We start from the raw sequence: 72,089 nt of genomic DNA, 5'->3' as shown, positions 1-72,089 counted from the left end.
TATTAAATAAAACGTATTTTATTTAAACTCCCTAATACCCCGAAAAAATACAAGACATGGCAACGTTGCAAATTTTCAGATTTCTAGATCAGAACTAGATTATATTTGTCTCGTTGCATAGGAGAGAGAAAGAAGGATATATGAACGCTCAAGTGTCAATCTTGTCAGTTTTGGTGGAAATTTTCTTTGTTTATTTTATTAAGAAAAGTATTTTTCAGTAAAATTTTGGGTATTTTTCTATCCACAATCAAGAACAGCTCTTAGATAAACTATAATATAATGAAAATATAGTGATATTACTACTTTATACAGCGGAAATTAAGAAAAATAGGGACCTCATTTTCTTTTAATAATGACAGTCAATGTATTTTATTGTTAAATCATTATTGTAATGAACTTCATTAGTGTTACGATTGTCGAATTAAATAATTTAAATATTTAATTGCCATATTGTAAGAGAGTTTTGATCGGTTTTGATCGCTATAGTTTAATGCGAGAAATCGAGCCGTTCGCGCAGATCGCCCTACTCTGCTAGTGCAGGCTGAGCGGAGGGGAGGGCGAGTCGAGTACCATGGCTGCAGCAGTTCCAGAGAGACTGTTTGTGGTCGCACGCGAAACAGTGAAGTTCGAGTCCGGAGTGCCTGCCAAGTGACCTGCTGCCAGCCGCCGATCGTCGCCGCACTGTACAAGGTAAGCACCCACCGCCAAAGTGATCGGGGGTAGGTCGTATTATTTTTATTGTTATTAGCGTTTACTCTACTACCTGGGCACATTATAGGGATAAGGGAGTATATTTATTTATTTATTTCGTATGAGAAGCACAAATACAGGATATGTGAATACATTCTATAAACATACACAGAGATAAGCATATATAAACAAACAAATAGTTGTAAAAGAAAAAAGAAAACATGCTTGAGAAATATAAGGACTTAAAAATATTACAAGTATATATAAAACATATATGTAGTCAGGGACAAAATTTACATTAAACATTTATATTGAGGTCATTTATCCAGTCAATTGCCGAAGAAGTAGCGCAAAATAAGTTCTGGATTCCCCCAGGAAAGGATCTGGGTGGACATTCGGTCAGAATATGTTCCATCGTTTGTCGTGGAGCGCCACAGTCGCAAGCTGGTGAGTCTTCAATTCCCCATTTATGAAGCATATCACGGCATCTGCCATGACCCACCCTAAAACGATTTAGGCGACTCCAGGTATGACGAGGAAGGTCCATGCCCGGGAGGGCACCCGATATATCGGCAACTAAGTTCAAGTTGCGTGTTCCCAGACTGATAGCCACAAGCTCATTCCATAAGAGAGTTAGTCGCCGGGATTGTTAGGATATTAAAAACGCGGGAGAACAACCATTGCTGACCGGGCAAAAGAGGGAATACGCTGTGCTAAAGCAGGTCGCCAGAAATTGTGGCCTTTTAAAGGTTCTGTCTGACATCTTCTCAGGTATGATGTATCCTTCGGTTGCGGAGACGAGAGTCCTTAGTTTTCTTTATTAATATTAAAAAATTACCAGGGTTGCCGACCAGGCAAAAGAGGGACTACGCGGTGCTAGGGCAGGTGGCCAGAAATTGTGGCCTTTAAAGTTTCTGTCTGACATCTGCTCCGGTACAACGTACCTCTCGGGAAAAGCTAATTACGGTCTAATAATTAATTAATCTTCTTAAGGGACAGCCAGGGTAGTTCAGTAAACGCACGGGTCGCGAATATTTATGGAGCTAGAACAGGATCTCGCCCAAATCCCGAGGCTGCTTTTGTAGCTCCCGTATTTCTCTAGGTGTGCCATCCGGACGGCACCCTGCAACAGTGACGCTGGACGGGATCTCGCCGACAGGGTATCGCCGAAATCCCGAGGCTGTCCTGACCGGGAAGTGTGTGTGCGGGCTGTGCTTATCCGAACGGCGTACAACTCGCTGAGATGTCGCTAACGTCAACGTCACTCCGGGACTCACGTTTGTGTATCCCACGGGACGCTGTTAACTTCACGATCGATCCAGGACTCGCGTTTGTGTATCCCACGGGACGCTGTTAACTTCGCGATCAATCCAGGGCTCGCATTAGTGTATCCCACGGGACGCTGTTAACTTCGCGATCGATCCAGGGCTCGCGTTTGTGTATCCCAAGGGACGCTGTTAACTTCGCGATCGATCCAGGGCTCGCGTTTGTGTATCCCAAGGGACGTGGTTAACTTCATGATCGATCCAGGACTGGCGTGAGTGTGTCTCGAGACGCTTTTAACTCTGACGCCGATCCGGGGTCCGTATTTCGCTGTCAAAAAGGACACCGCTCCGATGAATATTTAGCTGTGACCACCGAGAAGCCTGTAACGACGTCGCCGCCGTTTAGAGAGTCGCGTCGTGGTGGAGTGTGTTGCTCCGGTACCTACGTGTCTGTGTTCATTAGGACGCCGCTAAATCCGTCGCCGATCTGGAACTCGCGTCGTCGTGTATAATAGAACCTCACTTCGGGAACGCGTCTTGAGTTCGCGTGATAGAATCAGTCAGAGAGTTACGTATTGGGAATAATCAATCAGAACTCTAGAGGTACACGGTTGTTATTGTAAATTTTGCTTTACGAGGTACTAAACATTTATTTTATTTTATTATTGTTACAATGCGAGAACGTAAACTTTCCTTGATTACTTTTGTACATAATTAATTTGCTAAATAAAAACCTAGTGTTACGTAGTTAATTGTGTGTTTTATTTTCTTTTCATCTCATCAGTCCCTGGTATCTCCACTCTATAAAAGCTACCCGTACTACGTGTTCTATGATCCCACTCGGCTTGTCTGGTGGCAGGTTTGCGTAAAAAATGGATAGAAAATATCTCGCTCTCGTCTCGTTCTTGCCTCGCTTTTGTCTTGCTCTCGTCTCGCGCTCGGCTCGTCAGGTCTGGACGCACCATAGACTGCCGGAGTGCCTGACGTCACGAATATCAAATTGATTTCCAAACAGGGTTTAGTTCTTTTATATTTCTATTGAGCTCTTCCAAATGACGTCATAAGTTAATATAAAATGTAAAAAAAAACAAGTGATTGCCGACAGCCGCCGACTTGTGTCTGGTATTTTCAATACGCCTATGATGGTTGCGCATGTTGCAAAATCTGTGAATTTTTTAGATAAACTTTGCAATTATGAATTTATTAATTATGAAAACAAATTTAATGTACTAATATAAAATGTTTTGTACTTTAAATCTTATAAATCTTCGTCTGTTCGAGTTAACTTCTTAATATTATTTATAAAGGCATAAATATTACCTCGCCATGTCCAGTAAAGTTTTAATCCATATTTTGTCACACACACTTTAAATAGGTTCATTTTTTCTCTCGTTAAATATTCTGTTACAACTATTCCGCTACCCTCAAAGTTTTTCTTTCTTAAAAACACTATGTCGCGTTTCCAACGGTTTGTAAACACTACCAGGACTGGACGAGGTTTTTCACGATCTTCTTTTTTGCCTAGCCGATAACAATAGTTGATATTATTTGACGATAAATCTCTGGTGCGTGAGATCTTGTATCTTGGTTTCTAAATATTCGACAATTTTTTGTTCAAATCGAATATTTCTGTTTTCTTCGTTGTTTTCTGGTATTCCAGAAATTACCAAACAATTTGCATAACATTGTTTTTTACTATCTTCCATATTTTGATCTAATTTAACTGTTAGGTTAAGCATTTCAGTAATTTCATCCTTAATCGATTTTATGGCCATTTCCATCTCAGTTTGGAACAAGTTATGCCTACTTAATATATTTCTATCTTCTAATATAATATATAATGCTATTTTGTACATGCTTTTCAAGGTTTGTTATCTTAGCTGCCAAATCCAAATTCGTAGAACTTGCACTGGAGTTCGAAATACCTTTTGGGTTATTATTCCTTGTATTTCTCTTCATCTTCCAACTCAATTAACATACTTTTAATTACTATTTGAACTCTATAAATTACTATATCTATATTTCGTTCAGGAGCTAGCTTGGCGCGTGCTACTCGGTCGACGCCATTTTCAATCCGTCCTATTATTTCTTTTTAGTGCATTTAAATAAAAGCTTGTTTTTAAAAAAGTTTTTTTCTTAAATTTTTTTTCTCCAAAATTGTTCCAATTTCACAACACGAGACCAATTTTGTGTAATCTTTTTTATTCAAAAGTCTAATATTTTGTGTCAATGCCAATTTTTATTGCCAGTTTAATATAAATGATCACCTGGAACGTTGCATATAGCAACGAACTTTTTCTGCCTATCTTTCTCAAAACAGGCAGTAAAAGTCCACTTTTACTGACTAAGCATTAAAAATACACCTTCTAAGCCTGTCAAGTGTCACTAAAAAGCCGCTTTTAAAATAACTACTAAAGGTAGAGTTTTCTAATTTAAATTAGAAACGTACATATTTAAGTGCCATAAATTGAGCATATTTTGTCGTATCAATGTGCGGTTGGTAAAATATAGTAACCTATCATTTTGGTATAATAAACTTCTTGTAAAAATGTTAAAATTTTAAAGGTAAAAATTTTTTATCATAATTTTTAAACGAGACGTCGCGTCGGCGTCGGTCGTATCAAGGCTCAGCTTTCAAATATGGTACCATATCATTTTGGTAGTAAGTCTCATGTGAAATCGTCAAAAACTTTAATCATGAATATCTCGAGAAGCATACATTGAAAGTTTCTTATTTTCTTACACAAGATATAGAGTACCCACGGGGGTACTTCCAGTAAAAATTTCAGCGACTTGCACTTATTACTTTTTAAGAAAAAACATTTTTGTTTTATTTAGTAAAAATACAGTGTTAACTTTAAATCATATATATCTCGAGAACCATACATAGAAATTTTTCTATTTTTTTACACAAGATAGAGTACCCATAGTAAAAATTTCAGCCACTTGCATGTACTACTTTATAAGAAAAAAAAAACATTTTTGTTTTCTTAAGTAAAAATTCGGTGCTAATTGGGGGCATATTTTTTATTTTTATTATGGGAATAATCTTTCTATTGTGGTAACTACATTATTCTATGATATTACCATAGAAACGCCTTTTGATTTTTAGGACAGAAAAAATTCAATAATAATTTCATGTTTTTTTAAAATTTTCTTTAAAACGGTATGGAAATTTGGAAAAGTATGAACGGAATTAACCATTTAAGATCAACTAAAACTTTTTATGAAAAATACATTTTCCTCAAAATGTGTATAATAAGAAAGTTTTCCTCTTGTAAAGACAATCCGCGGATATACTGCGTAACGTCAGGGATCAATGAAAATTTTAAACGTTAATATTGTCAAGGTCAAGGTGTATGTAGCGCTAAAATGCTATTACTGGTTGCCTGCACAACCGCAACGTGTCAAGAAAAATGGCGCATCCAACAGAAAGTAAAAGATATTTTTAGGCGCCATCTCTTAATCAAGTCGACAAGTAAGCGAATCAGACAATGGAATTGTCAGGTATGAAGTAGAACACTCTCCGAGAATTGTAGAAGTCTCGAGAAGCAGTCAATAGAGTATATAAGCCCGCGTAATTGGCAACTGGGACAGTTTTTGGAGTTTTTGAAATTTGAATACACCGCGCTTTAAATTATTACGAATCGGACAATTTGGTGAAGGAATTTTATAAATAGTTAGTTATTGTGTGTATAAAGTGAGATAATAAATTCGTTAAGTATTTTATCGTGAGTTTAAATTAGTGGATCCACGGAATCCGTAACAATTAGTGTCGGAAGTGCGATTTAAGTGGATTTTGAAGATTTTACACCGAATTTGGGAATTTTTATGGTTGGTACGAGACAACAAGCCAATAAAATGGAGGAAGTAAGCAAATTATTGGGCGATTTTATGGAGAATATTAGAAGAGAAAAGGCAGAAGAACAAGAAAGACTCCGTAAAGAACGAGAAGAGCGAGCCCGACTAGAAAAAGAGAAAGCAGAAGAACAAGAAAGACTCCGTAAAGAACGAGAAGAAGAACGAGCCCGATTAGAAAAGGAAAAGGAAGAGGAAAAATTACGACAACGAAATAAACAAGTAGAAAAGGACCGGCTTGAAAATATTTTCCAAGATTTGAAAATTCAACGACAACAAGACAAAGAAGAAGAACAGGACCGGCTTGAGAAAATTTTAGGCAATTTAGAAATTCGTCAGAAGAATGGAGAGAAATTTTAGAAGATATAGAAACGCGCCGCCAGAAAGAAAGACAAGAAGATCAGGACCGACTTAAGAAAATTTTAGAAAATCAAGAAATTCGATTTCAGAAAAGCTTCGGGGATATGGAAAAACAGCAACAAGCAATGTTGGAAGTACGTTACCAGGAACAGTAGAACCACTTTCAAGAAGCCGTAGATTTGGAAGAGCGCCTTCAGCAGAAGATAGAAGGGTTGAAGATGGACCTACAGAAGACCAAGGTACAAGTAAGGACACCTGGCATTCCTGGAACTGCGAACCTACGATGTACAAACCACCTGGACGATGTACCATCGCCAGTTTTGTGACGACTTTTCTGTCGTTACCAAAATAGAATGAAAAAAGAATCCGTTGCTCAGGGTTAGAGGAAAGCTGGGTTCGTAGGTAAGGCTTCTGACTCACAGTGACTTTCTAATGTTGTTAAAAAATAAAAAAAAATGATAACATATTTAGGCTGCAGAGATTTTAATATTGATGTTAAGAATTCAAATGGGTATGGTCAAAGACAGTGAAAAGGGCGCCACTTACTTTGTTTATGAGAGTGGTAAAGTAAGAAACCAAAAAGAAAAATACGATATCACAACATAGCTAAAATAAAGTAATCAACAGCATTAAGGGTCTATTATGTTTATCAGGAATAAAAGTCAGAAATAACTATCCTACATTAAACATTTATTGAAAAGGAATACAAGTATCATGAATTAGTCACAGTGATCCCAATAAAACCGCAAGTTATTTTAAATAGATTCGAATTTAGTAACTGTATTCTTTGAACTAAGTAAGCTACTTAATAAAAACAGGTGAAATTTATGTATGTCTCAATACGATGATGTTTCGAAACATGTCGTGTACAAAAACCTTTAAAATGAATAAGTATTAATAATTTTCATATAAAATATCATATAGTAACTAAGAGTGTACTGTACGAATCAAATTATAACTTATAACGTTAAATAAAAATAATTTTGACTACAATATGTGGGATAAATAGTGATAATTTACCAGGTTATTAAATCTGTTGTCTCAAAAATTATAAAATAAAAGCGTACCTTGTGTATCAAACTTAAGAGAGACTTATCTGTATATAGTTTCTTGTGATGTAAACAGGTAGTTAGGTATTCTCCAGACTAACAGAAGTGGATGCAGATGACTATGGCAGGAGAAGTCTTCGATATCAACCAAAAGAACGATTGTAATGTCAGGAACACTGTCTTAAGGTCTGCATAGGTCCACACAAAATGAAAGTGGGTGAAACATACAATAATTACTGCATTATTACTGCATACCATGTGATAATTACTGAGTACCATGTGGTAGTTACTGAGCACCATGTGGTAGTTTTACTAAGTACCATGTGGTACTTACCAAGTACCATGTGATAGTTTTACTAAGTACCATGTCGTAGTTACTCTATAAATAAAAAATAGTTCTCAGGACAGATACTCAATAAAAGAAACAACTTACGGTCTGAAAATCAGCTTTGCATAAATATATTCAAACCATATGCCGATCCAAACCAGTAATTAAATACTCAAATAAACGAAATAGAAAACGGAAATAACTGAAATAGAATTTAGTTAGATAGGGCTATATAAAATGGCGGATAAACTTACTGTGATCATTCCAAGAAGAAACCAAACAAATACGATCTATACTCTGAATTGCATACTTTACAAGGTTTTCAAATCTCCAAATCGGACACCCATGCAATGGAAATCGAAAAGTGGATTCAGAGTGCTTTTCACTGGAAAATTTGTCGGACACCGACACACGCGTCTTCTTCAGATCCAAATTCCCAGAAAGAAAGACCTTCTTCTCAGTTTCAGAACCGAACTGTCATAAATGAAGTTTGACATCTAGCGAATAGATGCGCTAATAAATTTAAATATCGGGACAAGGGAAATGCAATTAAGGAAGTTTGGCATATAGCGAATAGATGGCGCTAATAAACAAGACAAGTAAACTGTAAGAAATGAAGTTTGATATCTTTGGCATCTAGCAAATAGATGGCGCCAATACTAAGAAATTTAAATAAAAATAGATTTTTAAATTCAATTTTATTAAAGGAAATAAAAAATGCTACACTGCCCCCCTCCAAAAAAAGGAAGGCCCTCAAAGAGGACTTTCGCCCAAACACCACTAAGGAAAACTAAATTAAATTGGTACATGTTTTTAGATTTTTGAAATTAAATTTGGTGGATGATAGCTTCGTGTATCACACGTCCATAAAGGAGTCAAAATTGGTAAGTCGCAATCGGTATGTCAAATCAGGGGAGGTTACACAATCGGGAAAGTCAAAATCACCACATAATCCAAAAAAAACAAAATCATATACAAAATATATGATAAACTAAAACTAAACTTAAAACTAAAAAGGTATGGGATAGGAAAAAAAAAATCCCATGGAAGCGCAGATGTTTCTGAAGAAATTCCTCCGCTGACCGCCTGCACTCAACCCACCTAGTATGAGGCAACGAAATGATTCACAAATCGCGTGTAATCATTCATGCGACCCCTCACACCCAAGGAAGCAGAGAACAAACAAACAACAAAAGAACCTCAACAAAAGCCATGCTACGGATCACTATAAGAGGTTAGTTTGGCGTGATCAAGACAAACTACCTTCGCCACAACCTGTGTGCTCACCGGTTAACCATTCAAGGTAACTCACCTGTATGAGAAAAAGAAGGAAAATTACAATAGAAAACACAATAGAAAGACACAAAGAAAGAGAAAAAAAGATTGTCACTAATGACCCAAAATATCCGTAACATAGGATTCCAGCCTATGAAACGCTATTGCAAATATGGAAAGAAGATCACAATAATATCCAAAACACAGTAAAACTTACGAAGTCATGAGGTTAGCTACGTCTCACTTCTAGGTTGCAATCAAAATCATAACAACTTTTCGCTTTTTCACGAAGTTGTGTTCTCAGAATACACAAAATACAAGAATCTCTTACATTTCAGATTCTTCTGAACTGAATAACAAAGAATAGAGCAAATGACATAAAACTATATGAGTGATTAACAGAATTACCATCCCAATATTTACTCAAAATTAGGTAATCTGTAGAATACTCGAAGAAAAAAAATACTGTCATATGCTCGCATTTCCAAATAGAAATAGTATAACATATCAAAAATATAGGTATGCAAAAAACTAAATGACAATATAGTTATACTGATTCGCGACAAATCCGTAAAAAAACGAGAAGCAAATGTTGTATAACTGTTTAATCTGAACTAAAAAGAAACTAAAATATAATCTATGTATCCGTTAGACTAAACCCTAAAAAGGAATCGGACATAATAGATTATTTGAATTTGTGTGACGTAGTAGAGACATTTTCTGTATCATTGTCGTCAATCGTGTGACCTTGGTATGGTTTAAATCTTTTATATGCCAGCGGCCTGCGTTAGTACCATTCTCGTCTACTAAAACATAAACTAAATTCGAGATTTTCTTTCGCACTGAAGATAAAATAAAACGAGGAGATAACTTGGCTGAAAAGTTAATACCAGCATTTGATAAGACCTTATTACGTCTCCAACCAAATCACCAACCTGAAAAGTTAAATCACGCCTACGCAAATTATAAGACTTCGAGTTTCTTTCATAAGCAGCATGAAGTTTCTTACGGACTTCGCTAAAGACACTATAAAGATTTTTGAGTTCAGAAGCGTAAGAGTTGCGATCGCCAGGCATAATTTCAAAATCTTCAGAAAAAATTTAACTTGGCCATAATACTTACCAGAGATGGGAATATGTCTACCAAAAACTAAAAATGAAGGAGAAAAACCTGTGACCTCATGTTTAGAAGTATTTAAAGCAAACTGAATATTAGAGAGCTGAACATCCCAATCTGTATGCTGTTTAATATAAGTTCTAATAGCTGTTCCTACAGTTTTATTCATTCGCTCAACAAAGTTACATTGAGGAGAATACACAGCATTATACCAGATCTTCTGAACTTGGTATTTCTTAGCTAAATCTCTAAATTCTTTCGCAACAAATTGAGGACCATTGTCACAAATTATATGTTGAGGTACTCCATAGGTAAGAAAAAACTTCATTCTCAAGATACTTCACAATATAGGGAGATTTTGATGAACACCAACGGACACAGAAGAACATACTTCGAAAACCAATCGCCAACAACTAAAAGCCACTTATGACCCTTTTTTGATCTAGGAAAAGGACCCATAAGATCTAAAGCGATTGTCTGAAAAGGCATATTAACTTGCTTTTCTTTTCCCATCTTACCTAACGGCATAGTATTAGAAGATTTTTGAGCTCCGCAAACACGACAACTCCTAACAAATTTAAGAACATCGGCTCTCATCTTGGGCCAGTAAAATTGTTCTTGAAGTCTTGATAAAGTCTTATAGAAACCCAAATGCGAACAAGTTGGCGGATTATGACATGATTCGATAATATTACGACGTTGAGGACGTGGAACAACCTTCTTCCATTCTTGAAGATTTGATGAAAATGGTAGCTGTACCGGAATAAACTTAAAAAGAAAACCATCTTCAACTTTCCACTGTGGAAATGAACCAGGTGAAGCTAAAATCTTTTGCTTCATAGTCTCATACCATGCGTCAGTATGGTCTAAATCTATATTCAAAACGGAAATTTGCGGACATACAAAAGAATCATTATCTGAAATATCTGAAGGAGAAACTTTATGATTGGTAGTGGTGGATCTATAAAAATTCTTAACACATAATAACCACTTCTTCCAATCAGATTCTGAAAATAAATTTCTGGGTTTGAATTTTTGAACTGCACGACCAGAAACACGAGTTCGTCCAATTAGTTTTTTGAACATTTGGGACACGCCGGTGACTTACACCTAAATTACCACATTTAAAACAAAAAACCTTACGTTTCTGTCGACAATCATGAAATGTATGATTTGGACCAGAACAATTCCAACAAACTAAACGCGAGGTTGCTTCCTTACCTGAATTTTCTACAGATCTGGGCATACTCGAAGAAGTATTTACCATATCAGGGTCAGAAGACGACGACGCTACAGAATAACTAGCAGACCGAACAGTAGTATTTTTATTTTTGTTTTGAGCATTGACATTCTTAGACTTTTTACAAAACTGTACTCGATGAGAATCAGACGAGCTAGAATCAGGAGTGGTATTCAATTGAGAAACATTTAAACTTCTAGATCGTTTTTCATTCTGATGTTTAGCATTTTCTAATTTTCTACACAAATTAGAGAGTTCAGACACAGATAAAACATCAACTAAAGCTAACTGAGTAATGTATTCAGGAAGTAAATTTTGTCTAATAATTTTAATCTTATTAACCTCACTAGGGCATTTACTTAATCTACTAAAAAGATTCTCTAAAGTTGCTATAAAAATTAAAATACTTTCATTTTTTCGTTGTTTATAAGATTTAATTTGCGACCAAATATTGTCATCATTATCTGGTGGCAAAAAGTCTTTCTTTAATCTTTCTACAAGAGATTTCCAATCTGTAACATGTTGTTTAATACTTCTGTACCAAATAAAAGCATTCCCGGTAAAAAGTTCTACTGCGGAAGAAAATAAATCTTGTTCACTAACTTTACGTGATTCAGAAAGCTCAGTAACAGTTTCTAAAAATGAAAATAAATCTTGAGGATTACCATTAAATTTAATAGGCCAGTCTGAGACTGGACAAGGTTTAGCAACATAAGTCACAATAGGAGGCGGTACATTAATAACCGGTCCTGAAGGGACAGAACTAACATTTAAAATATCATGTGTCAGAAATTTTTGAAAATAAGTCAGCTTCAAGTTGATAACAACTAGTATAAACATCAGTTTGAATAGTCTCTGCATCAGCACGATTTTCATCTAAAATTACTCTTCTAATTCTACCAGCCAAATGTACAAGACGAGATTTTATAACTTTAAACATTGAATCATTTACTCCACCCTCGAATTCAGAAATTGACAAAGAAATTGAATCTAAAGTTGCTTTAATTTCGAAAATTTCTTGATCAAAAGAAAGAGGATAATTTTCCATATTAACTAAACAAAAGGGTTATTAATTTCTCTACTTAAAAGACCTGACAAAATTTTACGTTTACTCTCAACATTTTTAGATGTCTTAATACCCCTTATAAGAAGTTCATAATCTAATTCTACTTGTCGTAAATGATTAACTTTAAAATATTCTTTCTCCATTGTAATTCAGTTATATAAGATATTAAAGACTAAATGATTCAGAAAAATTTACTAATTTTAACAAAAAGCTGTTATGACTCGACGCAATCTATCAGAAAGAAATTATGTTCAATGTCAAAACCAAAAAAGACTCAAATATTCAAAACAAATTCCAAAATTTTACGAAGTACTAACAACGCTACCCTGTATACTAAAATTATGTCCCTCTGTATATTCAAAATATAACCCCACCTGTATATTTATATCAAGATCAAAATTTCAATAAACTATGTAGTCAAGAAGTATCAAGTTATTTATCTCTGAGTTTTAAACCGATAAACAAACACCCTCTATAACATAAAAAACAAAAATTGCTGTTGTACTGAAATTATAAAAATTAAATTACAGAAATAATGATAACAAAATTTCAAAACTATAGTCTTTGCCTTAAAGAAAATTTATCTGAGCCTAATAGAAATTATTTTACTAAATTAAGTTTACCAATAAAAGTCAAACAAAATAAACTAAGTTGATCCAATTAAATAGAACATGAGCCAATCAAATTAAGCTGAGTCAATCAAATTAAGCTGAGCCCCACGTTGGGCGCCATATACTTTATTCTTCTATGTGTGACGACTTTTCTGTCGTTACCCAAATAGAATGAAAAAAGAATCCGTTGCTCAGGGTTAGAGGAAAGCTGGGTTCGTAGGTAAGGCTTCTGACTCACAGTGACTTTCTAATGTTGTTAAAAAATAAAAAAAATGATAACATATTTAGGCTGCAGAGATTTTAATATTGATGTTAAGAATTCAAATAGGTATGGTCAAAGACAGTGAAAAGGGCGCCACTTACTTTGTTTATGAGAGTGGTAAAGTAAGAAACCAAAAAGAAAAATACGATATCACAACATAGCTAAAATAAAGTAATCAACAGCATTAAGGGTCTATTATGTTTATCAGGAATAAAAGTCAGAAATAACTATCCTACATTAAACATTTATTGAAAACGAACACAAGTATCATCAATTAGTCAGAGTGATCCCAATAAAACCGCAAGTTATTTTAAATAGATTCGAATTTAGTAACTGTATTCTTTGAACTAAGTAAGCTACTTAATAAAAACAGGTGAAATTTATGTATGTCTCAATACGATGATGTTTCGAAACATGTCGTGTACAAAAACCTTTAAAATGAATACGTATTAATAATTTTCATATAAAATATCATATAGTAAGTAAGAGTGTACTGTACGAATCAAATTATAACTTATAACGTTAAATAAAAAATAATTTTGACTACAATATGTGGGATAAATAGTGATAATTTACCAGGTTATTAAATCTGTTGTCTCAAAAATTATAAAATAAAAGCGTACCTTGTGTATCAAACTTAAGAGAGACTTATCTGTATATAGTTTCTTGTGATGTAAACAGGTAGTTAGGTATTCTCCAGACTAACAGAAGTGGATGCAGATGACTATGGCAGGAGAAGTCTTCGATATCAACCAAAAGAACGATTGTAATGTCAGGAACACTGTCTTAAGGTCTGCATAGGTCCACACAAAATGAAAGTGGGTGAAACATACAATAATTACTGCATTAATACTGCATACCATGTGATAATTACTGAGTACCATGTGGTAGTAACTGAGCACCATATGGTAGTTTTACTAAGTACCATGTGGTACTTACCAAGTACCATGTGATAGTTTTACTAAGTACCATGTCGTAGTTACTCTATAAATAAAAAATAGTTCTCAGGACAGATACTCAATAAAAGAAACAACTTACGGTCTGAAAATCAGCTTTGCATAAATATATTCAAACCATATGCCGATCCAAACCAGTAATTAAATACTCAAATAAACGAAATAACAAACGGAAATAACTGAAATAGAATTTAGTTAGATAGGGCTATATAAAATGGCGGATAAACTTACGGTGGTCATTCCAAGAAGAAACCAAACAAATACGATCTATACTCTGGATTGCATACTTTACAAGGTTTTCAAATCTCCAAATCGGACACCCATGCAATGGAAATCGAAAAGTGGATTCAGAGTGCTTTTCACTGGAAATTTTGTCGGACGCCAAAACACGCGTCTTCCTCAGATCCAAATTCCCATAAAAAAGGACCTTCTTCTCAGTTTCAGAAACGAAAACCCAACTGTCATAAATAAAGTTTGACATCTAGCGAATAGATGCGCTAATAAAATTTAAATATCGGGACAAGGGAAATGCAATTAAGGAAGTTTGGCATATAGCGAATAGATGGCGCTAATAAACAAGACAAGTAAACTGTAAGAAATGAAGTTTGATATCTTTGGCATCTAGCAAATAGATGGCGCCAATACTAAGAAATTTAAATAAAAATAGATTTTTAAATTCAATTTTATTAAAGGAAATAAAAAATGCTACAGTTTGAAGCAGCAGCTGCTGCCACCGGCTGGACTAACCAGGAGAAAGCAGCGGCACTTGTCATCGCGCTGCGTGGCCCTGCCCTGGAACTGCTTCAAACTATTCCTGCAGCCCAACAGCAGGAGTACGAAACCTTGGTTGCTGCATTGGACCGAAGATATGGCGACCAACATCGACGTCAACTTTACCAGGCCCAGATGAAGATACGCCTGCAGAGGTTCGGAGAGAGTCTGTAGGAATTTGATATACATACCCAGAAGCACCGGAAGGATTTAGGGAGGAACTCGCTGCTCAGTGCTTTATCAGCGGACTGAGGGACAACGAGTTACAGACGGCGCTGCAAATATCCCGATTTTCTACAAGCAGCGAAGTACTGGTCAGGGCGCTGGAAATTGAAGCTGCTTTTAGCGCCATCCCTAGACCGAAGATAAGATCGGTACCGGTCGAGGAACAGCCCGAAAGCACACACAGAGGTTTGGAGGAGATGTGTAAAAAAGTCGACAAACTATGTGAGCTACTAATAAACAAGGGAGTCAACAACACCCAGATAGAGAACCAGAAAAGATCCCAGGACAAAGGTGCTCTAAATGTGGCAGGAATGGCCACATCAAACGGGATTGCCGCGTTCAAATGCGATCCCGGTCACCATCCAGAGAACGTAGGCACCAGGAAAACTAAAATCAGTCAATACTAAGGGGCGAATATTGACTGGGGAGAACAGAGCCCCCAGGATTTTTTCCATTAAGAGTTTAGGAAGAACCGCTGACAGTTTGGTGATCGACGGGAAGGTCAATTGTAGAAGAATCCGAATGACAGTGGACACTGGCGCTATGGTATCGTTGGTGCGGGCTAACTCAGTGCAAGGGTTGAAGTTGATGCCTCTGAAAAGAAGAGTGTGTTTACGTACAGTTACGGGGGAAATGACCGTTGTACGGGGAAAGGCTATCGTCGAACTGAAGTTATGAAATTTGAAGTTCCAGCATAGCGTTTTAGTGGCAGATATTGAAGATGATTTCATCATGGGTATGGATGTTATTCGTCAACATGGGCTGTCGTTCGATCACCAGAGAAACATCCTAAATATCGGAAACGAAGAGTTCATGTTATCTCCAGACGAGGGACCAGGAAGAATGGATGTAAGATCAGCGGAAACTGTGGTGATACCTGGTAATACCGAGAAGATCGTATTCGGTAAAGTGGGGAAAATCGCCGGTGCTGTGTTGGACTGGTACAAAGTAGCGACAACAAACAAGATAGGTACTTAGTAGGAAAGTCATTGGTGAACACCAACAAAAATATACATATCAGAATTTCGAATTTTTTCCCGAATTGTGTCAAGATCCAAAAAGGTGACAAGATAGTCATCTGCGAACCTGTAAGAAGTGTCACACGATGTGATGAAGTGTCATCAGCTGTTATACAAATGGCATCCATCCAAAGAAACACTAAAACATCTAGAGCAGCCATGGGATCACCTAACACCTGAGGAGAAACAGAAGGCCAAGCAGTTCCTGCTAAAGCATGGCAGTATTTTTGAGAACAACAGTTGAAGAACGGATTTTTTGAAGCACCGGATTAATACTGGTCATGCCCAGCCGATTGGACAACGTCCTAGAAGGGTGCCCCTTTCCAAACAACAAGAAATTGAGACAATGGTAGATAAGATGCTAGAAGATGGAGTTATCGCAGAATCATCGAGTCCATTTGGTCAATCTCCTGTTGTTTTGGTGACGAAGAAAAATGGTAGTACACGATTCTGCGTGGATTATCGGAAGCTCAATGACGTCACTAAGAAGGCCAGCTACCCACTTCCACGTATAGACGACGCGTTAACCATACTGGCAGGTTCGTGCTGGTTCTCCACTCTCGACTTAAAGAGTGGATACTGGCAAGTTGGTCTGGACGAGGAAAACAAAGTGTTACAGGCGAGAATTAAGGGGCTCAGTTCATTAGGGTGAGTTAATGTATCAGGACAGTGGGCACTCACCTTTATTCCCGTTCTGGACTCGTACCTGTTGATTTTTTGCTTGAACAAAACACTTGAGGATAGCGCGCGCTTGGAGGTGTACACTGTGTACTCGGCCGATCTTGTCACTCTACGTACTCGACTACGGCTACGTACCCACTGAGGTTTTTCAGGTAAAGGATGGGAGGAAGGGATAGAATCCAACATACCGCCCACCAAAATGAAATATTTTCCATTTTCGTTTGAGAATAGTAAAGTAAAATAAAAAAAAAGTGAAAAAAATGCGTTATGTTTAAAAGAAAGTAAGAGTGAAATTTATGAAGTTAAATTAGAGGAAATTTAGAAAAAATGCATTATTGGGGTTAATGCATGAGTGTAATTTAATTAAATATTAAAGAGTTTACATTTGTTATAGAGTAGAGAAAAGTAATTAAATAAGAGATGTTAATTATGTTTATAATGAGATTATGTTTTTTTTTGCGATTATGTTTTTTGCGATTATGTTTTTTTAGAGAGTAAATTTTAATTATGAGATTTGCAGTAAGGCAGTGGGCATATCTTTGTCACTGGTCTTTTAAGAATGCCTTTTGCTGTTTTTAAAGTAACCACGCGTGTAACACGATCATGGCCCGGGTGAATCTCTAAGACTCTTCCAATGCTCCATTTGAGCGGAATAAGATTATCATCCTTTATTAAAACAACCGAGTTTATTTCTATTGGAATAGTAGAGTCATTCCATTTAGCTCTTTGTAAAAGTGTTTGAAGGTATTCTTTAGACCATCGGCTCCAAAAGCTTTGGTGCAAGCGTGATATCAACTGCCAGCGAGAGAGATGATTTAATTTTATCCCGGAAAGATCATCTTTCGGAGGGGCGTTTAACGGCTCTAGGGTTAAAAAATGTCCTGGAGTAAGAACTGACAAATCATTAGGATCAGAGCTTTGTGGACACAATGGACGAGAATTAAGCACTGCTTCTATTTGAACCAGTAGCGTATAAAATTCCTCATACGTGAGCAATTGGTCACCAATGACCCTTTTAATGTGAGTTTTTACAGACTTTATTCTTGCTTCCCACAGGCCACCAAAATGAGGCGCGCTTGGAGGATTGAAGTGCCAGGAAATTTGTTCTTGCTCAGCGGCGGATTTTAGCATATTAATCAGTTCTCTAGAAGCTCCGACAAAGTTCGTTCCACAATCGGAATAAATATGATTGCAGCGACCTCTACGAGAAATGAATCGACGCATTGCACCCAGAAAAGTCTCGGAGGAAAGGTCGGAAACCAGTTCTAAGTGCAAAGCTTTGTGGCCATGCACACAAATAAGCAAATATAGGCTTTACAGGACTTAGCACCTCGTGCACGATATCTTAATAAAGAGAATGGACCACCATAGTCGCATCCAACTTCAGAGAAAGGTTTTACTTGAGAAAGTCTTACAGCAGGAATATCTCCCATAATAGGAGGCTGAGGCATTACTGGATTAGCGCGAAAGCATTGAGGACATTTAAAGAGAACACTACGAATTGTTTTTCTAGCAGAAACAATCCAGTATTGTTGAGCGAGAATATAGTGAAGAGTTTGGGGACCGGGATGCAAATAGAGTTTATGAGTATATTCTATGAGTAGAGTAGTAAATTTATGATTATTGGGTAAGAGTGCGGGATGTTTTTGAGAGAAATTTAGAGAAGCATTGCGCAAGCGACCACCAACTCTAAGAATTCCATTGGTGTCGATAAAGGGGGTCAATTTTCTTAAGTATTTAGGTAGAGATTTGCAATTATTTATTAAGAGAATTTCCCTAGCATAATATTGTGATTGAACACATTTAATAATACATTCTAGAGTTTCATTTATTTCAAATTTCGAGAGAGGAGAGGTTTTACGAGATTTAGAATGTCGAGTATTATAGAGAAAGCGTCTGCAAAACGTGACAATATTTATAATTTTAGAGAAAGAAGAGAACTTTTCAAAGAGAGTATCAAACAATGAGGGCTGTGAAGTACATGTCAATATAACTTTTCGTTGTTCTTCTTCAATTTCAGGGAAAGTAAATTGATTGCGAGCCAATAAGATTCCGGTTGGCTTAGCCATGGAGGTCCCGCCCACCATAAGGCATTGTCGAGTAACTCGCTAGGTTGAAGACCACGAGAACCTGGATCAGCGGGGTTGTCTTTGGAGACTACATGACGCCAACAAGAAGGAGGTAATTTCTCTTGAATTTGGGAAACTCGATTGCTTACAAAGGTGTTCCACTTATATGGTTCACTTTTAAGCCAATGCAAAACAACCATCGAGTCGGACCATGCAATCGTACTAACATTAATAAGTTTATTAGAAAGAGAAGTTCTAACGAAATCAATTAACCTGGTCAGAAGTAAGGCTGCACAGAGTTCCAGTCTTGGAATTGAGATTTTTTTGAGTGGAGCTACTTTGCCTTTAGCGCAGACAAAATTTGTTTTTACAGAGTTATCTGGAAGAATTATCCTAAAATAAATTACTGCACAATAGCCTTTTTCACTAGCATCACAAAAACCATGTACTTCCAGGGATAAATATTTGAGAGTGAGAAAATATCGAGGAACTTTGAGAGAGAAAATACAAGGTAATTCTTGAACGAGTTGATGCCAAGATGTAGCAATGTTATTGGGAGCAGGACATCCCAATTTATATCTAACTTCCACAAATCTTGTATAATCAGTTTTAGGTGAAGAGTGAGAGGAACTAACATGCCACAGGGATCGAATATGCTTGCGAGTTGTGAAAGAATATTGCGTTTGTTACAGATTTTGTTTGTCAAGGACAACGCTGGTGAATCAAAGAAAAATTCATCTGTAGAGGGATTCCAGTTTAGTCCTAGAACTTTAGAGGAAGAAAGAGAATTTATATTTAAAGAGAGAGAAGAATCCATTTTGCATTCATTTGGAGATAACTGAGAAAGAAAATCTGAGCTATTCTAAGTCCATTTTCTAAGTTCAAAACCGCTGTGTTTGAGTATAAAAATGAGATCGCGTTGAATTTTTATAGCAAGAGAAAGAGAATCGCAACCAGATATAATATCATCGACATACGTCTCCATATCTAAAATCTTTGATGCTTCGGGATATTTTACTAAATTTTCTAAAGCAATTTGTTTTATAACTCGAATGGCTAAAAATGGGCTACAGCTTAAACCAAAAGTAACACGAGTAAGTTTGTATTCTTGAATGGGCTCATTAGGGTAAAATCGCCATAAAAATTTTAGGTATTAAGTATGATTTTCATTAACAAGAATTTGACTAAACATTTGTTTAATATCGCTAGCAAATACAATAAAAAGCGATCTAAATCGAAGCAAAATAGATAAAATATCTGACTGTAATTTTGGCCCAGTTAAGAGAGTGTCATTCAAAGATTTATTTGTGTAATCTCGAGCGGAAGCATCAAAAACAACTCTAAGTTTGGTCGTGAGACTATCTGGTCGGATTACGCAATGATGAAGCAGATAATAAGAATAAGCGTTGGGAGAAGGATTTTGCACGGCAATCATATATTGAGAATCTAAATATTCACGCATGTAATTAGAATATTGAGAATAAAGTTGGGGGTTTCGAAGCAATCGTTTTTCGAGCGAGAAAAATCTACGAAGGGCGACATCTCTAGAACCTTCAAAGACGGTTCCAAAGTTTTAAATGGTAAGAGATACTTTATAACGTCCAGAAGAGTGCGTGAAAATGTTTTACAAAAAGTGTTCTTCGGCAAGCTTTTCATCTGAAGAAAGCGTCGAGGATTGTGGAACGTCCTCTAACTCCCAGAATCTTTGAAGTGATTGATCCAAGGAAGCATAAGAGGTAAGAAAGTATGAGTTTACAGAGAGTGAAACACTAGATGTTTTAACTCTTCCTGTAATTATCCATCCAAATATAGTTTCTAAAGCGACGGGTTGATCTGGATCTGAGAGGAGTTTGTTTCCTGTTATCAAGAAACCATAAATATCTGCACCCAAAAGTATATCTACGGGTTTAGAGAGGTGAAAGTTGGGATCAGCTAAGGGCAATTGAGAAAACTTTGAGAACTGTTCAACGGGAAGAGAATTAATCGGTAAATTATCACTAATTTCGTTTAATATAATAAACTCCAAGGAGTAGATCGGATCAGACTTTCCAATAGGTTTAATGTTGCATCTAACACCGTGAGAACCTTTGGAAATATTTTTCCCGATGCCACACAATTGGATGGGGAGGAAAAATTTAGATAAACCTAATTTATTAAAACAAGATTTTGAAATAAAGTGACTTTCACTTCCACTGTCAATTACAGCGCGTATTACATGAAAATTACCCCACGCATCTTGAACATTGATTAATGCTGTAGAAAGAAGAGCTTTATTCTTATGTTTTGCAAATAAATTTGTAGATACAACTTCTGAGATAGAGCTGCTTGCTTGCAGAACTGGAAGAGTTTGCGATGAAGTGGATGGAGGAACGTTTACAGGAGTTGTTATTTGACCTTCGAAATGTAAAAGCGAATGATGTTTTTTGCCACAAGTTCGGCATGAGGAACGAGAATTACAACTCTTAGAAGAATGTCTAGTGCCGAGACAGTTTGAGCACCAACTTCGGGATTTAATTAAATCATATCTCTGTTTTGGAGTAAAAGCAATAAAATCTGGACAGTTATAAATAAAATGATCCTTGTTACAAACTTGACAAGTTAAATTTTGTTTCAACTGAGTGTTGACAACAAAGGAAGAGGTAGGTTTATTTTTATAACTTTTTTGTGAATACTTCGTTTTAGTTTTGTCATAATTACTATTTTTATTAAAATGAGAAAACGATTTAGTTAGAGAGATTGTATCTTTAGCTGAACATTGTTTTTCTAAAAATTCAATGAGTGTATCGTATGATTTGAGGTATAGCATATCTTGTGATAAAACAGAGCCACATTCCAGTTCAAAATTAGTTTGCAAAATTTCTGGAAGTCTATCATAAATCATATTAAATAGCACAAAACTCCAGCTCTCTGTGGGAAAACCCAAGTTATTTAAAATTGTAATATTACGAGTATAAATATCAATCATATTTCTTAGAGCTTCATGATTATTTTCGTTAGAGATGGGCTTAATATTTTCTAGAGCCTGCCAGTGAGCTTTTGCAATCAAACGTTTCTTATCGTACTTATTTTTTAAGGCTTGATATGCTATATTATAATTTTGATTGGCAAGTGGAGTACTAGATACCAAAGCTAAAGGAGGACCTCGTAAGAAACTCACTAGATAGTTGTATTTCGATATATCACTAAGAGACGAGTTACAGTGTATAAGAGAATCAAACATATCGATAAATGTTTGCCAATGTTTAAATTCACCATCAAAATGGGTACCTCAATTTTAGGAAGTTTTACCGAACATTGAGCAGTAGTGTTTTGTAATTGTGTAGTATCCAGCTCCGATTTCGTATGCGGAAATAAATTTGTGAATAATGCTTCAATGTAAAAATAATAATCATTAAATTCAGTTTGAATTTTGACATGAGGATCAAAATCGCCATTATCCTGTGCGGAGACTAATAAAATTATATTATTATGAATCTTATCAAAAGTTTTATAAATATCTTCTAAGTGTTTTGCTCTACATCTAAAGTTAGGGTAAAAATTTGGATCTTCAAGAGCTTGATCAGCGGATTTTTTAAGTTCTTTAATTTTAGTAAGTTCTACAGAGCGTTGAGCTATAAGAGTTTTTAATTTGCGAGCGTCTGCAGACATAGCGAAAATGAGTATAATAATTAATTAGAGCGTAAGAGAGAAATGGAATGCTATAAAATGAGAAAATAAAATATTATAGAATATTAACTGAGAGAGAGAGAGAGAGAGAGAGAGAGAGAGAGAGAATGATATATTCTACAATAGAATATTATATGAGAAAATAATTATTATATTTTTACCTTATAAGGTGAGAAAATAAAATATTATAGAATATAATAATTAACTGAGAGAGAGAGAGAGAGAGAGAGAGAGAGAGAATGATATATTCTACAATAGAATATTATATGAGAAAATAATTATTATATTTTTACCTTATAAGGTGAGAAAATAAAATATTATAGAATATAATAATTAACTGAGAGAGAGAGAGAGTAATTAATTAAGAGAATAAGAGAGAAATAGAATAATTAACTGAGAGAGTGTATGTGCGTGTGTGTGTGCGAGAGAGAGAGTAAGAATGATATATTCTACAATAATATATGATATGAGAAGATAATTATTATTTTTACTAAGGTATTCGTATTAATTGAGTGTATTTATTAATTAAAAAATAAATTATTAAGAGAGAGAACAGACTAGAGTTGAGACTAAATGCGTATCGATAAATTTGAGCGTGAAAAAGAAATATCCGGACCAGTATCGCCAAACAGCGCTAGATATCGCTTTTAACTCCGGTACGGCAATTTAAAAATCGATCGGTCGGTGGCAAATTCCTGGCCAGTGGAACCAGTGACAAAAAATGTACTACCTTTTTTTACTGCGTTAAAGAAAAGATAAATATAGATTTTGTTCGAGAATTTATTTTATTGAATATATTTAAAATAATATATTACAAAAATATTAATGATATTTAGATAATTTTGAGAAATTAATTATGATAATCAATTTATGAGTATAGGTAAAATATGTACGTGGTTCAGAAAGGGATCCGGCTCGAAGGACCAATGTTACGGGCGAGAATTAAGGGGCTCAGTTCATTAGGGTGAGTTAATGTATCAGGACAGTGGGCACTCACCTTTATTCCCGTTCTGGACTCGTACCTGTTGATTTTTTGCTTGAACAAAACACTTGAGGATAGCGCGCGCTTGGAGGTGTACACTGTGTACTCGGCCGATCTTGTCACTCTACGTACTCGACTACGGCTACGTACCCACTGAGGTTTTTCGGGTAAAGGATGGGAGGAAGGGATAGAATCCAACACAAAGAAAAGACGGCTTTTTCTACAGGAAACGGTCTCTCCAGGAAAAATGCTCCAGCCACTTTCGAACGTCTCATGAAGGTGGTGTTAAGAGGATTAACTTGGAAAATGTGCTTCGTTTACCTCGACGATGTATTGGTTATGGGAAGAACTTTTGAGGAGCATTTGCGAAATTTAGAAAAAGTCTTTGGTCGCATACGGAATGCTGACCTGTACTTGAACCCGAAGATGTGTAGCTTATTCCAGCGACAAGTGGAATTCTTGGGCCATTTAGTCTCGGCAGACGGTATTTACAAAGACCAGAAGAAATCTGCTGCAATAAAGGATTGGCCTAAACCTAGCGACAAGCATGAACTTAGAAGTTTTCTGGGTTTATGCACCTATTACAGAAGATTTTTCAAGGGGTTTGCCAATATAGCTGCACCCTTACATAGACTTACAGGTGATGAAGTCGGCTACAAATGGAACACCGATTGTGTTGTAGCCTTTGGAAGACTTAAGACGGCTCCGAGTGTTCAAGTCCTATTTTAGCCTACCCACAACAACAAGGGAGGTATATCCTGGACACAGACGCCAGCAACATCGGCATAGGTGCAGTGCTATCACAAGTGCAAGATCGCGAAGAACGAGTGATAGAATATTACAGTCGAGTTCTATCTAAACCAGAAAGGAATTACTGCGTTACCCGGAAGGAGCTGCTAGCAATTGTAAAAGCAGTTGATCATTTCCATAAATATCTGTATATCCAAGAATTTTTAATTAGGACAGATCATGCGGCTCTCAAGTGACTTATGGAGATGAAACAACCTGAAGGCCAAATAGCACGATGGCTCGAGAAGCTCGAACAGTATCACTTTACCATCCAACATCGTGCTGGGAAGATGCATGGTAACGCAGACGGTTTATCCAGAAGACCCTGTCAAACCGATTGTAAGCACTGCTGTAAAACGGAACAACGTGAAGGCTCTGTCATGATAAGGAGTTTTAAGCTTAGAGCTGATGAACAGTGGACGACAACACAACTGAGGAAAGACCAAATGGAAGATCCAGACATTGGAGCAATACTACGACTCAAGGAAGGTAACAGCGAGAGACCACCGTGGCAGGATATTGCGGACAGAGAGCTGGTTTTCAAAGCTCTCTGGGCTCAGTGGAATTCACTGGTGATTGAGAATGGATTGTTAAAGCGCACATGGGAAAGTGCATGGCAGGACAGTAACAACTGAGTTACTGGTACCAAGGAAGAAAGTTACCCAGGTATTGGAAGAAATTCACGGTGGTAAAACTGGAGCCCATCTTGGAGTAAACAAGACCTTGAACAAGCTGAAAGACCGTTTTTACTGGGTGGATTATTGCGAAGATGTTAAGAAATGGTATCAACGTTGTAAGATTTGCGCAGCTAGACAAAGACCAAGTACTCGATCTGGGGAAGAAATGGAACAGGATAGCGTTGGACTGTCGTTCGACTGTTGTTAGCCAGTGACCGGATGAAAGCTCGTTACGACCTCAGAGCTAATTCTACGGGATTTCAACAGGACGATATGGTATGGTTATATAACCCGCAGCGTAAGAAAGGGAGGTCCCCAAAGTTAACTCCAACACGGGAAGGTCCTTATACTCATCAAGAGGATAAATGATGTTGTGTACCGGATTCAACGCAGCCCTAGAAGCAAGATGAAAGTAGTTCATCTGGATCGATTGAAGAGATACCAGACAGGAAACCTTGATCGGGACGATCAAATTTGAGAAGGGTGCAATGTCAAGGTCAAGGTGTATGTAGCGCTAAAATGCAATTACTGGTTGCCTGCATAACCGCAACGTGTCAAGAAAAATGGCGCATCCGCCAGAAAGTAAAAGATATTTTTAGGCGCCATCTCTTAATCAAGTCGACAAGTAAGCGAATCAGACAATGGAATTGTCCAGTATGAAATAGAACGCTCTCCGAGAATTGTAGAAGTTTCGAGAAGCAGTCAATAGAGTATATAAGCCCGCGTAATTGGCAACTGGGACAGTTTTTGGAGTTTTTGAAATTTGAATATACCGCGCTTTAAATTATTACGAATCGGACAATTTGGCGAAGGAATTTTATAAATAGTTAGTTATTGTGTGTATAAGGTGAGACAATAAATTCGTTAAGTATTTATCGTGACTTTAAATTAGTGGACCCACGGAATCCGTAACAATATTTTTAAAAAATCAATTGGCACATCTTATAAAATTTTTGGGGTGCTATTTAGAACTCTAATCAGAATCAGAACTGTTTTTCAACATTGCATTTCCTTGGTAAAGTCGATTTTTATGTCTATCATCGTGACTATCTATAGTATCGGCCATTAATGAAATTTTTAATTATTGATATTTTAAAAAAAATCAAATAGTACATCTTACAGAACTTTTGGGGTGCTATTCAGAACTCTAATTAGAACTGTTTTTCAACATTGCATTTCCTTCTTAAATTCGATTTTTGTGTATATCTATAGTGTCGGGCATCAATGAAATTTTTAATTATTGATATTTTTAAAAAATCAAAAGGTTTATTTTGTAAATATTCAAAATGTTTATTAGTGGAGTGCCCAGAGACTTTTACCTCGGAATTCAATTACTGTGAATGTATTAAAGTGAAACCTTCTGTATTGTGTTTTATAGGTAAAATACTAAAATATTTACCCATTTTTTTCGTTGCTATTAGTTTTTTATTTTAGTAAGTAAGTTAGTAATTAGTTAGTTAGTAAGCTAGTAATTTTAGTAAATTCTTAGTTTTATTTCCTTCTTAATTTATTTTTTTTTTATTTTTTTTTCTATGTAAATTTATTGAAATAAATGTATCTATGTATAAGCTATACCTATTCTGTTTATATGCCAATCATTGCAATTTTGATTGAAATCGAATTATACAGGGTGGCGCGTCATGTGTGTCGTTATTATACAGGGTGGTGCGTACACGATGCGACTTTTGCAAGAAGAACAACAGTTTGTATTGAAGTGAAACTTTATGAACTTATGTAAGTTAATTTAAAGCATTTTCTAAAATTATATTGAGTTATACAGGGTGTCCCCAAAAAAAGTTACACATCAAAGTTTTGTTTTTTGTAATGGAACACCCTATATATTAATTGATTTTCGGATTCTACTAAAAAAATAAAGGCAAGTTTCATTAGAATTGTATATGGCTAAAATGTATAGTTTTTGAAATATTTAGCATTTTCTAAAAATGAAGGATAAATTTTAAATTTTAATTTTTTATATTTAAAATTGGAGGCTTTTTAATGAGATATGTCAATGTACAAGTACAAAATAAATGTTATTACTGTTCTCTTCTAATCACGGAATGTATATATATATATATATATATATATATATATATATATATATATATATATATATATATATATATATATATATATATATATATATATATATATATATATATATATATATATATATATATATATATATATATATATATATATATATATATATATATATATATATATATATATATATATATATATATATTTCTATATATTTCTATATATATTTCTAATTTCGAAAAAAAGTAGAGAAAAATAGAAAAAATTTAAAAAATAAAAAGTAAAAAGAAAATTGTTTTGCTTGTCGTAAAGGAGGGAACCAAGCTCCACTCCCACAACCGGTTTCTGGGCCTACCCTTCATCAGGTGGGCTGTCCAGGGGTTGGTTCTCACCGATACGGCAAGCAAAACTTCTTCTATATCTACAGACGATGTCGTAAAGTGTCGGTGAGATATTAGTGCATCTCCCGTCAAAAGATGGTAAAGAGCGTTTTTCGGCCCGCTCAAATATATGAAATGAACAAAATTCTTACAGCTTTAGTGTATATTAATAAATAATATTTTCTTGCCTTTAGCTGTGTATTTGGTGTATCTTTTTACTTTTTACTTTTTATTTTTTTTTTAATTTTTTCTCTACTTTCGATTTTTCGAAATTAGAAAAAATACACAGCTAAAGGCAAGAAAATATTATTTATTATATATATATATATATATATATATATATATATATATATATATATATATATATATATATATATCATTTATATTATTTATACGGTCATTTATATTATTCTCTGTCTTACACGTTAAAATCCTATACACAGTAATCAAATGGTCAGGTCGGTATATATATATATATATATATATATATATATATATATATATATATATATATATATATATATATATATATATATATATATATATATATATATATATATATATATATATATATATATATATATATATATGTAAGAGTCTTGTTTTCCGTTAAAAATTGTTTATATTAAATTGTGTTATTTTAAGAAATAATATTTTATTTGAATCTCTAATTGACTTTTCTTGACCGCATGTATATGTATAATGTCGTTTCCTAGACGATGCGGTTTGCATTGTTGATGATTATTTTGACTGACGTCGCCATTTATCAAAAAAATTAAATTCAGATTATAATTGTGTGGAAAATATTTCTGGGACTGAATAGAAGGAGTGAAGTATTATACAGGTGAGTGATTTTGTTCACTCACGGGCATTACTGGGATTTGTATGAGAGTAGTTTAATATTATTCAGTTAACAGTTATTGAGCTTTAGTAGTAGATAGAGAAGGGTATTTTAGTATTACTTTTCTGTGTGTGTGTTTTATAGTAGACAAGTGTTTATCAAAGGGCATTTTAATATAGTTTAGTTGAAAGATAGATGTTTATCAAAGAGTGTTTTAGTGTTATTTATTATAGATACGTAATGGACAGCTATTTATCAAAGAGTATTTTAGTAATATTTATTGGGTGTGATTTATAATACCTGGCAAATTATCAAATTATATATATTATTATTTTGGAGTGTTTTATATTTTTACGTATGACCCAAATTGTTTAACAACAACATTAAGCTATGTCGCTTTGTGGCCATCCCTTTTGCGTGTGGGAAAGACGCCTTGTCGCTTAGCTGCGGAACAACAATAATAAGCTATGTCGCTTTGTGGCCATCCCTTTTGTGTGTGGGACAGACGCCTTGTCGCTTAGCTGCGGAACAACAACATTATGCTATGTCGCCTTGTGGCCATCCCTTTTTATGGGACAGACGCCTTGTGGCCTTAGCTACGAAAGAACAACATTATGCTATGTCGCCTTGTGGCCATCCCTTTTTATGGGACAGACGCCTTGTGGCCTTAGCTACGAAAGAACAACATTAAGCTATGTCGCTTTGTGGCCATCCCTTTTGCGTGTGGGACAGACGCCTTGTCGCTTAGCTGCGGAACAACAACATTATGCTATGTCGCTTTGTGGCCATCCCTTTTGTGTGTGGGACAGACGCCTTGTCGCTTAGCTACGGAACAACAAAAAATATTTAACTATTTTATATACTCGATTATGGTGATGTGATCATGTGCGTTTTCCAGTGATGCTCAAGTATATTTTATTTTTATAGATTGCAAATTGCGTGATCATAGAGTGAGAGCATTACACAAGTGTCCCGGCATCTAAGGTGAGTTTAGCTTCTTTTGTTTATGTTGTTTGAATATTAAATTGATATTAACACCATTCATATATTATGCTATATAAACAAAAAAAAAATATTATATTTTTCTTACTCGCTCTTACAATATATATATATATATATATATATATATATATATATATATATATATATATATATATATATATATATATATATATATATATATATATATATATATATATATATATATTTTTTTTATTATTAATATTGATATTTATATTATTTTTTTATTATGATTCGACATGTGGCTAAGTAGAATAACATTAATGCTAGACTTCGCAATAATCGTAAACATACTTTGTAAACTGATTAATTTCGATAGTAAAGACTATATTATTGTAAAGTTATGAGTCGCCTAGTTTCAAAACCCGACAAATCCATTTTTCGAGAAAAATGAGTTATATATGTTAATGGATTCGTCTTCTAGTTCTTTACAACCTAACATCATATATACTTTGCAAACTGCGACAAATCTTATCATTTCCTGGCAATAAAATATTGACTTTATATTTACTCTTTAACAACTCTAAAACAGTTTTTTCCAATTTCTCAACATTTGACTTTTGTGGATTTGTCGTGTTTTTAAACTAGGCGACTCATATTACGTAATTAGTTTCCTTAATATAAAGCTTTTTTTTGTTCTCGAGAGAGAAAAGTGTGTTGTGGTAATACTTCCTACGGCTACGACTCCATAGGGCGCCACGCAAGCGGCCATTCGTTTCGTAGATCACACCACCTTGTATCCGTTTGGTTAGTGATTTTCGGCCAAACTCATTTAACTCAACGGACGAGGGGGCCCAAGAACCACAGCCTTCTGCATACTCATCGCGAGCTTCTCGGATGAATCTCGACAAGATGGAATTTTCCAAAGTTCAGTCAACAATTGGTCCCTCATCCCTCGTCCTTCCTAGAACGCCGAAAATAAGAACCATCTTAACTGAATACTCAGGATATAGCCTGCGCAGCTCGCTGATCAACTCAATGTATTTCTTTCGCTGATCTTGTTCCTTCGCCAATATATTGCTGGAGCAGAAAACTCAATGATAAACATGGTGCGTGTTCGTTTCAGGCTTTTGTTATGTTGAACCCTGTTCTCAGTTGGAAAATCGTAATTCCAATAGATTCAGCAGTTATCGTTCTTCACTACGACCTCGATTCTACCTGGAACATTATTATAGCAACATGGGTGCTTCATCTATTTCAAATGAATATCCTAAATGGTAGTAAAGAACTCCAAGTACGGCATTATATTAATATATGTAAATTTTACCATAAATGCATAAGAGTTTCGGGCTTTTGTTGGCAGGCACTATATTTAATGTCCGCAATGTCAGTAAACTGCAATAATATGCAATATACTGCAAATAGCATTAATACTAGATTTTGCCAAGTCGATCAGATCACTTTGTAAAAGTGTATATTAAAATTATTATTATTAATAAAAGCTACCTAAATTGGAATTTACTTAATATGTAATTAAAATAGCCTAATATGTAATTAAAATAACCCAGTGTGCGTTAAACCAAATTAAAACAGTTTTTAACATAAAGAAGATAATTCATGTTAAACTTTAAAAAGAAAATATCACAAATCGTCCAAATATTTTAAAATGACATCCGATTAAAAATTAATACTGGGGTAGCAATGCCTTTCATGCCGTATCCGATCTAATAATACCTGACAATACCTGACAATATCTGTCAAATCTATAATTTCTTATAATTGTTAGTGCGCTACCCACGTTCAAACCAAACCTGACAATATCTGTCAAATCTATAATTTCTTATAATTGTTAGTGCGCTACCCACGTTTCTGTGTATTTTATATATTATATATTGATAAGTTTTTTATATTGATAAGTTTTCCGTTACTGTTTTGTGTTATTCAGTTATTTTAACCATATTGTCTATATTTTGTGTTATTGCGGTTGTAATTTTGAAATAAGATATTATAGTTCTTCATTGGAAGTATTAAAATACTTTTACTCGTTATATATCATACCATATTCATTATCATTATCATATCATATAAGTATTATCACATTTTATATCTGCAATTTAAAAAGAAATCGAGACAAATCAAAAAATAATAATATGATATTCAAATTACTTTATGCTTTTATGAAATATTATTTAAGTGACACAAACTTGAAATTGTTGCATTTATCTTCTTAATAATAGAAATGAGTGATTCTGATTATGGAAACTTAACTGTGAATATATATGGCATATTAATTACATAATGCACAATATTCAGAAATTATTTTTTTATTGTAGGTTTTTAATTAAATATGGAAACCCCAGCAGAAAACGAAAATAATAGTGCAATTAGTTGCATTATTTGCGAAAATTTAGGATCTGGTTCAGAATTAAGCACAGACTTAGGAAATATAGTGAAAATTACTAGAGGAATTCCAACATTGAAATCTACTTCAAATGAGAGACAAGACGGATTAATTCAATTTTTACACACTGATTTTGTACATGCCCATACAATCTGCAGACAAAAATACACAAAAAAAAATATATTGAGATTCACAAAAATCAGAAAACAGATGTTTCTTCAGAGTCTCCTCAGAAAAAAAAATACGAACTAGTTTTTCAACAGATTTTGATTGGAAAAATAACTGGTTTAATTTGTGGTAAAGAAGCTAAGGAGACGAAAGAAAAAAACAAAAACAAAACACAACGAAAACAAATTGCATACGTTAATAGTACGGCTTTAAAGAATAATTTACTTTGTAGCTTTACAGAAAAATGATTTCTGCAGAGAAATTCATAAAATAATTTCACGAATAATGGATCTGCAGAGTTTTGGTGCAAAGTACCATGCAGATTGTTATCAGTCTATGAAAAATTCAATACAAAGTTATAATGTCCCCATAAAAAATAATCCTCGAACTTTAATGGTAGATGTAGCTATGGAAGAAATATATAAATATATAGAAAAGAACAATGATTGTCAGTTTTCTTTATAAAAACTAAAGAATATACTGCCGACAGAATACGTACCTGAAGATAAAACAATTAAATCACGATTAATTTCTCAATATGAAGATAATATTACTCTTTCCAGTAAATTCGGTTCAAATACAATGATATGTTTGAAGAAAATATACCATGAAATTTTGTCTGAAAATTGGTACAATGAAATGATGACGAAGAATTTAGAATTTTGCGAGCGGCTGGAGAAATTATTAGAAAAAATATAAGAAGTCAAGTTTATTGCAATGACTATTATTTAGCTAGTGACAAAATGTTTTCAAACCTTGATGAATACATTCCAAAATCACTGAATTTTTTACTATCGGAAATAATTTTTAGCGATAAGAAAAATAAACTAGAAAATATTTCATATTTTGACATTAAATGCAAATCAATTGCACATGCCATTATAGCTGCAGTACAACCACGATCTTTCCTTATAACCCCTACATATTGCTTTAGCTGTAATGTTTCACCGAAAATTCGGCTCTAAAAAAATTATAAAGATATATGTAACAGCTTAGGATTTTGTGCTTCGTACAAAGAAGCATAACTATATGAAGCTTCAACGACTATTGCAAATTCGATAACAATAGAAAAAGGTGCTTTTGTGCAATTTGTACATGATAATGCTGACTTCAATGTCAACACAATTGACGGCAGAGGTACATTTCATAATATGGGATCCATTGAAATAGTTACCCTAGGTAAAAGACTAGCGTATAGAGAACCTATTAAACGACTATTAAACTTATTAAAACATATTCCAACTGAATCTACCATAGCTGAAACCGGAAATATTCCTATTGAAGTATACCCAGCTTCCGCAGGTGTAGGGTTTGAAAAAATGATTATCAAATTAGTAGAAAAAGAACCAGATATACTACAGCCACAGAATATCTAGCTACGCAACAGAAGCCTCGTTACATGCACAAAATTGTAGGTATCAAAAGGAGACAGGCTTTTAAAGCCTGTCTCCAAATCAGATATTTTGATGCGATAGTTTCGCTACTACATAATAGAAAGCGATAAATTTTAAAGAAAACAGTTTTCTACAAACGAAATTTAAAAGAATTTTGTGCAGTGTTGCCATTGTGTAATTCATATTGTAATACTTCCTGATAAAGCCTACCTTCAAATTTGCTACATCATTTAAACATATTAAAATAGATCAGAGCTCTTTTTTCAAACGTTAAGTATTTAGAGAGAGCATATAAAGTGGTACCTTCTAGAGTACCATATGACACCACTTTCTGACGTTCGATAGGGTTCATATTTGATATATACCTTCTTAATTTTGATGACATTGCAATATTATGATAGCTTGAACCATAATAAGTGGTCTTCCCCTACGAGATGCGAGACCTTGACGTTGGTGGGGAAGCTCCCGGCCAGGGCACCGGAGGGGACCCCTCTTGCGCTCTGGCTAGGTCTAAGGAGCATCTCAATGTCTTGTCCCTGGCTGTAGTGTCGTGGCCAGGGAACTGCATCAAGACATAAAAACGATGCCGGACGGGACCTCCTACGGGACTTAACGTCCGTCATACCGTAAGTCTCTCTTAGGAGAGAGACATGGGGGCTTTGGCTTTACTGTCTGAGCCGCGTGGATGAGGTACCACTATAAAAACCTCCCAAATCCTACGGTATAGTGCGCGCCAAAGGGATGGATGGTCGGGGGGAAACCCGACCACTAGCGACTAACCTGGGATACCGGGCGACCTCCCAGCTCATAAATGCCTAGTCACGGTATTGCGGGGCTCTGCCGTGATGGTCGTTTCTTTCCCCTGCTACTCGTGGGATCATTATATGGACCAAGAAAGCAAAAAACCCAATGACGAGGATGGATCAAACCGTCCCGATCCTTCTCCTAAGGAGGAGGAAACTAAGGAGCGTGGGACTATTCCTACCCCAAACAACTCACCTCAGCCGGATCAGGAAACAGAGGGGCCCAGATCCCCCTCGCCTGAGAAGGCAGAAGGTGAACCTCCTTTCGGGGTCTCCAAGCAATTGGAGAAATTATCCCTGGAAAAGAAAAGGTTTGCAGGGGCGACAAGAAAGCTCCTCTCAAGACTTCTCAAGGGCGGAATGCCCTATGAGACCGCTCTGCAGACGATTCTGCAGCGACAAGCGGAGAAACAAAGGGCACAGATAAGTGGGGGTACCTCTTCCGGGAAGAGACAAATCAACCCGGAGGAGAATAAACCTCACACTGGTGCTCCTAATGCTAGCAAGCGCATCCGCTCGGATGCAAGCACGCCTGAACAGAGCGCTAAGAAGCCTTGTAGGGAGGGCGCAAGAAGCTACGTGGAAGCCGCTGGGGAAATAAGGGTTGGAGTAATCCGACCTAACCACCCAGAGAACAGCCTATCCACCGAGCAACTCTTGTTGTTGAAACGTGCCATTATGAAGGCCGTGGACGCAAGCACAGAGGAAGGACTACAGGTACGCTTCCAAGGCTGCTCGATTCGGCCTGGATGGCTGCTTGTAATCTGTGCCGACGAGACCAGCGCTGCGTGGTTAGAAAGGATGGTCAACGACCTTTCGCCATGGCAGGGCATGGAACTCAGGGCAGTAAGGGGGCGGGATATACCCAAGCCTCATGTCTGTACGGCCTACATTCCCGATGATGAGCCTGGAGAACGGCTCAGAGGGGATGTTGTGCTGAACAGACTTAGAAGAATGAATCTTAGCCTGCTAACTCAGGAGTGGAGAATCCTCCACCAGAGTGATGCAGGGCCGGGACAAACCTGGACCTTTGCGGTTGATGAGAGATCCATGGATCTCCTTCGCCGCAACGGATTCAGGGCCTACTTTGGGTTTGGGCAGATTACCTTCCGACCCAGAGATAAGGAAAATGAAACCAATACGGAGCAGACCAGGGCGTCAGTCTCGGGAGATGGTGGGGACCATCCTACAGCCTCTCGGGTGACGACTGACGCCACGAGGTCTGGCAACACCCAGAGGGAGAGAGCTGGAGGCAAAGTAGTGGCACGGAAAAACCCGGCCATGAAAGGGTCTAAAGCTAAACCCTCTGGAGCCTCGGGGAAGCCTGGCAACTCGAGTGGGAACAAACCCACCCGGAAAGGCAGGCGGAACGAATGTAGGTTTCCCACCAAAAGGGGACGTAGACCCCCTGACGGTGGGAGCAAAACCTAAATTTGACTACTGCAGGGATGGCTGCAGCAGTCAAATGTATACAAATTAACCTGCAACATGCCAAGGCCGCCTCTAACGTCCTTGGCAGAAGGTTCAAGAAGGAGGACGTGCATCTCGCCTTCATTCAAGAACCCTGGGTTAACTCAGGCCGCGTATGTGGCCTTGGGGACGCAGAGGGTAGGCTAATTACCGCCCCTGGAGTAACCAGACCTAGGGCATGCATTTTAGTAAAAAAGAGCGTGCACTCTTTTAACCTTTATAGGTTCTGCTGTCAGGATGTGGTGGCGGTACATATCAAGATCCCAGCGGGGAGGAGCGGAGGAGGAGTGGAGTTCATTGCCTGCTCAGCATATTTCCCGGGAAACAAGACAGCGGATTTACCTCCTCCAAAGAAAGTGACAGAACTAATCTCCTTCTGCAAGAGGAAAAACCTACAGCTGGTGATAGGATGCGACGCCAACGGCCACAACGAGGCATGGGGAAGCACGGACACCAACTTCAGAGGTGAGTTAATTCTTAATTACTTAATAGGTGAAGGGTTAGTAGTTAATAACATAGGCTCCGAACCAACCTTTCTTACTTGTAACAGGAAAGAGGTTTTAGACATTACCGTCAGCTCTAATTACTTGAGCAATAGGATATCCAATTGGAGGGTATCATCTGAGCCATCGTGCTCGGATCATAGACACATACAGTTTGAAATAAGCGTAGGTGAAAGAACTCTCCTGCAATATAGGGATCCTAAGTACACAGATTGGGAAGGATACAACCGCTCACTCGTGCATCTGCTGGAACCCACAATTGCAAAAGTGAGAGATCGCGACGAGATCGAGATTGCAGCGGAGCAACTGCGATGTGCAATTATAACGGCTTATAGTGAAAACTGTCCACTTAAAACAAAGAAGATAATAGAAAGTCCTCTTGGTGGAACAACAAACTGGACAAAAGAAGAAAAGAAGTGCGGCAGCTTTTTAACCGCGCTAAAGTGTCAGGTAACTGGGAAACTTATCGTGCGACGTTGGCGGAGTACAATAAGGAAATAAGACGGGCGAAGAGAGAGTCCTGGAGAAGGTTCTGTGGGAGTCTGGTCGATCTACCTCAAAGCACCAGAATTCACAAGATTCTCTCAAAAGAACCAGTGAATGAGCTAGGGACGATACAGCGCCCCGACGGTAATTTCACAGAGTCCAGGAAAGAAACGCTACAGATTTTGGCCCAAAAACACTTCCCAGGCTGCTTGATACTAGGTGATGAAGAGCACCCCCCCCGATACTCATGCGTCGTAAAAACCGGCCCAAAAAAGAGGATTGGGAGATAGCGAAGAAAGTAATCACCTATAGGGAGACTAAAGGGGCGATCGAAAGTTTCGACCCATTCAAATCCCCAGGAGAGGACGGAGTGTTTCCGGCCTTATTGCAGAAGGCTGAGAACATTATCGTCCCTCGCTTATTAAGAATTTTTAGGGCAAGTCTGGCATGGTCACACCTGCCAGCTGACTGGACGAGAGCAAAGGTGGTATACATACCGAAAGTGGGGAAACAAAACCTACAACCTGGCTCATATCGACCAATAAGCCTTACATCATTTCTGCTGAAGACTCTGGAGAAGATATTGGATGGACACATTAGGGGGAGGATTCTTACGTCTAATCCCCTGAATGTCCGACAATATGCTTATCAACAGGGAAAATCAACAGAACTGGCCCTCAACAATTTGGTAGGGGAAATTAAGAGTACCTTTGATCGCAAAGAAATTGCGGTAGGGATATTCCTAGATATTGAGGGAGCATTCAACAATGTCACCCCTCAATCGCTCCTAGGCGCTGTGAAAGCACGAGGAGTCGAAGCTACCATAACTGAATGGATTGAGCAAATGCTCAAAAATCGAGTAGCAACGACCTCGCTCAGTGGTGAGTCCGTTAGGTTTGTTCCGGGCAGGGGATGCCCGCAAGGAGGAGTTCTCTCTCCTCTTCTGTGGACCCTGTTAGCGGACGACCTGATGGCAATCATCGATGCATACGAGGTTGAAGCACAGGCATATGCGGACGACCTGGTGATCCTAGTAAAAGGACACAAAGAGGAGGACATCTCCTCAAAAATACAGGAAATCCTAGATGCAATTCACGGCTGGTGCACACTGGAACAATTAAGTGTAAACCCACAGAAAACCGTGATCATACCATTCACCAGAAGAAGGAAAACAGACAAACTGAAACCGCCCATTCTTCTTGGTGAGACAATTCCGTTTGCGGAGGAAGTTAAGTATCTGGGATTAAACCTGGACAAAAAACTTAGCTGGACCTCTCATCTGGAAAAAACATCAAAAAAGGCTTGCTATGCTCTATGGGCATGCCGCCGAATTTGTGGTAGAAACTGGGGATTAAACCCCAAAAATATGTACTGGCTATACGTGACGGCCATCAGACCTATTATCACGTATGATGCAGTTACCTGGTGGCAGAAAGCCAACCAAACAACGGCAAAGAATAAATTGTCGAAACTACAACGACAAGCATGCTTAGCGGTGACTGGTGCCTTCCATTCCACGCCGTCAAAGGCTATGGAAACCCTACTCGATCTACCTCCTCTTCAAATTCTTTTGGAAAGAGAGGCGAGATGGGCTACATATAGGTTTCTAAATATAGAACGAGGAAGCCAAGGAACAATTATGTTCATACAAAACCGCTAATAGAAGAACTACAGTCGGATGAGATTATGGGAATGATCTCGGATCTTACACCACCAGTCCAACTCTTGACGCGCACCTACAACGTCCTGTTTCCGAATAGGGACGAATGGGATAAGCCGGGAAACGGTTTATTACGTGCGGAAATGTGTTGGTACACGCACGGATCCAAAAACGAAAAAGGATCTGGCGCAGGAATTTACTGCAGCAGTCCAAAGACTGAGATCTACCACAGCCTTGGAAAACACACCACAATTTTCCAAGCTGAGCTATATGCTATTGAAACCTGTGTGCAAATGCTGGTAGAACAGCAATACACCGGGAAAACAATATGCATATTTTCGGATAGTCAAGCCGCGCTGAAAGCACTTGAGGCAACGAAAAGCACGTCAATGACGATTCTTCATTGTAAGAAACTACTCAATATACTGGGAGATAGAAACAAAGTGTCGCTAATATGGATACCGGGACATGTCGGCCTAGAGGGAAATGAACGTGCTGATTCCCTCGCCAAAATTGGTGCAGGCTCGCCATTCGTGGGCCCAGAACCGACACTTAGCGTTCCTAAAAATCTCGCAAGAGACAGGCTCTGTGAAAGGGTTAGGGGTGCGACGTTCCGGGACTGGAATGACAGTCCCGGAATGGAACATGCCAAGAAAATCCTAGCAGGGCCATCCAAACATAGAACAGGAGAACTCCTAAAGGCCGGTAGGAATTGAGCGCGTACGCTCGCTTAGTGTACACGGGCCACTGCCGGCTGAGATCTCACCTACAGAGGATGAGACTGGTGGAAGACGCCGAATGCCAACTCTGTATGAAAGATGACGAAACAATGAAGCACGTTATGTGTACCTGTCCCGCTGGGGGCAGGACCAGGTTTGAGATGTTTGACAAACCCATGCTAGACCTATCAGACCTAGAAGACATATCGCCCTCGACATAACGGCCTATATTAAGAGGCTGGGTCTTGAGGATGAACTTTGACGCTCTTGTAAATTAGAGCTTGTAGAAACTGAGCCACAATAGGCCCTCGCGGCCTCAGTGGAGGGTCCCCCTTGGGACCCACTCTTAGTCAAATACAATACAATACAATAATAAGTGGTACCATAATATAGTACCATATTACGTACATGGCGTTTGATAGGGCTTAAACTTGGTATACTACGTGTCTTTGGGGACATTGTAATTTTATGATACCATGGAGCATATAAAGTGGTACCTTCTATAGTACCATATTATATTACCACCTCCTGATGTTCGATTGGGCTCAGAACTTGCGTATTTTTGATGACATTGCAATACTATAGTACCATGAAGTATATCAAGTGGTACCCTAATATAGTACCATACTATATATGTACACGGCGTTCGATTGGGCTTAAATTTTGTAAACTACTTATATTCGGTGACATTGTAATATGATGGTACTATGATGCATGTAAAGTGGTACCTTCTATAGTACCATATTATAATACCACTTCCTGACGTTCGATTCAGCTCATATTTGATATATAATTTCGCATTTTTTATGACATTGCAATATTATGATACCATGAACCATATCAAGTGGTACCTAATATAGTACCATATTACGTACATGGCGTTCGATTGGGCTCAAACTTGGTATACTACGTATCGTCGGTGACATTGTAATATGATGGTACTATGATCATATAAAGTGGTACCTTCTATCGTACCATATTATGATACCACTTCCTGACGTTCGATTGAGCTCATATTTGACATATAATTTCGTATTTTTGATGATATTGCAATATTATGATTCCATAAATCATATTGGTGTGGCAGTGGTACCATAATACAGTACCATATTACGTACATGGCGTTCGATTGGGCTCAAACTTGGTATACTACGTATCGTCGGTGACATTGTAATATTATGGTACCATGGAGCATATAAAGTGGTACCTTCTATCGTACCATATTATGATACCACTTCCTGACGTTCGATTGAGCTCATATTTGACATATAATTTCGTATTTTTGATGATATTGCAATATTATGATTCCATAAATCATATTGGTGTGGCAGTGGTACCATAATACAGTACCATATTACGTACATGGCGTTCGATTGGGCTCAAACTTGGTATACTACGTATCGTCGGTGACATTGTAATATTATGGTACCATGGAGCATATAAAGTGGTACCTTCTATCGTACCATATTATGATACCACTTCCTGACGTTCGATTGAGCTCATTTTTGACATATAATTTCGTATCTTTGATGATATTGCAATATTATGATTCCATAAATCATATTGGTGTGGTAGTGGTACCATAATACAGTACCATATTACGTACATGGCGTTCGATTGGGCTCAAACTTGGTATACTACGTATCGTCGGTGACATTGTAATATTATGGTACCATGGAGCATATAAAGTGGTACCTTCTATCGTACCATATTATGATACCACTTCCTGACGTTCGATTGAGCTCATATTTGACATATAATTTCGTATTTTTGATGATATTGCAATATTATGATTCCATAAATCATATTGGTGTGGTAGTGGTACCATAATACAGTACCATATTACGTACATGGCATTCGATTGGGCTTAAACTTGGTATACTACGTATCGTCGGTGACATTGTAATATTATGGTACCATGGAGCATATAAAGTGGTACCTTCTAAACTTGGTATACTACGGATCTTCAGTGACATTGCAATATTATGGTACCTTGAAGCATATCGAATGGTAGCATAATATAGTACAATATTATCATTTCATTTCCTGGATCTCGATTGGGCCCAAATTTGGTATACTAGCGTTTCTTTATAAAGATTTGTTTAATTAATAATTTTAATTTATTGTACGATGTCGTGACAGCAACTTTTATGCCGAATATGATATTATTAATTTTACCTGTGTCACTTTTCAAGATCTACCTATGTCTATATAAATAGCGTGGCAAACAGAAGAAATTTGTTATTATAGTATTTTTTAGTCAAGTAACATTTTTTGTACTGCATTTTAATAAATTATTTCCATTATTTTTAAACTTATATTTCATTACTAACGTTACAGCATTAATAAATATCACTATCAATCGCCCTGTACATATATTATTAATTTTAAAGGTATTTTCTTAGTTAACATTATAAGGTAGTGTATATTAAAAATGTATGTTTTGTAATAATATACTTAAAACTATTTTAAAAGCTAAACGAATAATTATTATATGTGTATCTGACAAGAAAAGAAGAATAGAAAGAAACAAGAAAAAGAATGGGATGATAAAAATACACAAGAAAAAGAATGGGATGCGAATTAAAGTCTTTTTGAATCTGGCAACTGTGCATATTTAGCCGAGCTTCACGGCCGTCGACGAGCCGTCGATCTATCGTCGATTCAAAACCGAAAATTCAAAATTTCCAATTATATTCTGATTATGATATTGTCGCGCCATCTAGTATTCTATTTGTGCAATTTTAGCTCTTCCATTTCGAGTATTATTCTGTTGCGTAGCTAGATATTCTGTGCTACAGCCCACTATACATAGCCGTTTGAATATTCTTTGGATGTACTTGAAATATAAGAGTGATAATAATGTTTCCGGTTGGAATGGATACATGAATCTTTTAACAAATATACAAGATTTCGATACGTCAACGACAGTTTTTTACCATTTATTAACGCAGCTCCAAGTGATTACAACACCATCTATACAGCTATGACTACATCTGTTAATAATGCTAAAACCTTAGGTATGAGAACTTGTATCGTAACATTTGATCAGCCACAATTTATGAAAGCTTCTGATATATCTTCTGCTATATGTTTATCTGAAGAAATTTTTGTTGTTGTAAGATTGGGTTCTTTGCATACTTTTATGTCCTTTATGGGATTTATTGGTTATATTATGGGTGGTAGTGGAATGAAGGAAGCTCTTTGTACCATTTATGCTGAACATACTATAGATCACATCATGTCTGGACATACATATGCTAGAGCAGTACGTGCTCACATTTTATTACAACAAGCATTATTCCGCTTAATTTTTGGCAATCTTGTAAAAAAATAATACACAATTCCGGCGTTTATTTAATGAAGAAGAAAATTCTACTATCTTTGGTATGTTCAATTATTCAGAAATAATTGAAAACGATCAATTAAAAATTTTGGCAGAAATTTTTGAAACAAAATTACTTGAACTGGAAAATAAAAATAAAATTTGTAAATTATGGATAAGATATATACCGAATGGTTTCCTTATTAGAAGATTTTATCGCTGCTGATAAATTAGGTAATCCGGAGCTACATTTATATTGCATCGAGCTTATGGTACCGATATTTTATGCATCAGGACATTTTCCTTATGCCAAGGCTTCACAAATTTACTTACAAAATATGAAAGAACTGCGTGGTAAAATGGATCCTGCAGAGTACAGAAAATTTAGTGAAGGATATTTCACAGTGAGACGCTCGGATTATTTTTTTTCTGGAATTCCTACAGACCAGACAAATGAACAAACCTTAATGAAATCGATGAGTGTCGAAGGAGACCCTTTTAAGCGTGGAAAGCGTAATGTATAAATGGATTAAAGGCGTGATTTATACTAAAGACATAATTGAAGGGATGGAAAATTTTTCAAACGTGTCTTTTAAAAAGAGCTATCAACATAGTGATTCCACCGACGCGACGCTAGAATTCAAAGAGATAACACAGATGTAAAACAATTGGAAGAATTTTTTATACAACATTGTCCATTTCCGGATACAGATTCAATTATATCGATTGCTGGAATAACTGGCGAACTATCCTATCGACTGGAATAACTGGCGATGAAAACATTAATTGTTATAATGCTTTTGAGGAAGGATTAAAAATAATGTAACAAACAGAGAAACAGAATTTAAAACAACTCAAATTGTCCCATAAAAATAAAGTAAATTCATTATTGGCAAAAAGAAGCAAAATTAAAATTAATTATATTTTTATAGCAGTTGATCCGCTCTTGATATTCCAGCGTATCTGTGTGTTAAAAAAATCCGATGAAGAGCTCAAAACCTACATGAACTATGAACTAGCACCTTATCCCCCTTCTCTTTTCGAAGATGGTCAAATTCGAAAAACGAAGAAATCGATATTGTACGAATTATTTCCAGAAGTATCGACATTTATTCACGATGTTCACGATTTACATTATGTAATTGATGGAGGTATGTTATTACACTGATGTAAATGGCAATTAGAGGAACAAATGGGAGCAATATGCGATCAGTATATTAGATATATAAAGAATAATTATGGCAAAAATGTGTACGTAGTATTTGATGGATATAAGTCAGACAGCATAAAAACAGCTGAAAAAAATCGTCGTGCACTTACAAATACATGTGCAGTTGTAGAATTTGGTGAAAATACAGTCCTTAAAATTGTCCCAGAGAAATTTCTTGCAAATGGCAATAATAAAAGCCGACTAATAGAAACGTTGAGGAAAAAATTATCTGAAAAAAGTGATGCAGACAAATTGATTGTGAAAACAGCTATTAATTTACAGTTGGCAAATACAATTGTAGTTTCAGAAGATATTGACGTATTAGTTCTCTTAACTGCACTAACTCCAAACGACGGTGAAATTTACTTTCAAAAGCCACCCCGAGGAAAAATTTTACGGAAATATTTTTCATCTAAAAGCTTAGAGAAATCACTACCGAAATGTAAAGAGCATATCCTTTTCCTACACGCTTTTACTGATTGTGATACGACGTCTGCTTTTTACAATAAAGGTAAAAAAAAAGTGTGCTACAAGTTTTGAAAAATGTAAAGATTTACATGACGCTGCTAAAGTATTTAAAAACACCAATGAAGATCCTGTTAATATATTTCAAGTTGGTGTTTGATGCATTTGGTATTTATATAATGCTCCCCAAAAAATTAAAGATTTACAAACAATGAGATTTAACTCTTTTTTGAAAGGTACAGATAGAAATAACGGCGTTCAATTACAACCTTTAGTACCAACATCTGATGCAGCATTTGAACATTTAAAAAGAGTATACCTACAAGTACAAATGTGGCTAGGTAATAACATTTCTATTGTAAGTTGGGGATGGAAATACGTCTGTAATAAATTTGAACCCATAATGATGAATCAATTACCTGCTCCAGAAAATGTATTAAAGATGCTGTTTTGTAATTGTAAGAAAGGATGTGGAAATGCTTGCGGATGCCAAAAAAGTGGTTTTCATTGTACTGCAGCGTGTTCACAGTGCAATTGTGACAGTTGTTTCAATGCATCCCCTATTATAAAAATAAGTGAAGTAGACGAAACTGAAAAAATCTAAAATAAATAATTTCAATAGTTTTCAACTTTGTTTTTTTTTACTTTCATTTTTTTTACTTGAATAATTTGAAACAGTGAAAGAAAATCTAGTTTTGACTTTCCCTATAACGTGAAATATATTGTCTTTCAAAATACTTATTATATTCGCAATTTAAAAGTAGGTATAAAGAATTAGCTAAATAATTTCGTATTTCATAATTTAAAAACTTTTTGTGTTGGAAAATTTAGTATGCATAAATGGTCATAATTCAAAGACCACTCAGTATACTCAATGGTATTAAAATATTTTCGGAATCGGAATTTTATAGCAAATTCACTGTACTAAATAAATATAAAGCATATACATTGAAAAACTAAAACTAAAGTGTAAAAATATATTTGCCTCACCCTGTATATCTATAAAAATATTTTTGAAATGTGAACTACCATTACACACATATTTTGTAAAAGGCTTGGAGTGAAAATATTAAATAGGAATCCTGATACAGGGTTTTTTCCGAACACGGGGCCATCTTGTATGTATGCATTTGTATATACATACAAATAACAAATAACAAACAAATAACAATTTTTTAACCACACATGTGTGGTTATTTAAAGACTAAAGTGAAAGCAACGAATTTAAATGGATAAACTTTGTAATATATCTTATCAACAATACAATAAAAAAAGTTTTATAAAAATTCGTTCACATTAAATGAATTCCGAGGTTTGTATCCCATAAGGGCTTAAAGCACTCCACTATAAGTATTGTTTTCTTATCAAATAAATATTGCATTGTATTTTTCATGCATAAAATATGTAATAATAATGATAAGAAAGCGATAAAATTCTAAATATTTATATATAAACCAAAATTTTAATCAAATAACTGGATTTATTTACAAATTGTACTTATATCTAAAGAAAAAATCATTTTAAATTTCCCACCCTACTAAAACATTGAAAAAAAAAGGAATCTATAAAATATTTCTTCAGTTGACAATTTAGATACCTGTATTTTAAAATGTTAATATTAAAATGTGATTTTCTCGCCACACGTTCGATGTCGCCACCCATTATTTCGTCTTTGACCTTTTCAATTTCTCCTGACATATTTAATGCATGAGAGTTGCCTATCTATTGTGTATATGTGATCTGTTATAGGCTTAGAATTAACGGGATAGTTCATCCCGATTTGTCCCGATATTTCATATGATTCATTATACGTAGTATTTAGAACTTTTATATGGAGATTCAAAAAAAAACATTTACAGCAAATTAGAAACATTTTTTTTCAAGAAACAATTAGAAAACAGGATTAGCAAATTAGAAACATTCATTTCATGAAACGGACAATTCCACTAAGTGGGTGCGCCATACATATGCTGTGTAGAATCCGAAATAAAAAGCGCGTTGTTTTATTCCGTCCAAGCAGACCATACAGAAAAGTCTCAGCGTACTGTTTCAATTCGATATGTTAATAAAAGGGGGGAAGTCAAAAAACTTCTTTGCGAATTTTATTTTATTTTATTAAATATTAGATAACATTGTTATACATTTAGAAATAAGGTTTGCAGATATGTCTCAATTATTTTTATCTATCTATTGCTGATTCCCAGAAATCTAAAGAATCCTATAAAAAAGTCCCGAAGCATTTAATATCTGATTTAACAAACTTTTACCGCAATGTTTTTGACCAACATAAATAATTAATGAATAAATTGCAGGTATTAATAATAGTTATGATAATTTTCGATTATAAAATAATTTAAGGAGAATGATCCTGGAAAGACATTTCCAGAAAGTTGCAAATGATTTGTTTTGATTGATAATACACCATTTACAAGTACTTGGGTTGAGAGACATCTTTCATGATTGAAATGCATTAAAATTGTTAGTAGAAATTCGATGAAAAATAAACGTTTATCGTCACTTGCCTTACTTTCATTCCAAATAGGTATTTTCACAGCTCTTCAACAATCTAATTATTTTACTGATATAATAATAAATAAATTTTCTTTATTAAGAGATCTAATCATCAATTTAATATATAAAACATAATTACCTATTCTTTCCTTTTTTTATTAGTCTCGAAATATATAGGTATGTACTCGTATATGAATAAGAGAATCTATTTTACATTGTAAATTTAATTGTTTATAATATACAGGGTCCGGCAATAGTGCGTCGGGCATCTGTAGCTCATAAAATAAAAAACTTTGGAATTTTGTTTAAGTGCAAACCTAAAGTATGTACTAGGATGTATTTCAGGAAAATATTTTGACTTCTATAGAGTGGCTCAAAAAAGTGTGAGTGGATCGGGATGATTTTTTTTAAATGGAACACCCTGTATATTATTGCATTTTTGGCTTCCTTTCAGATCACTTTACATAATCCTAAGACATGAGTAAATATATTTCGATAATTTCAGAGATATTAATAAATAAATAAAAATTATATATTTTTCAGCCTTTCTTAAAAAATTAATTAATAATACAAGAACTGTCCTGAAATCAAAACTATATTAGATATTTACTTTAGATGGTCTGTACTTACTTTGCTATAAATATGGAAATCGTAAATTATACAGGATGTTTAAAATTCTACGCCATACTTTCTAAAATATAAAATAATTTTTCTTTGTTTTTTTTAAATGGAATACCCTGTATATTATTTTTTCAATAGATGGAAAATTAAAAAATCAACATTTTTTGCATTTAGAGTATTTCAAAATTTTTAACGGTTTTGCAGATATTCCAAGTTTTGTATCTCATATGGCATTTTCCACAGTAAATTTTTATTAAAGCCACCCAATGATTTTTCCCTCGTATTTTACCATTTAAAGCGCCATATGAAATAGTACTGCGTGTATCCGGAAAAGTATTAAAAAATTTAAAATACTGTAAGTACAAAAAATGTTCATTTTTTAATTCTCCATCAAATAAAAAAATAACATACAGGGTGTTCCATTTAAAAAAACGAAGAAAAGTTATTTTATATTTTTGAAAGTGTGGCGTAAAATATTGGACATCCTGTGTGATTTACGATTACAATATTTATAACAAAGTTAGAACAGACTATCTAAAGTAAATATCTAATATAGTTTTGCGTTCAGAACAGTTCTTGTATTTTTAATATTTTTTTTTTAAGAAGGATTGATAAATATATATTTTTGATTTATTTTTTAATATCTCTGAAACTATCGAAATAGATTTACTCATATCTTAGGATTATGTAAAGTGATCTGAAAGAAAGCTAAAAATGCAATAATATACAGGGTGTTCCATTTAAAAAAAATCATCCCGATCGACTCACACTTTTTTGAGCCACCCTATAGAAGTTAAAATATTTACCCGAAATACATCTTCATACATACTTTAGCTTTTCACTTAAACAAAATTCCCAAGTTTTTTATTCTAGGAGCTACAGATGCCCGACGTACTATTGCCGGACCCCGTATACTTACGAATTTTTAAGTTTGCGTAAATAAATGCAATAAAATTCAATCCTATGATTTACTCCATGCTACTATTATCTATCTTATTTATGTATATATATATATATATATATAAGTATTAAATATATATATAAGTATATATATATATAAGTATATATATAAGTATTAAAAATTAGCATCTGAGGAGATAGAAAAAAACTATACTTGTATATTATGTCAATCATTATGTCATTACGTTGAATGCTGCTATTTTTGCTTTAGTTTTGTCCTAAAAATTCTTGAGCTATGTTTTTAACCCAGAGATAACATATATTTACGAACTGGGTTAGGGTATTATGTAAATTTAGGGGGGGGGGGCAGATAGCTGCAACCAAAATCTTGTTGCCTACCCAGACCAACGGGTCACGAGCCGCCACTTCCATATTTAACAAAAAAACAATAATAATCAGTTTTTTTTCTTAATTTAAATGCATTATTATATTGTTAACTACAGGTCTTTCAAAAAGTGGAATGATAAATGATAAGATATCAAAGTTAAACGCGTTTTTTTTAAAACAAGAAATTGGCGGTTGGGTCCCTATGAATAAATGCTCATGTAGTACGAAAAACGCAAACCAAGCGATTAAACATTCTACTATCGTAGCAGCGCCTCAGATGATATATACTTATATATTGCCTTACAGCAATTGCTAACAACTGCATCTTCAAGGAGCAGGCTGCATTTTGTTGATCTTGTATTAGTATGGAGTATTATTTATTTGGTTACAAATGTTACCTTGTAAATAACTTTCAAGGCCATTTCGTTAGGCGGTGGAATCAATAACATGCCAAAGTGCCTAACAAATCTTGGGGAAATTGGATTTCTTCCTCCTCCAGGAGGTGCACATGCAGCAGTTATAATAACGTCTCGAATATCTTTCCAAAATAATTTTTCTCTGTCGTATAAACCACCATAATCCAGTAATTGCCTGTAATTAAATTAATATGGTAATTCCACTGCATCCTATTTAGTTCGAAAAAGATACTGTCATTATTTAATATACGGTTTTCTACTGTTTTGTATTAATGAGTAAACTAATTATTAAAAAATTACTAATAGACATGAACCCTTTGACATAAGTTCCATTACAATAATACAAACGTGTAAAATTTCAATTATAAAAATCGCAAATCCATTTTTTTGCGCCGTGGAGGTTCCAAGGGGAACGACATCAACAGTTTGTATTGAAATGACATTTTGTGAACATATGTAGGTTAATTCAGAGCACATTTTTAAAATATAGAGAGTTCTACAGGGTGTCCCCAAAAAAAGTTACATATCAAGTTGTGTTTTTTGTAACGGAACACCTATATATTAATTGGTTTTCGGATTCTGGAAGAAAAATAAAGGTAAATTTTATAAGAGTAGTATATGACTAAAATGTAAGGTTTGGTTTGACATATTTAATATTTTCTAGAAATAAAGAACAATTTTTAAATTACATTAAAAGTTGATGGATGACTCATAATATCCTGAGACTTATGGAGGAGAGAAGGCAACACCGAAACAAAGATAACCAAAAATACAAGGAAGCGCATAGACAAGTCTTGAAAGCAATCAAGGAGGCTTCAGGAAAGATGTGTAGAAATCGAAATGTTACAAGCAAAACATGACAGCTTCAACCTACATTAGAAAATAAAGGCAGCAACCGGAGGATATTGAGGGTGGGGTAGAGGAGTAATCCTAGACACGGACAATGGCATCATTACAGAAACAGATAAAAAAACTCCCAAGATGGAGGCAGTACATGGAGGAGCTCTTCGGAAACTTCGGAAACGAAAAAAATAAAAAAAATATAATATATTAAATATATATATATACATATATATATATATATATATATATATATATATATATATATATATATATATATATATATATATATATATATATATATGATAGCATATATAGCAGCATATATATATATATATATATATATATATATATATATATATATATATATATATATATATATATATATATATATATATATATATATATAGATTTATTAAACCGCTTATACGAGCCCAAAAACTACATTGCTTCATTGGGCTCAGACCCGATTTCGACATTTCAGGCCCGGGGTCGGGTCTGAGTACGATTTCAGTGGTTATCGTCTAGAACGGTTTCCCCACTTCCCCTGACCAAATTTCAGCTGGGCCTGAAAAAATGGTTTTTTCGTTTTATATACGATTGGGGGGTACACCGAGGTATTGACACGGGCGGCGGCACCTTCGACATTAGTATAAGTGTATAAGCCGATTTACGTTGAATCGTGTATTCAGACCCAAGAACCGGCAACACGGTAAAGCAAACTATTAAAGGAAACGAATATAGCCGTGTTATCATTTGGTAGAAAACAAAATGCTCATACTCTAATTAGAATATTAAGAAATTGAGACGGAAAAAAATCGAATGTTCCCGGCTAATAAATATTAGAAACAAAATTATTTCGATTGGCGGGTCCAAGAGCCAGCGTTTTCCTAAATTTGTTGTCGATGCTATGATTTCGTTGTAGAAGCCAACTAAATTTTTTTTCATCTAAATCGATTTGCGCGGGTCAAAAATTGTACAGGAGTACCTAAAAATTTATTTCGATGCTATGATTTCGTTGTAGAAGTAACTAAATTTTTTTTCATCTAAATCGATTTGCGCGTAGTGTCAAAGAATTGTAGGAGTACCTACAAATTTATTTCGATGCTGTGATTTCGCTGTAGAAATGTAGTACCTAAAATTTTTTCGTCTAAATCGATCGTCGTGTCAAAAAATTGTACGATTACATAGAAATTTATTTCGATACTACGACTTCGTTGTAGTATTGTAAGTATTTAAAAATTATTTTCATTTAAATTGATCGTCGTATACCGGGTGCGTCTCAAAGTGCTTACTCTTACAAACTTTTTTTATTTTGTCAGATAAAAAAAACGAGTTTGATGTTAGTATATAACATAAATGCAGGATTGATTGACGTATTCAATTGTTTTGGTCACTTCCTGTTTCACGCGGAAATGACTACAACATTTTGAAATTAATAATACCCCATTACATTTTTCGATAGTGAATACACACTTTTGAATAGAAAGGCATATCATAATATGGTAATTCCATTTTTCACATATGATTTATTTGTAACATGCGGTTCATAATGACAATTTGGCTCAAAGTCACCAAATTGTGAGGCAAGTATTCAAGCTAGAAAAATGCTTTTCCAAATAACTATCCAGGCCCCCTTCGTTTCGTTTGAAAAACTTTGAGATATGATTAAAAATTCGATTTTGATATCTTTTAACGGGCCCGGACAAAGAGACGAAAATCATTAGACGCTATCAAATCTATTCCAAAGGCTCCTTGATTAAAGTTGGTGTTTTTAACACATCCATGGCACTCTATAATAGATAGAAATTTAAAATACGATTTTTTTAAGCGAAAATGTCAAAAGTTGACATATTATGATATATTATTCTATTCAGAGTGTCATTTTCTACCGAATAATGTAAAAATATACAGGGGTGTCATTTAATAAGTTGTAGTCATTTTCCTGTGAAACTGGAAGTGACCAAAAACAATTGAATACGTCAATCAATTCCAATTTATGTCATATACTAACATACCAAATCTCGTTTTTTATCCAGCAGAAAAATAAATAAAAAAGTTATAGCGGTGGACCACTTTTGAGATGCACCCGGTATAAAATGACAGCAACCTTCATTCCATAGCCATCGCTGACGCTAATTTTTTTTTTCGATTATAGGGTAGCTAATCAGTACAATAATTAATTTTATTAGATTACTACGTTCACTAAGATCTAAAATAGTAATTTTAGTGTATAACAAAAATGTTGATTGCTACAAGTAATACGTTGTATATTCAGTTTACGGCTGGATGCTATCTACCAACACCATATAAATATGATAAACACGTTCTATGGTTGCATCTCTATAATATGTTCTACCTTCTATCTATATTTACTTCGTAGTCGAAAACTTAATTAGGGTAATATATGGTAATATAATATTAATATTCATTGATTGCAATATGAATCAGAATAGTGCTTTGTTTTAATCATAATTCTAATAAATTGAACTTGAAAGTATGGGTTTCCCAGAAAAGTAGGTGGTTCCCAATCTATACAAATAGGGACTTCCCAGAAGTTCATGCTTTTAAACCTACACTTTTTACTACTTTACTGCTATAGGAATTTTATTAAATTTCAATGATTACATTACACTTTTAAACATTTTGTTTACAGTTTCATCCAAACTCAACTCGCCAGAATAGACTTTAAATTATTTATATTTTGTGACAGGGACGGGGATTCGTTATAATTTGTTGGGTGTCGAACCATAAACTTTTATGATAAAACTCGAAGAATTTCAACAAAACACTTTTTATTAATAAACTTTACGTTTCCGTGACAAATCAAATCATATGTTTTTTTCTACCTACTGTCCCTCGCTCTTTTTATAATGGACTAAGCCAAGCGGTCCGAGAGGGACCCCTATAGTAATAGTTCTCTGTTACAATTTTAAATAAAACTTGTAGAAACAATCTTAAGATACTTACTACCTATTTTGATTTTTTTCGTCTGAATCTCTTAATATTCTAAATGAATACACTTTACTTATTAGATAAGTATACACATGGCATATATATGATTCCAAAAAACGGCGTCAAATTACCTTTGAAATGACAATCGTCAGAATCGATCGTCGTGTCAAAAAATTGTACGAGTATCTAAAATTTTTTTCATCCAAATCGATCACCGTCTCAAAAAATTGTACGAGTAACTAAAAATGTATTTTGATGCTACGGTTTCGTTGTAGAAGTACCAGAAGTACCTACATTTTTTTTTCATCTAAATCGATCATCGTGTCAGAAAATTACGGTACTATTATAATACATTACAGAAGTAACTAAAGATTTTTTTCATCTAAATCGATCGATGGGTCAAAGAATTGTACGAGTACCTAGAAATTTATTTCGGTACTATAATTTCGTTGTAGTAATACCTAAAATTTGTTTCGTTTAAATCAGTCGTCGTATTTGTGTTTTGACATTATTCGATACAAAATTACACTCTGAGTGTATCCACACTATCCTAAAAACCGGCGTATCGACGTAACGGCGTAACGACCTTGAATCGATTTCCAGTAATTCTATTAGCTGAAATTTTTGACAGATGAATTTGACAGATAAAATTTCTGACAGATGAATTTTTCAGCCAATAGAATTACTGGAAATCTATTCAAGGTCGTTACGCCGTTACGCCGATACGCCGTTTTTGGTTTGGATGCACCCTCAATTGAATGACATATCATAATATGTCAATTTTTGACATTTTCGCATATGGTTATACATATACAGAAGTACCTATATTTTAAAAAATTTTGTTTAGTCTCATCCAAACTCAACTCGCCAGATTAGACCTTATATTACTTATATTTTTAAATAAAACTAGTAGAAACAATCTTCAAAGAATCCTTATTTTCATTTTTTTGTCTGAATTTCTTAATATTCTAAATGAGCATCTTTTTTCTCCCGTCTTGCCCACAGTGCAAATTTTTAAATTGGCGCCCTCATATCTGTATGTAATAAAAAAATAAGTTAAAATAATTCTTTTTTAACAAAATAGAAAAAAAGGTTAATGATAAATACACACATACCATATGATTCGAAACACGGCGTCTAAAATTACCTTAGAAATGACAGTCCTCGGAATCGATCGTCGTGTCAAAAAATTGTACAGTACCTAAATATTTATATCGATGCTACGATATCGTTGTAGAAGTAACTAATTTTTTTCTTTGTCGGAATCGATCGTCCTGTCAAAAAATTGTACGATATCTAAAAATTTATTTCGATGCTATGATTTCGTTGTAGAAGTAGCTAAACTTTTTTCTTTTAAAGTATAAAGATGATAAACAGGGTTCCCTCCATCATCACTTAGTAAACACTTACAAAAATCTACTAAACAGGAAATTGATAATGCTTTGTAACTTGATTATGCTTATTACAAAAGAAATTTAATTTTAAAAAGAATTTCAGATAAAAAACGCTTTCGTACAGATGCATTTATAAGACAGAATATATCTAATACTAACAAGTACAATAATATTCACTATAGCAAAAATGCACCGTTTTTACTTCTGCACTGTCATCAATTACCGCGTCAAAAGAAGTCCGTTGTCATCAATTACCGCGTCAAAAAGTCCGTTCGTCTAATATAGATAATATTAATAATAATTCTAATATAAATATTTGAGAATTAAAAGCGGCAACGTCGTGGGTCTGGCTTTGGTCTGGCGAAAACGAATAAACCTCTATTTTTTATATAAATGGGACAAATTAAACGGTCCAGCATCAGGGGCTGAAGGCATCGCTAGAACATTTTTCGTCCGATATACCCCGGGTCTGACGGCCTATCTTAAACGTACCGGGTCTGACTCCGTCGATTTAATAAACTATATATATATATATATATATATATATATATATATATATATATATACAGCATATATATATAGCTATATATATATATATATATATATATATATATATATATATATATATATATATATATATATATATATATATATATATACAGGGTGTCCCAGAAATGAGTGCAGATATTTTAACTGGTAGTATAGTTCAACCCCAGAAACACGCCTATGAGGTTTTTGCGAAAAAAAAATGTTGAAAATTTTATATTTTTTCTTGACATTTTCCGGAAAATGTTGAAAAACTTTGAGTGCCACTGTTCACTCCCGGGAAATTCTGTTTACCGGGCATAGAGAGTGTCGGAGAGAATGCAACGTTGCCACCTCCTACCATACCCACATTCTGCATGTTTATCTATAAATTCAATTATTTTAAGTTGCTACAGAAAAAATACGAAAATTCATTTTATTCATATTAGTGTAGATTGCTCTACTAATTCTAGAGAAACGCGCAATATTTTAAATACTTTTTTACAGTGGAGTAAACTGAAAAAATAAATCTTAACAATTATAGCTTCTTTTTCGCCATATTAGGAAATATTTTCAATTGTTTCAATAAACAATTATAACCTTTAATGTTTAGTTAGAGCTTACCCTTTTAATGAAAGTGTTTTTATCCAGCACACATATACGTAAACACATACACACCAAATATCTATTAAACTGACATCACAAACCTATCACATGCCTATCACTTTTAAAATATTATTTAAAAATTTTTCACATGATAATAATCAAACACTAAACTCATAAATACAATAAAAAATGTTAAAAAACTTGCTTTAATAACTACTCATATCCGGAGGCTGATGGTAGACAGTCCGGGGCTTTTCTTCATTTCTTCAAAACCGACGCAACCCCGACAACGATTTCCGAAAAACACTGAAGGAATTACAAATTACAAATTTTTTATTTAGAAATTTTTACCTTAGCGTCCTCTACTGGACTGATGTATTACTATTATGGGTCAACGTTTTGGTGGTTATATAAAGATAGATAAATCAATTTTCTAAATGTTTAATGTATGGAGTAGGGATATCCCAAAATAAAATAAAAGTACAAGAAAGGGTATACCCAAGAAAGAATTAAGGTAAAATCAAAGAATATTCTACGTTATCTAAAATATAAAAATATGGGAAGCCCCGACAACAATCTGACACCTGATATCAAAGTGATAAACAAACATCGGCAGCGAGCACTTACACTTAATTTTTCAGTTCATTGCTAGATGGCCTTTTACTAGGGATGCACTGCAAACAAATATTCCAGCAAAACTAAAGTGTTTTTTCTTATTCTAAATTCTAACAAATAAATAAACCTGTAAAACTGTATAAATAAAATCGGTCTTCGATTTAAAAAAAAAGATCGATTATACCAAAAAATCGTTTGATAAAAATCACGTCGATTTGATAATAATCGATTCGAATCGTACATCCCTAGTATGGTGTGTAGTTTAAGGTTATGTTTAAGGTTAATCGTGGGTTATTAAACTCGCACAAAAACAAAACAGAAAACAACAAAAAACAATGCAAACAATGCCAAATAAACCTGTAAAAAAGTACTTTTATTATTCAAAATGAAATATCATATAATTCAGTTGGTATACGAATATTTTTTGATTTATTTATAATGTTTGGTGTCAAAAATATGTGAGAAATGAGGTAAACAGTTTAAATGTCTTAATAAATTCGTTTTTAATTTATTAACCTTTCAGGTATCTACCTAATGGTAGGAAGAAATTAATTATGTAATGGTAGGAAAAATAATTTCACTTTAATTATGTATTAGAAAATCAGTAATCTTAAATTAGGATGCATCAATGGAGAAGAAGGCAATTGTAATCACAATACAATAATAGATCTACAAATACCAAGCAATACATTAAATCAAAAATCTCAGTAACACTGTTATTATGTACTCCCTGTGGTCTTATTAAGTATAAAGTTTTTTTACATGAAAATAATTATCCCATTTAATTATGCATTAAATTTTAGTGTCAGCTTATTGATAGCTCGATTACCAGTCAAATAGTTTCGATGTTTTCTATACTATGAAGAAAATTTGATCTGATTAGATTAATTCAGATGTAAATTTATGTTATACGGTAAGATATTTTTAAACAAACCAAGAAAGTTCTCTTCAGACAAGTTCTGGTCTGAAATTGCAAATATTAACGGAGTTATACATGTAGTTTTCTATTCATAAATGATATTATTGATTTTATTCTAGGTGAATGTATCGAGTCATATATTATGCAGAATATATTGAGAAAAATGGTAAACTAACTAAAAGTGCTAACAAAATTTCTTAGGAAGTTATCGATATACCTAATTATTAGAAGCTGTAACAAATGTTCAAAAGAGTCAGAGTATACTTTATTAGAAGTGTGTTAGATAGAATTATACACTTTAAAGAAAATATCTTTTATTATTGCAGGTAATAGATATTGTGTAATGCATATAATATGTGAAATCTATTATTACATACAAAGATTGAAAATTATTTAAACAGCTACCTGTATGTTGTCTCACAATCTCATTTAGTGAATGGGTTATTAAAAATTGAACATATTTATATGAACATATTTTTATGTTATAACCATTTTTATTTTTAGGATTTATGAAATGATTACATAAATATACTAACAACAAATTGTAATGCATCTGTATATTAGAGACAAAGATGAAAGAGAGTAACAAGAATATATGTATTCAAAAGAAAAATATCAAGACCATTTGTAGTAATTAAAATTAAAGAATAAAAATACATAAAATGTAACCATATGATCGAAAAAAAAACGGCGTCCAATTGGCTGGGAAATGACGATCAATGACATTTCCTATATAAATTTACATAAAAATGACAGCGACCTTCATTTCATAGCCATCGTTGACGCCGTTTTTTCTCGATCATACGGTAGTTTATGTGTGAACAAATTCTCATTTCATATAAAAATTGGAGCTCTATCTAGAGTATATTTGAATATAAATGTTTTTATGTATTGGAAGGGGGACTGTAGTTTTCAAATATAATAAAGAAAATAGACTAAAAAACATGTGTGTAAGTTCTTTTTTAAACTATTCTGTAGTTACGTAAATGTGTTTCAAATAGGTTGCTTTTCACAATAAAGTCAATACACAGTAATTATGCTTTACTTTTTCAAAACACACTCTTGTTTTTTTATTATCAGAGAGTTATTAATATTAGAAAATTTAGTTACATGAATATAATAGGAGTAAATATTATGTTTCAAGTTTCAAATAATTAGAATATGATATGAGTGATAATAGCTTAAATATGATTGCTAATAAAATACCTAGTTTATACGCATTTAAATATATCTCTTTAAATATAAATTAGTATTGCCACCATGTGATTAATGGGAAATATTAATATGGTCGTAAAAAAACGGCGTCAGCGATGGCTATGATATAAAGATCGCTGTCAATTTATGTGTAAAATTTTATGGAGAATGTCACCGACCGTTATTTTCAAGCCATTCTGGACGCCGTTTTTTTCGACCATACGGTATTTCTAGGTATGGAATTATGTCTCTAATATGTAGTTAGGTAATTTTTTTTCCATTTGCCTATTGTTAATTATAACGTCGTCAAACTATAAAATTCTTTATATTTTTACTTAAATTTTTTAGTAATATCAGAACATGTTTTGAATAGTTTAATTAGTAATAAAGCTACTAATATGTTCAGCTATTTTTTTCTATAAAGCTTTTTTTAAAAAAAATAAGTATACCTGCTAAGACGTTAAATTGCCTGAGAAAGTACGATCGATGCCATTTACCATCCACTTTTACACAATAAAATGCCATCGATCGTAATTTCAAAAGCAGAAAACTTGCCGCCGTTTTTTTTCCAATGAAATGGGCGGTGGGGAGAAAATTACAGATTCCTGTATTATATTAACGTCATTATTAATCGCATGTACACAAAGCATGTACACTATTAGAAATCGATCTAATTTCTAATATTATCGAGCTTTTAAAATTCGAGAAAGTGATCGGAGATTGTGTTTAAAGTGTTGTGAAATGTTCGTTAGTGCATATTTTTGTGTCGGTAATCGGTATCGGTATAGGCAAATCGCGATGGAGTATACAAATCCGAAGAAGGTGGATATGCTAAGAGCATAGGTACTTTCTGGCAGGGGAAAGCGCTGTAGAAGCTCGGAGACTTATTCCGAAGAGTATCCGAATAGATAAATCCCTAATGCTCGAACCTTTGTAAGTATGGTTCAGCATTTGAAGGATTCGGGAAAAGCAACGAAGAATTGCTACAAAACGTTAAAAATTCCATGCTCAGAAGAAGGAGAGCATGTATTGGAAATGGAGGTCGTCATGTTGAACAATTATTGTAATAGCATGCAGTCAAGAAGCGAAGGGTATACCGGGTGGTGCATCATCGTTGGAAATATAGGATATCCCATGCAAATTTTGAACTGTCGAGATATTGGATCCCCTTGTGCAAATTTGTAATGTATCTTTAAAAACCATTTACGATTTAGCTCTAAAATTAATAGGGGAGCCAATATTTCCACAGTTGAAAATTTGCATAGTGTTGTTAAAATGGTATTGAAGTGATGTTATTAAGTGTAGTGTTATGTGGCAGTTTTAAGAGTGGTAAAATGAAAAAAGAAAGCTCTGCAATTGTATCTCTTTGCTATAGGGATATCTTTTTTATTGTTTGGTAAGTTTTTTTCTTTTTAGTTTATTTTGTATTGTAATGTGAAAAAGTATTACTGGCTATCACCCACTTAAAAAAAGTAACGCACCTCTGCAGAACCTCTTGGATGGTGTGGGATTTTGCAAGTACTTTTTAAGTCTTTCTAGTCGATGTGGCAACAGCGGGCGGCGAACAAGCTGAGATCCGCGATCTCTCCTCCCCACGCCGAGGACCGCGAGATTCCCCGGCGGCTCTCAAAATGTCGCAATTTTTTTTTAAACTTTCAAAGTTAAATAACTCAGTTATTTTAAATCCTATTTTAAAAAATGGTAAAGAGAAAATATGTTTCTTTTGGCCAGATCTAACCATTTCATAATATGGTTCTGCATCTTCACATTTCTGGGACACCCTGTATATATATATATATATATATATATATATATATATATATATATATATATATATATATATATACTATATATATATATATATATATATATATATATATATATATATATATATATATATATATATATATATATATATATATATATATATATATATATATATATATATATATATATATATATATATATATATATATATATATATATATATATATATACAGGGTGTCCCAGAAATGAGTGCAGATATTTTATGAGAATTCGCCAGAAAGTAAAGAAAATTATAGAATTCTTTAGAAAAATCTAGAAACAACCGCCAGGGGGTATATAAGGCCCGCGCTTTGACAGTTGGACAAGTTTTGAAGTTTGAAGTTTGAAGTCTAAAGTTTGAAAATACCGCGAAATACCGTTAGAGTAATAGTAGTTGCATAAGTTGACAGAACATGAAATAGTAAGTTGTGTGTACAGAGTGAAACAAATAAATTCGTTAAGTATTTTATGGTGAGTTTAAATAGTGGACCCACGGAATCCGTAACAATTGGTGTCGGAAGTGCGACTCAAGAGGATTTTAAGAAGAAATTAAGTGGATTGGAAGATTTTTTAGACCCAATTATAGTGTTTTTATGGTTGGTACAAGGGAGCAAGCGAAGAAAATGGAGGAAGTAAGCAAATTATTGGGCGATTTTATGGAGAATATGAGAAGAAAAGGCAGAAGAACAAAGAGGCTGCGAAAGAAAAGCAGAAGATCAAGAAAGACTCCGTAAAGAACGAGAAGAAGAACGAGCCCGATTGGAAAGAGAAAAAAGAAGAGGAAAAACTACGACGTCAAGAAGAACAAGACCAACTACAGAAAATGCTTATGGAGAATCAAGAAATTAGACAAGAACGGTTGGAGAAAATTGTAGAAAATCTAGAAGTGCGTCGCCAGAAAGATAAACAAGAAGAACAGGACCGGCTTGAGAAAACTTTCGAAGATTTAAAAATTCAACGACAACAAGACAAACAAGAAAAACAGGACCGGCTTAAGAAAATTTTCGAAGATTTAAAAATACAACGACAACAAGACAAACAAGAAGAACAGGACCGGCTTGAGAAAATATTAGGAAACTTGGAAATTCGTGTGGAGGAGCGACGTCACAGGGAAAGACAAGAAGATCAGGACCGTCTTAAGAAAACTTTGGAAAATCAGGAATTTCGACTACAGAAGAATTTTGAAGACCTGGAAAAACGGCAGGGAGAACCATTTCCAAGAAGTTGTAGAAGATCTTGGAGGAACGCCTTCAGCAGAAAATGGAAAAATTGGAGATGGACCTACAGAAGACCAAGGTACAAATGAGGACACCTGGCGTTCATGGAACTGCGAACCTCAAGGCCCCAACCTACGATGGACAAACCACCTGGACTATGTACCACTGCCAGTTTGAAGCAGCCGCCGCTGCCAACGGATGGACCGACCAGGAGAAAGCAGCGGCATTTGTCATCGCGCTGCGTGGCCCTGCCCTGGAACTGTTGCAAACTATTCCTGCAACCCAACAGCAGGAATACCAGAAACTTTGGTCGCTGCACTGGACAGAAGATATGGCGACCAACATCGACGCCAACTTTACCAGGCCCAGATCAAGACACGCCTGCAGAGTGTCCGAGAGTCTGCAGGAATTCGAAGCAGACTTTACATAACGGCTGGTACACCTAGCATATCCAGAAGTACCGGAAGGATTTAGGGAGAACTCGCTGCTCAGTGCTTTATCAGCGGACTGAGGACAACGAATTGCAGAGGGCGCTGCAAATATCCCAATTTTCTACCAGCAGCGAAGTACTCGTCAGGGCGCTGGGAATAGAAGCTGCATTTAGCGCCATTCCTAAACCGAAGATAGGCTCGGTATCGGTTGAGGAACAGCCAAAGAGTTCTCACATACGTTTGGAGGAGATGTTTAATAAACTATGTGAATTACTAGTGAACAAGAGAGTCAACAACACCCAGACAGAGAACCAGAGAAGATCCCAGGATATTAGGTGCTATAGATGTGGCAGGAATGGCCATATCCAACGGGATTGTCGCATCCAAATGCCATTCCGTTCATCATTAAGAGAACATCGGCACATCGGAAGATCCCAGGACATAAGTTGCTATAGATATGGCAGGAATGGCCACATCAAACGGGATTGCCGCGTCCAAATGCGATTCCGTTTACCATCGAGAGAACATAGACACCAGGAAATCAACACTAATGAGCGAGTATTGGCTGAAGAAAACAGCCTCTAGGATGTTTTCCGTTAGGAGTCTAGGAAAAACCGCTGACAGCTTGGTGATCAACGGGAAGGTCAATGGTAGAAGAATTCGAATGACTGTCGACACAGGCGCTATGGTATCGTTGGTGCGGACTAACTCAGTGCAAGCATTGAAGATGATGCCTCTAGAAGAAGAGTGTATTTACGTACAGTTACGGGGAAATGGCCGTTGTACGGGGAGAGGCTTTCATGGAATTGGAGTTAGGGAATTTGAAGTTTCGGCATAGCGTTTTAGTGGCAGACATTGAAGATGATTTTATCATGGGTATGGATGTGATCAGTCAACATGGTTTTTCGTTTGATCACCATAGAAACATCCTAAAAATCGGAAATGAGGAATTTTCTGTATCTAAAGAGAAGAAACCAGGAAATATGGAAGAAATATCATCGAAAATTGTGATGATACCTGGTGATACCAAGAAGACTGTGTTCGGGAAACTAGAGAAAACCGTTGGGTGCCGTGTAGGACGGGTACAAATTATCGACAACAAACCGAATCGACGACGAGCTACCTTGGGCAAGAAAATGCAACATCGCAAAAGCACTATCAGAGTAAAGAATTTTATACTGAGAACTGACGAACAATGGACGACGATACAATTGAGGAAAGATCAAATGGAAGATCCAGACATCGGAGCAATACTACGGCTCAAGGAAGGTAACGGCGAGAGACCACCGTGGCAGGATATTGCGGACAGTGGGCTCGTTTTCAAAGCTCTCTGGGCTCAGTGGAATTCACTGGTTATTGAGAATGGATTGTTAAAGCGCACTTGGGAAAGTGCGGATGGCAGGACAGTAACAACTCAGTTACTGGTACCAAGGAAGAAAGTTACCCAGGTATTGGAAGAAATTCATGGTGGTAAAACTGCAGCCCATCTTGGGGTAAACAAGACCCTGAGCAAGCTGAGAGACCGTTTTAACTGGGTGGATTATTGTGAAGATGTTAAGAAATGGTGTCAACGTTGTAAGATTTGCGCAGCTAGACAAGGACCAAGTACTCGATCTGGAGGAAAAATGGAACAAGATAACGTTGGACTGTCGTTTGAAAGAATCGTTAGGAAGGAAAGATTATTGGGAATTCATAAGGCCGTGAGAAGTAAGATTACGCTAGCAAGTGACCGGATGAAAGCTCGTTACGACCTCAGAGCTAATTCTACGGGATTTCAACAGGACGATAGGGTATGGTTGTATAACCCACAGCGCAAGAAAGGAAGGTCCCCAAAGTTAACTCCAGCATGGGAAGGTACTTATACAGTCATCAAGAGGATAAATGATGTTGTGTACCGGATTCAACGCAGCCCTAGAAGTAAGATGAAAGTAGTTCATCTGGATCGATTGAAGAGATACCAGACAGGAAACCTTGATCGGGACGATCAAATTTGAGAGGGGGCAATGTCAAGGTGTATTACTGGTTGCATAACTGCGTACTGCTGGATAGTCGCGGCTTGCATTTAGGAACCTGGCGCATTCGCCAGAAAGTAAAGAAAATTATAGAATTCTTTAGAAAAATCTAGAAATAACCGCCAGGGGGTATATAAGGCCCGCGCTTTGACAGTTGGACAAGTTTTGAAGTTTGAAGTTTGAAGTCTAAAGTTTGAAAATACCGCGAAATACCGTTAGAGTAATAGTAGTTGCATAAGTTGTGTTGTAAATAGTATAAGTTGTGTGTACAGAGTGAAACAAATAAATTCGTTAAGTATTTTATCGTGAGTTTAAATAGTGGACCCACGGAATCTGTAACAACATATATATATATATATATATATATATATATATATATATATATATATATATATATATATATATATATATACATATATATATATATATATATATATATATATATATATATATATATATATATTATATATATATATATATATATATATATATAGAGCATTTTTTTCCTTGTTCCAGTTCCAAAATAACTAAGATAATAATAAAATAATATAAAAATCAATACAATAATATAATAATATATATATATATATATATATATATATATATATATATATATATACATATATATATATATATATATATATATATATATATATATATATATATGTATATATATATATATATATATATATATATATATATATATATATATATATATATATATATATATATATATATACATATATATATATATATATATTCCTACTACATGTATGTACATATATATATATATACATCTCTCTCTCCCTCCATATATATATATATATATATATATTATATATATATTGGTTATTATATATATATATATATATATATATATATATTATTTATTATTATTATTTATATTATTTATTATTTATCTTAGTTATTTTTGCAAACGCGAAAAAAATGCTCTGTTCACAGGATAATCAGTCTGATGAGCCACGTCCTAAAAATCCTCCTTAATATCATCCAAACACGTATACAAGTTGTCCCAGGCTGAGCGGGCATTAGAAGTTTCTAGAGAACCGCAATAATTAGATCGGAGATTTTTTGCGCATCATTATTTTGCAACGAGATCTATCGATTAACAATATTTTCAATATGGCGGCACTTCCGGAAATACTGGAAGTTGACAGCAACTTTCTTATTTTAAATGGGTGCCCCCATTTTTTATTACATACTTAAATTCTTTGTGAAATTCTATGAATTTTGATATTAAACACTCTATACTTAACATTAACCGTTTTTGAGAAAAAAAATATTTAAAATTTTTGGACGAAAAAAGCTACCTGTCAAAAAGATTTGTATAGCCTAAAAGTCAAATTTAGTGATTACCACAGCCACTGTGACATAAAGAGAAGACATGTAACTATCTATTTCAAAAATTAAACTATTCAAATGTCATATAATAATGGCGGTAGCTGTCATGGAATTGAGCGATTAAACTTTTTTATTTCACTGATGGAAAGGTTTTTCAATTCGTTACTTTTTAACTAACATGTTCCTATACCTAAAATAAATCGTTTATAAGTTATTTAAGATTTAATTTGAAAACGTATAATTTTCTTCATTTTATCTAGCTTCCTTTGACATTAAGTGTCAAAGGGTCAGACAATTTATTGCCGTCTGTCAGACAACGAATCATTTGAATTTCCTATATTATAAATACTGCCTGCCTTGAGAGTTTAAAAAGTGTATTTATAAAAATATATCTCGTATTTTCGCTCTTTAGTGATTTCTAATAGTTGATATTATTAATAATATTCCTTATGATCGAAAAAAAAAACAGAGCAAAGTTGGCTCGGAAATGATGCTCCTTTTTGAACAAAGCGTCACAATATGATATGGCCAGATCTAATGTTTTACATCACTTACGTTTAAAGTCATAAGCTACTGGTTAAAATCAAGAAAAATATACGCTTTAAAACTAAATCTTAAATAACTTAAAAACAATTTATTTTAGGTATAGGAACATCTATAGTCAAAAAGTAACGAATTGAAAAGCCCTTTAACTAGTGAAATAAAAAAGTGGGTTTCCATTTGAAAAAAAAAAATGATGTATGATAATTTTTTAATTGCTCAATTCTATGACAGCTGCGGCCATTATTAGGTGACATTCGAACAATTAAATTTTTGAAATAGATAGCCACAGATTTCTCTTTATGGCACAGTGGCTGTGGTAATCACTAAATTTGACGTTTAGGCTATACACACATTTTTGACAGGCAGTTTTTTTCGTTTAAAAATTTTAAATATTTTTTTCTCAAAAATGGTCAATGTTAGGTATAGAGTGTTTAATATCAAAATTCATAAAATTTTACAGAGAATTTAAGTATGTAATAAAAAATGGAGACACCCATTTAAAATAAGAAATTTGCTGTCAACTTCCGGTATTTCCGGAAGTGCCACCATATTGAAAATATTTTTAATCGATAGATCTCGATGTGAAACTATGATGTGCAAAAAATCTCCGAGCTTGATAGTGTAGTTCTCTAGAAACTTCTACTGCATGCTTAGCCTGGGACACCCTGTATATAGGAAGCTCGATGAAAACGTAGGTGAAACTCAGTTCGGCTTCAGAAAGGGATTGGACACCAGAAAATCTCTGTTTTCAATACAAGTCCTAATCCAACGAGCACGCGACGTCAATGTAGACCCATATAGGACGTCCAAATGAAATTACATTTCTACAAGGAAGACACATGAGAAACAACATATGTTAAAGTGAACCTAAGTGTTCATCTACTTCTAACATATACATATGGGATACACGCAGGTGTATATTGATAGAAATGTGTGATACAGTGTTTACTAGTTGTATACCGTATGCACTCAAGATTCTAAAGAGTTTTTTGTAACATAACAAATAATTATTAAAATGATGAAATCTGACGTCGGTATATGAGACATACAATGTATAAGTCATATGTATGTGTGATACTTCGTATCATAGTTGTGCCTATAGTACACATCTTGTATTGGTGGTATACCTGCGATTACGAATACCGCTTGCTCCGCCACAGTTCTTGTTTCTGCCTACAGAACTGTAGCGGAGCAAGCGGTATTCGTAATCGCAGGTATACCACCAATAGACCTGGTAGTAAAGGAAAGGGCTTATATATATATGATCAGAAAACTACAGGAAGAACAGATAAGGCTGATATCAAAAATGAAGCGAAGGAGATATTATATCAACTGATGATTATATCAACTGTGGCAAAGAAGATGGGATGAGGCGTACGGTGGAAAATGGACACATATGTTAATCCCGAATATATGAAGATGGACTGAACGAAAATACGGACAGGTAGACTATTATCTTTCCCAGATACTTAGCAGTCACGGAGCTTTCGAACATTATTTATATCGTTTCAAGAAAAGAGCTAGTGCGGCCTGTAAATATTGCAGCAGTGCCATCGACGATGTCAGTCACACCATTTTTGAATGCTCGGCCTGGGAACCAGGTAGATTAAAGATCAAGGGGATTTTAAGGTACCCCTTTTAAAAAAGAAAACTTAGTACCATCTATTGTGGAGGACGAAGATATATGGGAGGCTTTCGTGGCGTTTATATCAAAAATTCTACGACAGAAGGAGCTGGATCAACGGAGGGTTGAAGAATGACCAAAGTCTAACGTAGAGAGGGGCATCTGCGCCGAAGTAATGCGTGAGCAGTTCCAGCGCAGTTTGTCTACCAAATAGGGTGGAATTTTTTTAGTCGGTAGGAATCCGGCACACCTCGGTCGCCAGAACAACAGACCAGGCGTCTAAGAAGATTTTTTTACCATCCTCAGAAAAAAAAAGAAAAAAAGTACACACCTTGTAAAAATGTGACGTATACACATTATATAAATATCTATATAGACACTTTGTAATAGTGTACTGTTGTGTCTACATTCTAGCATGAAATGAAGGTGTGCACATGCCCGGACAGCCTCAGCGTAGACACACCGACCAAGTGTATCTTATGTGTCCTATCTCCTTTCTACTTTCTAGGAGTCGTATGTGTTAGCAGCCATAATTGTTTTATCATTCGGAAGCTTTATATAAATGTTCTGTTTGTGTCATGGCTGGGAAACTTAAATGGAAATGACAGTTCATTAAAAATAGTTTCCTCCAAGATGCAGAGGCGCAAAATATTAAAACTGTCAATATTAACAATGCGAATATCAAAATCTGACAATAACAAAATTTGATTTTTAACTGTCACTCAAAGACGCTTTTGTTGTGATTTTACGGTTTGATTTCGTTTTGATTTGTCGAATTATTGTAAAATTAAATTCCTTCAAAATTTTTGCCAGTATTCTGTTTTAGACAATTTTTTTAAAAATGGTGGGACAATTTGTGTTTGGTATAGACTCTTAATTATTTTTTATCATGGAGTTTAATTGTTGTACACCTGGTTTCCGAAGGATACAATGGTAAGTAAATTAAACATTATTTTATTATTATAAAAAAAAAACATTATTAAATTAAACATTTTTATTAAACTTACAGTTATAGATTTTTTAAATTAGTACTGCTAATAAATGCTATTTGCTGAGCAGTTATTTAATTTTTTTTACGGTGCATGTAAGGAATTAAGGACGCGCGTTTTATATTAGCATGATCAGCAGATGATTACATCTAATTTAATTTGTTTTTATTATTTCAGGTCCCAAACGGTAACAAACTGGGAATCTTGCCTACACCAAAATTATATAGCCGTTTCCAATTCACTTCAAAGGGAGGAAAATTATGTAAAACTGCCTGCTATTTGCTGAAAACCGCCAAAGATTAAATTACAACTGTAGCAACTTAATATATACTATTTCTAGTCTTTTTAATATATTTTTTAATTAATATCCGACATATAAGAACACTTTGTATGCTTTTAAGTTGATTTATCGTTTATAATATGTTCGACCTAATTAAAAGCACATAAAGTGTTCTTACATGTATGTCAAAATTTATTTTAAATTAACTAAAACAACCCACCTTCCCCGCAACTCTCTCTTCCATTAGTATTTCTTCCTCCGTCTACCAGAGGCGCCCTTGTATAATAAAATTGAAATGTATTATAAGTTGCCTATCTATTTAATAGTATGTCTTTTATCTATCGTTTGTGTGTAGTTTAAAAGAGATTTTAAGGTAAGTACAAGTTTTTAATTACCTTTTTTCACCTTCTTAAAAGTATTATTAATATTATAGCAGCGACTCTTCCCTTCAACGATACCCAATTTACCTAATTTTGACTCCAATGAATGAAAACTCCAAATATTCTCGTATAATGATAAAGAGGTTAGCTCTGCAATATATATTTTTTTAATTTAGAAATAATAAAAATCTAAATGGACCAGAAAAAGAAAGATTTAAACACTTCAAAGAACTTCTTACACTGATATTCGGTAAGTTATTGATGGATCAATATACAGATATGTTTAATATTCAATAATCAGTTTCATACAAAATTTAAGGGTGAGATAGTTAATCTGGAAATAAAATACAACAAAGTCCAACAGAGTGCTCAATGAATGAATATGCTAATAAACCAACTGCTTAGAGGGAAAATCTGTATCATATCTGTGTATCCTAAGGCACACTGTGTATCCCTTACTTTGTGTATACGTAAATGCTATACTGTGGCTACATTGTGAGGCAGACGTTTAACCTTTGTGCATACGTGTTGAACTACAATATGTAAACGTAGCATATTTACATCGGGGGAATTGTGTCACCCTGTGTCTACATCTAATAATGTAAACATATCGTAAATGTGATTTGATGTATGGGGATGTCTTTGCGTGCTTCATAGACTTCGAAAAGGCCTTTGATACGAGTCCAGCATGACAAACTCATCTCGAATTTACAGGAATAACACTGATAAAAAAGATAGACTTGAACTAAAGTCGTCATCGTTCTTGAAAAAAAAAATTAGTGACAAGAGAATTTATTTTAGCGTAAAAGAAAATATTTTGCCTGAAGAACGTACGATGACGTAGGACGGTATATACAATCAGTCGGCAGTTCGATCAGTCTCACGTCGCATTTCATAGATCGCACATCATAGTACGCATGGGTTTTGTTGCTTGGAATTTTCCACTTGGAATTTTGCAAAATTTGCTTTTTAAACGCATATCGTATAACAAATTAGTGATCGTTATTAACATGCATTTGTCATTTTTTATGGACAAATTTTAGGATATATGGATTCTTTAAAGGAGTTTCTGAAAAAATGAAAATTAGAGCATTTATTTGCTATATTTGAAGGTAAGAGATATTTACCTAATGCACCTGTATAGATAATGCATGCGTGACTACAGATAGAGTAAGAATATAGGTAGTATCAATTTTTTTATGCAAATAATTACAAAAATTTTTGAATTTCAAGTCGTCGTATTAAAAAAAAATTAAATGTGACCAAAGCGTATAATTGTAATAATTTGTTTGCTTTACTTTGATTAATCGTGATGTAACTTTTTTGTAATTTGTAGAGTGATGAACCACCCCAAAAAATATCAGGGAGTGAAGAAGCAGAAATAACTACCTACTATCGAGGCAAATAATGTCACTTTACTTACTACAGACTAGGAAAACCTAAATTTATCAGAAAATAATATACCTCGTAATATGCCTATATATGACGTATAGACTTCTCTTAGATCAAAATAAATTTTAGTTGAGTCAATGGTATTCGCTATTGGTTTAAGAAAAGTGTCTCTTTAATCAAGAAATGTCCCTTTTCAATCAAGAATTTTTGCATGAATCAATGAGACTATTGTTCCTGTAGCAAGAACTTCTTTGCATACTAATTTTGGGTCAAGAGTGAAATACTTTGAACAGATAGATTCTTCTATTCACTAAAGTAATTTTTTAAAGCTTATGAAAAGATAGTTAATGCTTGGGCAAAGAAATGTCGTTCTTGGCCCTATTGAAAAGCGCCAATCTTTTGGGTCAAAGTCATATTCATTTCGACTGAGAGATCCTTTTTTTCAGTGCAGGAATAGACGATAGAGATACAATAGACAATAGAGAAATAATAGCAAAACTTTATCGTCAACAGAAGGCCGTGGTTCGAATCGAGAACGAAACTTCAAAAGAGTTTAGTGTAAGGCGGGGAGTTCGACAGGGCTCTATATTGTCGCCTCTGCTATTCAATGTGTACTCGGCACATCTATTTAGAGAGGCACTGGATGGCACAGAGGATGGGCTGGTAATAAACGGAGAAATAGTAAACAATTTGAGATATACAGATGATACCGTTCTGTTGGTCGATACCGCTGAAGGTCTCCAAAGGCTTATAGATCGTGTGGCGAATACATGAAGCAGATACGGAATGAAGATGAACTGCAAGAAGACTCAAACGTTGATCATTAGCAAGAACTACATCACCAACTTTCAGTTGACTGCTAACAACATCGTTCACCCAGCGGCCGAGACAATTGCATGCCTGGGCTGTACCCTGACTAAAGACTGGGACCACTCTCGCGAAATAAAACACCGAATGGAAATCGCGAGGTGGACATTTAACAAAATGCGGAATATACTATGCAACCTGTCCCTCAACGTCCGCACTAGAATCAGAATCCTGAGATGCTACGTGCTCTCAACACAAGGACTGTATACAGACCTGGTCATTCTATTACTGTGTATAGGATTTTAACGTGTAAGACAGAGAATAATATAAATGACCGGTTGATAGACAGAAAGACAGCATCAAAAGGGACCGGTGAGGGGCCGGTGCGACCGATACAATGTTCGCGGTATTTACGGGTGTGGGCAAGGTAAAGCATAAGTATGGTGGGAGTACGCATTGAGAGGGGCGGTGCTTTATGTTAAGGTTCGTATTCACTATCCGAAAGAACAAAGGAATGAAATTCGGTATATTTGGACAGCAAACACAGCAAACCGAATGCATGCGGCCGTTCGCCATTCGGTTCGCTCCATCATCCGTTTCCAGTCGGTATATCACACTGATAAAAAAGACAGACTTGAACTAAAGTCGTCATCGTTCTTGAAAAAAAAAATTAGTGACAAGAGAATTTATTTTAGCGTAAAAGAAAATATTTTGCCTGAAGAAAAACTCTCTTAACTCAAGAAAACTGGTTCTCTTGAAAAATTCGAAAATTTTCCTTGAATCTATTTTCATTCAACCAAGTGCAAGTTACTTTGTTTTAAGATAATAAGAAAAATACGCTAGGAAGTACTTCATTCAAGAAACATGGCCATTTTTCCAATAGCTAAATACTCTTTTGGTAAAAAAATATCAACGACATGCAAAGACGATGACGAAGGACGGTATATACAATCACTCGGCAATCCGATCAGTCGTATATCATAGTACGCACGGGTTTTGTTGCTAAGAATTTTCCACTTGGAATTTTGCTTAATTTGCTTTTTAAACGCATATCGAATAACAAATTAGTGATCGTTATTAACATGCATTTGTCATTTTTTATGAACAAATTTTAAGATATATGGATTCTTTAAAGGAGTTTCTGAAAAAATGGAAATTACAGCATTTATTTGCTATATTTCAAGGTAAGAGTGTAAGAGACATTTACCTAATGCACCTCTTTAGATAATGCATGTGTGACTATAGATAGAATAAGAATATAGGTATCGATTTTTTATACAAATAATTACAAACATTTTAGAATTTCAAGTCGTCGTATTAAAAAATTCAAAATGTAACCAAAGCTTATAATTTTAATAATTTATTTGCTTTACTTTGTTTAATCGTGATGTAACATTTCTTTGTAATTTGTAGAGTGATGAACCACCCCAAAAAATACCAAGCAGTGAAGGAGCAGAAATAACTACTATCGAGGAAAATAATATCACTTTACTTACTACAGACCAGGAAAACTTAAATTTATCAGAAAATAATATACCTCGTAATATGGCCTGTATATGATGTATAGACTTCTCTTAGAT

The 72,089-nt window shown here is 34.7% G+C and overlaps 3 protein-coding genes and 1 long non-coding RNA gene across 4 annotated transcripts; 3 read left to right on the top strand and 1 right to left on the bottom strand.

Moving 5' to 3' along the window:
- Positions 1-17,273: 17,273 nt before the first annotated feature.
- Positions 17,274-17,996, bottom strand: LOC115878295. The gene has a single exon (XM_030894751.1). The coding sequence runs from the start codon at positions 17,994-17,996 to the stop codon at positions 17,274-17,276; it is 723 nt and encodes a 240-aa protein (XP_030750611.1).
- A 15,991-nt stretch (positions 17,997-33,987) lies between these two features.
- Positions 33,988-35,376, top strand: LOC115878294. Its single transcript, XM_030894750.1, has one exon. It carries the CDS (start codon positions 33,988-33,990, stop codon positions 35,374-35,376), a length of 1,389 nt encoding a protein of 462 aa, XP_030750610.1.
- A 17-nt stretch (positions 35,377-35,393) lies between these two features.
- On the top strand, positions 35,394-36,419 carry LOC115878293. Its single transcript, XM_030894749.1, has one exon. The coding sequence runs from the start codon at positions 35,394-35,396 to the stop codon at positions 36,417-36,419; it is 1,026 nt and encodes a 341-aa protein (XP_030750609.1).
- Positions 36,420-56,111: 19,692 nt separating this feature from the next.
- LOC115878312 lies at positions 56,112-56,538 on the top strand. Its single transcript, XR_004049492.1, has 2 exons — positions 56,112-56,298; positions 56,357-56,538. It is a non-coding gene; the product is annotated as an uncharacterized LOC115878312 (long non-coding RNA).
- The last annotated feature ends 15,551 nt before the right edge of the window (positions 56,539-72,089 follow it).

The sequence above is a fragment of the Sitophilus oryzae genome, unplaced genomic scaffold (genome assembly GCF_002938485.1).
Source record: "Sitophilus oryzae breed Bouriz unplaced genomic scaffold, Soryzae_2.0 scaffold_1508_pilon_pilon, whole genome shotgun sequence".
Taxonomy (NCBI): Eukaryota; Metazoa; Arthropoda; class Insecta; order Coleoptera; family Curculionidae; genus Sitophilus; species Sitophilus oryzae.
The sequence above is the reverse complement of the archived record's forward strand: the minus strand, read 5'-3'. Positions and strand labels throughout refer to the sequence as shown.

What these genes read in the sequence shown, in the direction of transcription:
- LOC115878295 (XM_030894751.1), bottom strand. Translation starts at nt 17,996, where the DNA reads ATGCGTCGATTCATTTCTCGTAGAGGTCGCTGCAATCATATTTATTCC.
- LOC115878294 (XM_030894750.1), top strand. Translation starts at nt 33,988, where the DNA reads ATGGTCGTTTCTTTCCCCTGCTACTCGTGGGATCATTATATGGACCAA.
- LOC115878293 (XM_030894749.1), top strand. Translation starts at nt 35,394, where the DNA reads ATGGCTGCAGCAGTCAAATGTATACAAATTAACCTGCAACATGCCAAG.